This window comes from Schistocerca cancellata, chromosome 3 (assembly GCF_023864275.1).
Source record: "Schistocerca cancellata isolate TAMUIC-IGC-003103 chromosome 3, iqSchCanc2.1, whole genome shotgun sequence".
NCBI lineage: Eukaryota > Metazoa > Arthropoda > Insecta > Orthoptera > Acrididae > Schistocerca > Schistocerca cancellata.
In genome coordinates, this window is record NC_064628.1 from 883923165 (window position 1) to 883995253 (window position 72089).

The 72089-nt window shown below is 45.3% G+C and overlaps 1 protein-coding gene across 1 annotated transcript; it reads right to left on the bottom strand.

Annotated features, from left to right (window-relative positions):
• Window positions 1–23425: 23425 nt before the first annotated feature.
• On the bottom strand, window positions 23426–58561 carry LOC126176628 (trypsin-5-like). Its single transcript, XM_049923787.1, has 2 exons — window positions 58121–58561; window positions 23426–23797 (listed from the first exon to the last, which is right to left on the bottom strand). The coding sequence occupies exons 1-2, from the start codon at window positions 58559–58561 to the stop codon at window positions 23426–23428; spliced, it is 813 nt and encodes a 270-aa protein (XP_049779744.1).
• Window positions 58562–72089: the final 13528 nt, after the last annotated feature.

Sequence of the window (72089 nt, forward strand, 5' to 3'; positions counted from 1 at the left end):
ACCAGCAAAGCATGTGACGAACACAAGGGAAGAGCGTGACCTACATGCTGTGTGTTGGTGGCATGCTTATAAATTGTTTGTGCCCTCTGAGTTAACTGTTGGAGAAGTTCCAGAGGCCGCGAGTTAGCTTCCAATGGAAACCGCAGCCGTGCGGTCACAGCCAGTGGAGCGTGTGCGATGCTTGACGGAAGTGAACGAAATTATGAATTATTAAGCTTAATTTAAATCTTAGTGCAGTTGACCTCATCCTTCGTACACCAGCAAGGCATCTCACGAATATTAGTGAAGAGTGTGATCTACAAGTTGTGTGATGAGTGGTGGCATCGGTAAAAATGTTTGTGCGGTTTTGAGCTGACTGCAGAGAAGTACCAGAGGCCACGAGGTGAGCCTCCAATGCGAACCACAGCCAATCTGTCGCTGGCAGTACAGTGTGTGCGATAAATTTAAACCTAGTGTGACTAGGGCCTCCCGTCGTGTAGACCGTTCGCCGTGTGCAAGTCTTTCGATTTGACGCCACTTCAGCGACTTGCACGTCGATGGGGATTAAATGATGATTAGGACAACACCCAGTCCCTGAGCAGAGAAAATCTCCAACCCAGCTAGGAATCGAACCCGGGCCCTTAGGACTGACATTCTGTCGCGCTGACCACTTCTTTTTTCTTTTTTTTAATCTTATTTTGTTCTATATTGTTCGTTGAATTTATTCGTGGCTGACGTCCGATGACACCCGTTCAGGTTCTTTGTTGGTCCGTTCACTCAGTTTTTTTATTACAGAGGCCGGCCGAAGTGGCCGTGCGGTTAAAGGCGCTGCAGTCTGGAACCGCAAGACCGCTACAGTCGCAGGTTCGAATCCTGCCTCGGGCATGGATGTGTGTGCTGTCCTTAGGTTAGTTAGGTTTAAGTAGTTCTAAGTTCTAGGGGACTAATGACCTCAGCAGTTGAGTCCCATAGTGCTCAGAGCCATTTGACCCATTTTTTATTACAGAGGGTAGCTAAACCCTCTCACCGAACACGCTGAGCTACCGTGTCGGGCCGCTCAGATACCGCGGGCGGACGGCGGCCAGTAATACCTTGTAACTAAACCAGCTCACATACCTTATTTGCACTATCCACAAACGTTTTATTTATACCTCTCGTATTTCGAATGATGCTTGGATTCCTTACGGCGATGCTGATCTGTGTGTGTATTGTTTCCTCTTGCACCGTATCGCTCAGTGTTCCGAATGCTTGTTTGATTATTGATACATTCACGAAATTGAGCTGCTTATCGCTCTCTTTCTCCGACATACATCCGATTTTATGGTTAATGCTACTGAGACGTAGTAGCAAGACATCCAGCTCGTCTTCGCTGTGGGTCTATACACAGGTGCAGAGACACGTAACTTCTGCGAACAAGAAGCTTTGAATGCAAACACGCCGACACTGCAACGAAAGGCGGTAACGGCATTAGCGCGAGCAAACGGTTCGTGAAAAGAGCGGCCATTGGTATGCGGCAGCGCGCTGTGACAAACCGTCGTGTACACACGGCAGCTGTAGCTGGCCGCGTGGGAGGAGACCGACCCGGGCACTCCCGCCATTTACTGTGCGTCTGCGGCTGAACTGCGCGTCGGTCAAGCATCGCACACACTGTCCGTCCCCTGTAGCTGTGTGGTGCCGGCGCGGTAGCCCAGCGTATTCGGTCAGAGGGTTAGCTGCCCTTTGTAATAAAAAACTGAGTGAATATATCAACCATGAACTTGAAGGGTGCCAAGGTATGACCGCCCCCAACAAATGCGATGAACAAAGTCGAACAAAAAAAAAAAAAAAAAATGCCGGCACGGTAGCTCAGCGTGTTCGGTCAGAGGGCTGCGTGCTCTCTGTAATAAAAAAACTGAGTCAAGGACTTAACGATCAACTTGAACGAATGTCTTCTGACGTCCGCCCAGACCAAACGCAACGAACTATATCGAACAAAATGGAAAAAAAAAGGATCAGCGCGACAGATTGTCAATCCTAAGGTCCCGGGTTCGATTCCTGGCTGGGTCGGAGATTTTCTCTGCTCAGGGACTGGGTGATGTGTTGTCCTAATCATCATTTAATCCCCATCGACGTGCAAATCGTCGAAGTGGCGTCAAATTGAAAGACTTGCACCCGGCGAACGGGCTACCCGACGGGAGGCCATAGTCACACAACATTTTTTATTTTTACTAGCCGCCGTGGCGTGCAGCGGAGAGCTTCTTTACAGTAGAGTTTCGTCTGCATCTACATCTACATTTATACTCAGCAAGCCACCCAACGGTGTGTGGCGGAGGGCACTTTACGTGCCACTGTCATTACCTCCCTTTCCTGTTCCAGTCGCGTATGGTTCGCGGGAAGAACGACTGCCGGAAAGCCTCCGTGCGCGCTCGAATCTAATTTTACATTCGTGATCTCCTCGGGAGGTATAAGTAGGGAGAAGCAATACCTCGTCCAGAAACGCACCCTCTCGAAACCTGGACAGCAAGCTACACCGCGATGCACAGCGCCTCTCTTGCAGAGTCTGCCACTTGAGTTTGCTAAACATCTCCGTAACGCTATCACGGTTACGAAATGACCCCGTGACGAAACGCGCCGCTCTTCTTTGGATCTTCTCTATCTCCTCTGTCAACCCAATCTGGTACGGATCCCACACTGATGAGCAATACTCAAGTATAGGTCGAACGAGTGTTTAGTAAGCCACCTCCTTTGTTGATGGACTTCGTTTTCTAAGGACGCTCCCAATGAACTGCAACCTGGCACCCGCCTTACCAACAATTAATTTTATAAGATCATTCCACTACAAATCGTTCCGTACGCATACTTCCAGATATTTTACAGAAGTAATTGCTACCAGTGTTTGTTCCGCTATCATATAATAAAGGATCCTTCTTTCTATGTATTCGCAATACATTACATTTGACTATGTTAAGGGTCAGTTGCCACTACATGCACCAAGTGCCTATCCGCTGCAGATCTTCCTGCATTTCGCTGCAATTTTCTAATGCTGCAACTTCTCTGTATACTACAGCATCATCCGCGAAAAGCCGCATGGAACTTCCGACACTATCTACTAGGTCATTTACATACAGGGTGAGTCACCTAACGTTACCGCTGGATATATTTCGTAAGCCACATCAAATACTGACGAACCGATTCCACAGACCGAACGTGAGGATCTTGTTTAATACAAACCATACAGAAATGCACGGAAATATCTTTTTTAACACAAACCTACGTTTTTTTAAATGGAACCACGTTTGTTTTGTTAGCACATCTGAACATATAAACAAATACGTAATCAGTGCCGTTTGTTGCATTGTAAAATGTTAATTACATCCGGAGATATTGTAACCTAAAGTTGACGCTTGAAACCTCCGACGTTCAGTTGCGTGTTGTAACAAACACGGGCCACGGTCGGCGAGCAGCATCTGCAGGGACATGTTTACGATGACGACCGTGTTTACGAGTGTGGCTGTAGTGCACTGTTGTGGTTTGGCCTAGCTGTCGCAGTGTCCGCATGTAGTGCTTGCTCCTATTGTTATTCTGCATTCGTCTCCGCACGCAGACCAACTGTAGTACATCGTGTTACCAGACGTCTGTGATAGTGTAGTGTTGTAGGAACTGTGACCATGGTGTATTCGAACTCTGAAAAGGCGGAGATGATACTCATCAATGGCGAGTGTCGACGAAATGCAGCTGAAGCCTGCAGGGTGTATGCAGAACGGTACCCGGACAGAGAGCATCCAACGTGCCGCACATTGCAAAACATCTACCGCCAACTGTATGCAACAGGTATGGTCGTACCACGCAAACGGGTCCGTAACAGGCCCGTCACAGGAGAAGCGGGTGACAGAACTAACGGGGTTCCATTTAAAAAAAACGTAAGTTTGTGTTAAAAAACATACTTCCGTGCATTTTTTTATGGTTTGTATTAACCAATTACACTATCCCCTCTCCTCACGTTCGGTCTGTGGAATCGATTCGTCAGTATTTGATGTGGTTTACGAAATATATCCAGTGGTAATGTTAGGTGACTCACTCTGTATATTGTGAAAAGCAATGGTCGCATAACACTCCCCTATGCCACGCCAGAGGTTACTTTAAAGTCTGTAGACGTCTCTCCAATGAGAACAACATGCTGTGTTCTGTTTGCTAAAAACTCTTCAATCCAGCCACACAGCTGGTCTGATATTCCGTATGCTCTTACTTTGTTTATCAGGCTTCTTCTTCTTCTTCCGTATCCGGATGCACCAATTATATCTTCCCTTTCCAGTAATTAGCAACGTATTTTGCTTTGTCATTGACTTTCAAAACATCATCTTTAGTGTATGTTATAGACATATCTGGACAAATCAGTAGGTGGTCCAAGTCCTGTATTGCTCCGCATTCACACCTATCGCTATCACTATAACCCCATAGGATAGGGTTGATTTGCACCCAGTTACTCCAGTGCGCAGCCGGTTTAATGACCTCCAAGTTGTAAAAGGTAGTTGAAATCCTTCCGATCCCTCTCCAAGTAGTTCAATTGTGGAGTGTGGCACCATTTCTTTCCAAAGAGATAGCCGCCTTGCGACGGGCTTGGTGGCGAGCTCTTCAGTAGTTTCAATGAAACTACTGCGGGATTTCAGCCGGACACGTTGTTTTCGGTGCATATGCATCGGGTGTCGAGTATCATTCTTTTGTTTTGATCTTTCGATCTCGGCGGCTACTTGTCTGCGGATAGTGGGTGGTGCTATGCCTATGATGGGATAAATGATGTCTGTGGGAGTTGGTTTGAGGCATCCTGTGGCAATACGTACAGTTTCGTTTACGGCGACGTCAACTTGCTTAGTGTGAGCAGAGTACCTCCAAACTGGCGCCGCATATTCCGCTGCTGAGATACTCAGCACCAGACCCGTGGTGCGCAAAACATGTGGTTGAGCTCCCCACGATGAACCTGTTAGCTTCCGCAGTATGTTGTTCCTAGCACAGACCTTTTTTTTAGTGTTTTGACAGTGCTGCTTAAAAGTAAGTGCTCTGTCCAATGTTACTCCCAGGTATTTTGGGCTGTTTGTATGTTTCAGCTCTTCCCTTTGCCACATGACTCGGAGTTTCCGTTTGGCTTGTTTGTTCCTAAGATGGAAGGCGGATACTTGAGATTTACTAGGGTTTGGTTTGAGATTATTGCCGTCGTAATAGGTAGCAAGTTCTGTTAAGGCTCCTGTGAGATTCTCCTCCACTTGTTCAAAGGTTTTATCCTGTGTGGCCACTGCTGCATCATCAGCATATATGAACATTCGTGTCTGGTGGCTGATGGGAAGATCATTGGTATAGATGTTAAATAATATTGGAGCCAAGACACTACCCTGTGCAAGTCCATTTTTCTGTGTCCTCCATCGGCTGTTTTTAGATTGTAAGGTTACATAGTAGCGTCTGTTCTGTAGCATGCATTGCACGAACATAGAAAGGGTGTACTCCTTAGTGACATTATACACTTTCTGGGTAAGCAACTTATGGTTAACTGTGTCATATGCAGCACTGAGATCCAGGAATGCGACCCCAGTTACTTCTCCTCTCTGACAGCCGTCTTCGATGTACTGTGTGAGATTAAGGATTTGGCCACAGCATGATTTTCCTGGTCGAAATCCAGCTTGTTCGTTAATGACGGCTTTGTACACATAATCAGCTATGCGTTTGAGGATCATTCGCTCCAGCACTTTAAATAAATGACATAGCAGTGAGACAGGCCGGAAATTTTTGGCTTCAGCTGGGTCTTTCCCTGGTTTTAGTAACGCAATAACCCGAGCTTTCCTCCACAGTTTAGGAATTTGCATTGTTGTAATACAGTTATTCATTAGCTCTAGGATCCATGCTTGTACTCCCGGTCCAAAATGTTTAATTTGCTCAGATCTCAGATCGTCGAGGCCAGCGGCCTTATTGTTTTTCAAAGCGTTGATGGCATCTTGTAGCTCCTGAATGAAGAACGGGCGAGCTAGGAAGCTAATCTCCTAGTTCAATTTTCTTTTAATTTTTCCATTCCTGATCTTCCTTTTAGTTTTTCCGTTCATGAGTAGTTGGTGGGCTATCTGATCAGGTGTAACTTCACTGTAATTTGGTTGTGGTTCCGTTGGGTCGTTGTTGAGACTTTTGAGCAGTTTCCATGCCTTCCTACTGCTGTGCTTCATGTCCGTCTCTTGTAGGAGGTTACACCAGTTTTCCTTTCTCGCTTCGGAGATACCAGACATCAGTACCTCACCTGCCTGGATCGTTTCCTCTGAGAGGGGGTCCTTATTGTACAGTTCTTCATACTTTTTCAGAGCTTCATTGCTGCTACCATTGAGTCCGGCGATATACTGGGTGCGGCACCCTCTAGGTATGCGCCGTCGAGAGATTTTCTTAACAAGGTCTATAAAAGTTTCATATGATTGTATCTCTGGTTTAATTTCCAAGATCTCCTTATCAAGGTCCTCTGTGAAAAGTTCCCAATGAGCTTTCTTGAAATTGAAGCGTCTCTTGAAGGGCATTACATCTGATTTGATTACTGCAGTAATGCAGCAAGTTATTGCTCTGTGTTGCGATCTTGGAATTGGGTCCTCGATATGCTTTACAGTTTGCAGGGATACCTTTTCGGAGACAAAGATGTTATCTGGATTATATCCTCGTTTCCATCTTCCGCTGTTAAATGATGCAGGCAACTTTGGGTCATGTATCAATTTCAGTTTAGCCTGGTCTGCCCAGATCTCCAGCATTTCGCCATCGTCATTTGTCTCTTTATAACCCCATGCGAGACCGTGACAGTTAAAATTAGTACAACTTTAATGTTTTTTGAATGGAAATTTCCAGGCTCCGTAAATATGAACCTCGCACTGGGTGGTTTGTACACGGATGTTACAGTACATGAATGTTGCTCAATAGTTAAAATTTCTATATTTTCTTCGCAGGTCAGAGCACAGGAGCATACGTCTAAGTTCGGTTTCACAAATATAGCACTTCCGTACGTTTCATGTGGTCTCTCAAGAACTAATTTCATGCCCTGTATTTTTGTCTATGGCTAGTTGGTGCTCTGTGATTGTATCACTAAAATATCACAGTTGTTCGTTTGCACATGTCAGATAATAAAATTTCTTTATTTACAGATAAGCCTTCAGTATTGCAGGAAGTTGTCACTTGTGATGGTCTTGATAAAGGCCTTTTTTGAGTCTCTTCGGAGAGTTGTTTTGTCATCTTTGGTTTTGGTGCTCCGGTGTTTGCAGGATTGGCCGACTAGGTCGTTTCCAGAGGACGCCCGATTGCTTGTTGTTCGAGTGGTGAACGCAATCTTCGTGGAGGCTCCTGCAGTTTATCAGGCGACAGTGCGGAACTGTATCGAACGCCTTCCAGAAGTCAAGGAAAATGTCATCTAGCTGGGAGCCTGTATCTATTATTTTTCTGGGTCTCATGAACAAATAAAGCGAGTTGGGTCTCACACGATCGCTGTTTCCGGAATCCATGTTGATTCCTACAGAGTAGATTCTGGGTTTCCAGAAATGACATGATACGCGAGCAAAAAACATGTTCTAAAGTTCTTCAACAGATCGATGTCAGAGATATAGGCCTATAGTTTTGCGCATCTGTTCTACGACCGTTCTTGAAAACTGGAACTACCTGTGCTCTTTACCAATCATTTGGAACATTCCGTTCCTCTAGAGACGCGATATTTAACCGACAGGAAGAAAATGCTGTGATATGCAAATGATTAGCTTCTCAGAGCATTCACGCAAGGCTGATGCCGGTGGCGACACCTACAACGTGCTGACATGAGGAAAGTTTCCAACCGATTTCTCATACACAAACAGCAATTGAACGAGGTTGTCTGGTGAAACGTTGTTGTAATGGCTCGTGTAAGGAGGAGAAATGCGTACCATCACGTTTCCGACTTTGATAAAGGTCGGATTGTAGCCTATCGCGATTGCGGTTTATCGTATCGCAACATTGGTGCTCGCGTTGGTCGAGATACAATGACTGTTAGCACATTATGGAATCGGTGGGTTCAGGAGGGTAATATGAACCGCCGTGCTGGATCCCAAAGGCCTCGTATCACTAGCAGTCGAGATGACAGGCATCTTATCCGCATGTCTGTAACGGATCGTGCAGCCACGTCTCGATCCCTGAGTCAACAGATGGGGACGTTTGCAAGACAACAACCATCAGCACTAACAGTTCGACGACGTTTGCAGCAGCATGGACTATCAGCTCGGAGACCATGGCTGCGGTTACCATTGACGCTGAATCACAGACAGGAGCGCCAGCGATGGTGTGCTCAACGACGAACCTGGGTGCACGAATGGCAAACCATCATTTTTTCGGATGAATCCAGGTTCTGTTTACAGCATCATGATGGTCAGATCCGTGTTTGGCGTCATCGCGGTGAACGCACATTGGAAGCGTGTATTCGTCATCGCCATACTGGCGTATCACCCGGCGAGATGGTATGGGGTGCCATTGGTTACACGTCTCGGTCACCCCTTGTTCGCATTGACGGCACTTTGAACAGTGGACATTACATTTCAGATGTGTTACGACCCGTGGCTCTACCCTTCATTCGATCCCTGCGAAACCCTACATTTTAGCAGGATAATGCACGACCGCATGTTGCATGTCCTGTACGGGCATTTCTGGATATAGAAAATGTTCGGCTGCTGCCCCGGCCAGCACAATCTCCAGATCTCTCACCAATTGAAAAGTCTGGTCATGGTGGCCGAGCAACTGGCTCCTCACAATACGCCAGTCACTACTCTTGATGAACTGTGGTATCGTGTTGACGCTGCGGGGGCAAATGTACCTGTACACGCCATCCAAGCTCTGTTTGACTCAATGCCCAGGCGTATGAAGGCCGTTATTACGGCCACAGGTGGTTGTTCTGGGTACTGATTTCTCAGGATCTATGCACCCAAATTGCGTGAATATGTAATTACATGTCAGTTCTAGTATAATATATGTGTCGAATGAATACCCGTTTATCATCTGCAGTTCTTCTTGGTGTAGCAATTTTGATGGCCAGTAGTGTACCAACTTCTCGCACGCTACAGATTCTAGCGTCACCTGCCCATTACCCGCACGGCCCGCAGCCTCGGGTTGACTCCCGCAGGAGGCGGGCGAAGAGTGCATCTGCAGTGAATGATTAGTAATTGCCGCCAAATCGCGCATAATTATCCGGGGTGACAATTATTGAACTAATGAAATAAAATCAACGTAATTTCTGAACGGTTTGTCCTACGACGTTCAAACTTCACGGTTGGCCGCGGGGCATAATGGGATCTAGTATGCGCTGTACATTTTGGTATAGCCAGGAAGGCCACCTCCGTTTGGGTGGATTCGTCAGTAAGCAAAATTAGCGCATTTGGGGGACTGAGAATATTGAAGGTTAAGAGACTTATAGATCGCGAAATGCGGATTCTCAGTCCCCCAAATGCGCCGATTTTGCTCATAGATTGTGAGGTGTGCAATGTCCAGTCACGGACTAATCGGTGCGAAATTCCTTGATGGCACTGGGAATACCGAACGGCCCAAAGAGGTTTTGGAAAGTGATTTCGTCCCCATTATCCAAAGTGACCCTGATTTCTACAAGATGTGGATCAAGCAAGACAGATCTCGACCCCTTCGAAGCAGGAGAATGTCTGATGTCCTGGAGGAGCACTTTGGGGACAACATTCTGTCTCTGGGGTACACAGATCTCAACACATGCGCCTCCTTTTTGTGGGGCAATATTAAAGACTAGGTGTACAACAATAACCCCAAAACCATTGCTGAGCTGAAAACAACCATTCAGGAGGTGATCGATAGCATCGATGTTCCGACACTTTAGAGGGTCATGCAGAATTTCACTATTCGTCTGCGCCATATGGTCGCCAATGATGGCAGGCATACCGAACATTAAATTAAATCCAAATATCTGTAGTGAAGTTTACACCGTGATTTATTTTCAAACAATATTTTTATTTACTGGCGATTCATCAAGAACATTAACACATTTAATCACACTATCTAAGTATGCAGGCAGTAACTGATCAAATGATAACCAAATTCCTTTTAACAAATTGGAGTTTTATTCACTTTAATAGTGCCTAAAAGCATTTTTTAAAAGAAACAGATTTAAAATTATAATCAGAAAGCACCCTCTAAATATCAGAGTTACAATCCATTCAGAGGTAGGAAGAAACAAGTTTTGACTGTATTAGCCTTCGGGTAGAGAACCTTGCCGCTCCCTTTTGACACGGCCGTACTTACGACCGCCCACAACAGCCTCTGAAAGACTACACTGGTGCAAATCTGCAGCACACCAGATAACTTTAAACTAAGAGTTTTAACAATTTACACAAGCACACAAACTATGCACCCCCCGTAGGAGGGATGGAAATGGTACAAAACATTAACAACTAAAATATTAACCTTGCCACCGAAGGCGCAACTTGATTTTAACTTCTAAGAAAAGTCTTACGGTGAAAAGGTGGCAACTTTATATACTAAAATGATCATTTAAATAAAAGCCCGTGAAAAGCAATGTTATATAAAATTCTACAAGGTAGGCAAAACAATAGTAAAGATGCTCTACAGTACATAGATACCGGCTCTCAAGATCGTAGGCAATAATATCAAAGTTTCCAAAGATCAAAACACATTTCAGGTACTAGGCCGTTACAATCCAAGCAATAAATTCGTTAACACACCAAAATCGACAAACATGACAAGGGCAGCTACTAACGTATGGTAGATTGATAGGGAGACTACCGAACAACCCGAACTGCAGGTTGCTCTAACCCGCCCCTACTCCACAATAGAAAAACGAACCACCCAATTTATAAACAACCACCTTCCCGCGGGTGTACAAACGGAGAAGAATGGTGGGACGACCCCAAAGAAAAACGGCTGATGACTTCACCAAGAAAACAAGTAGAATTGAACAAGAGTAAATCAAACAACATATCACCAATCACTTAACTTCTAATAAACTGCAATTTCTCGAGAAGACCTGGCGCAGCACCCCCAAATCGCTCTCCCGAACCGTCCGCTGCCAGCCGCTTCAACGGACGCAGGAAGCCGCGCCGATCTTTCGTCTCACGGCGTCGCAGCTCGCACCGGCCAGACTGATGTCGTGGGTTGACTCCTGTTGCTCTCGTGTCGACCGCGAAGCCACTACCCCTCGCTATACGCCGCGGCCCACTGGACTCACGTGGCGACCTCACATGCGCCGACGCTCAAGACGGACAAGTCATCTTGTGTCTCAGTGCGCGACCGACAAACTGATCGATCCAACCGCCAATGACCATTGCCTGAACAAACTCGAGTAGACTGGCGGGCTAACGCGCAGACTCAGATGCAGGAACTAAGACTCGACTGGGCGACCACTCGCTGAGTTCTCTTACTGGGGAGTGGAAAGACTCTCATTCGCCGGCTTTAAAGGTTGATCCGAACGACAGACATACTAGCACTCCGAACGACAGACAGACACTAACTGCCTAACAAATGCGGACGAGAGACAGACTAGCAAGCTGGGGACGAGAGACTTACCCAGACTGACGCACTGGCGAGCTCATTGCGCCCCTTAAATGCACGTGATCAGGCAACCTTTCCCCTTTCCCACCAGAGGGAGACACCAAAGCTGCGATTGCCACAGCGGCGCCACCGCCAGAAACGGAGGGCGACTGCTTCACACTATGCGCTGCGGCGCGCTCTTCAAAACAGCAATTTTTACCATGACTCAGGGACTAAGAGACTACAACTATGTTACGAGCACTGCTTTTGGGCAGTAGCTGGTCAAAACAACTTGCTTTCACTTGAGACATGGGGTGCATGTAAAAATCATGCTGCTTTAGAGCAAACTATCGCTCCTGGAAAATGTGTGTTATCGCAGTTCATACCACCTGGAAATATACATCCAGGAGCTGGATTTGTTCAGTATATTTTTTCTATGCCTACGAAACATGTTATTGCGCTAGCTGTAGCCAGTTTCACGATAAACTCCACGACAGTAATTCGGTTGCATGATATCACATTCCATCAGATCTCATCACCCTGTTACATGAATATAACCCTACATGCATTCTTTAAGAGTGGATATCTAGTTGAATGTCCTGCACCGTTTGTAACTCCCAAGGCATTAGCCTTCAGTCTTGATGGTGCCGACCTTTGTGATAACTGTGGGTCGCGATTTTTCATTCGGCGTTCAAGGCGAAAGATAATGGTTCGTTTTGAACATTTTTTGAATGTCGATTATGTCAATTTTGTGAAATGTAATACGTACATTGTAACCCGCCCCTTACTAATCGGGCTATCCTGCTTGCGATATAAAATATGACCGTGGAATGCGTGTATGCCTAATGGATTGTGCGGTAGCGTTCTCGCTTCCCACGCTCGGGTTCCCGGGTTCGATTCGCGGCGGGGTCAGGGATTTTCTCTGCCTCGTGATGGCTGGGTGTTGTGTGATGTCTTTAGGTTAGTTAGGTTTAAGTAGTTCTAAGTTCTAGGGGACTGATGACCATAGATGTTAAGTCCCATAGTGCTCAGAGCCATTTGAACCTAATGGATTTTTACTAATCGGATAAGGCTATGTTTCCCGAAGAAATAATACCGATAAGTAGGAGGAAAGTGTACAACAGACCCTTCTGATGGAGAAGTCTACTAAAATTAAAAAGTAATTAAACCAAACAGAGTTGTAATTTGGAAAAATGAAAGTTATTTGGTGCATTCACTCACGAACAACACTGGACAGAAAAGGGGTACCACTGATCATGAATTTACAAATTACACTAATGAACGAAAAGGAAATAATTAACGATCGCCAGCCCACTAAGGCAATTTACATCCAAAATCCTGTACAAAATGATGGGAAAGAAATCATGTATTGTTAAACACTGACGTGGCAACTGAAGGTTGTCACGATTTTTTTTAACACTAATTTTAAGTGAGTATGTAATGATAAAGAAAACTGAGAAGTCACTCTTACGTTATGTTTGTCTCTAAATTTAAAAAAAAAAATCAGTAATGATTTGAAAATATGCAATTAAACTGTATGTTAGTATTGAACTTAGTATCGTGATACAATGACTTTGAGTGACAACAACATAATGTCATCAAAGAAATTAAGAAAAAAAGGAAGCACTTTTTTATTTGCAGTTACTTATTTTGCAAATTGGATTTCAAATTACTGCCTTTTTTACTGACTTGAACAGAAATGAATAATAGAATAAATACCAAGCCAAACAGCCTTGTGCTCCAATATATATATAAAATAAATAAAACTTCCGCACTCTTCATTTGTGCATTTCTTTGGATTTTTCCAGTCATTGATTCACAAACTTGAAAACTGAAATTGCTTTACTTTACTCATATATTGAAACCTCTGTTGTACAACACTTAATTGAAAGTAGACATAGGCAAAATTTCTTAAAAGTGAAATTATTCATTAGTAAACTGGCTGCAACTATTCAATATGTTTCTTATGGCACTCGGTTAGCATATAAGGGAAAAAAGGAACAAGGACTCTGCTTCGTAACAATGTCTGAAGACAATGAGGACACAATCATCCTGAGTTTAACTGATTATTATTTTAATAAATCTTATCAATCAAATCACAATCAGTTGTGCTGCTGAGTTAGCCGTTAGTACTTTCTACCAATGAACAGTCTTACTTCAGCGCTGCGCATACGACGAAAGTCGGAGCCGACGACGAATCTGTGATGCTGGAACTGCTGCTGTTGTTGAAGACAGTAGCATCTTGTGGAGCACAGCTAATTACACGAACGGGCAATCGTACTTAATACGTCCTCTTCTGCCCGTCCACTGTCCGTACTCCTGCTCTAGACATCTGGCCGGCACGTACATGATGCCGCCGAAAATGGTACTCTGTACTGCGAGAGCGGTAACACCACACTTCCGCACACTACAAGCGCTGGAACCCGTCTCTCGCTCTCTCCGCGCGATCTGCGCAGCAACCACTTACCCAAAGATTTCACAACGCACAAGCACTGCTATTAACGTTGCTAGTCGATGCAAATAAGAATTCCTTTGGCTTTGTCCCAGAGCTTATAAGTTTCACAGGAAGACACAGATAAATTCAATGAAATGTCAACAGACTTCTACCTAAATTTACACATTCAGTATAGCAATGTCCTTACTTCTTAAAAGAAAGCATTTAAATTAAAAATATTTACATACAATTCAGCAAAAAAAAAAAAAAATTATATATCGGTAGCAGGTCCATGCATCCTACCGAGCGAGGTGGCGCAGTGGTTAGACACTGGACTCGTATTCGGGAGGACGACGGTTCAATCCCGCGTCCGGCCATCCTGATTTAGGTTTCCCGTGATTTCCCTAAATCACTCCTGGCAAATGCTGGGATGGTTCCTCTGAAAGGACACGGCCGACTTCCTTCCCTAATCCGATGAGACTGATGACAACGCTGTCTGGTCTCCTTCCCCAAACCAACCAACCAACCAACCATCCTGCATTTTCGGTGTTACAACATCCCATAGAAGGTTGATCTCTGCACCTCCCGGACGCGCATTTTCTGTCGTCCTCCTAATGCACATGGTATGTCATAAGCAGCTAATATTTTTCCTGCCTTAAGATGGACAAATGGATTCCAAAGCCGGGATCTTAGTTTCACCACGTAAGAAGCATTCCACATCCAAAGAGTTTCGTCAAGTGTAATCATTAAAAAAGGTGAATTGTAATGTGGATGTTCGAAAACGGTTGGCCGTGGCTCTAGTACACGTAAGCGACACATAAGTGAAGGCAGGAAGCCGAGGGCGGGCGGTCTGCAGGCGGAAACACACAGCACGTCCGCAGTGCACGGCTGCTAAAGTCAGAATGATCTTGGCGAGAAGTTCAGACACAAATTTAGCGGTCACGTACGATTAGCAGATGGAGTGAAGGAAATCTGTTGCCTTGGAAGTAAAATGACGCGTACGCGGGCTAATAGAAGAGTGCATTACAAGCAGAAAAAGACAGAGCAGAACTGCTTTTCTCGGTAAGAGAAGACTGCCGGTATCAACCACAGGCCTTGACTTGTGGAACATATTTCCGAGAATGTTTACGGAGCACAGCACTCTACGGAAGCGACTTGCGGGCTGTTGGGAAACGGAAAAAAGAAGAGTATGAACCGTTCCTGAAGGATGCTGATAATTACATAGGATTGCCTACGGCTCGTGGTCTTGCGGTAGCGTTCTCGCTTCCCGCGCACGGGGTGCCGGGTTCGATTCCCAGCGGGGTCAGGGATTTTCTCTGCCTCGAGATGACTGGGTGATGTGTGTCTTTCATCATCATTTCATCCTCATTCACTCGCAAGTCGCCGTAGTGGCGTTGAAGAACTTGTGGAGGGGCGGCCGAACCGCGCCGCGAGGGGTCTCCCGGCCACCAACGCCGTACGCTCATTGTTACGAGGTGTGGCTAGAAAAAAACCGTACTAGTACTGGTGAAACAATAAAACGAATGCAATAAGGCTGAAAGTCGCGTGGCCTGTCACGTGACTCTCGCTCCGCCTACTGCTCGAGTTTCATCTGCCTCCTGCACTCAGTCTGCCCGTGGCGTCTGTTTTAAGTAGTTGACGTTTTGTCTGTGCGTCGGAAAATGTTGAGTGTACAGAAAGAACAGCGTGTTAACATCAAATTTTACTTCAAACTAGGAAAATCTGCAAGTAAAACGTTTGTAATGTTACAACAAGTGTACGGCGATGATTGTTTATCGCGAACACAAGTGTTTGAGTGGTTTATACGATTTAAAGATGGCCGCGAAGACACCAGTGATTACACTCGCACTGGCAGACCACTGTCAGCAAAAACTGGTGCAAACATTGAAAAAATCGGTAAACTTGTTCGACAAGATCGCCGTTTAACAATCAGAGCAGTGTCTGAGTTAACAGGAGTTGACAAGGAAAGTGTTAGGCAGATTCTTCATGAAAGTTTCAACATGAACAAAGTGTGTTCAAAAATGGTTCCAAAGTGTCTCACAATTGAACAGAAGGAACGCCGAAGAATGATTTGTTCTGACATCCTGGAAAACATTGAAAGTGATCCCACCTTCTTACATAATGTTATTACCTGCGATGAATCGTGGTTTTTTTACTTACGATCCCGAAACTAAACGCCAATCGATGCATTGGAAAATTCCCGGTTCTCCACGACAAAAAAAAGCACGAATGTCAAAATCGAAATTCAAGGCAATGATGATTGTTTTTTTTGACATCAAAGGGATTGTGCACATTGATTGGGTACCAGAGGGACAAACAGTGAATCAGCATTACTACATTAGCGTCCTGGCTACCCTACGTGAGCGAGTACGGAGAAAACGGAACGATTTGTGGAGAAAATAGTCATGGATCCTTCACCAAGACAGTGCCCCAGCTCACAGTGCGTTGTCAGTGAAGACGTTTTTGGCAAAACACAACATTCCCATCTTAGATCATCCACCCTACTCACCTGATTTGGCCCCCTGTGACTTTTTTCTTTTCCCTAAAGTCAAGTCAGCTTTGAAAGGAACTAGATTTGAGACTGTTGAAGCAGTAAAAGAAAAAGCGACGGAAGTAATGTATGGACTTACCGAAAATGATCTGCAGCATTGCTATGAACACTGGAAAATTCGTATGGAGCGGTGTAGAGACCGAGGAGGAGAGTACATTGAAGGAGATAACATGAAATTGTAAATAATTGTAAATAAATGTTTTTTCCAGCATCAGTCCGGTTTTTTTCTAGCCGCACCTCGTATTATTAGATAGGATCATATTTCGTTTCTTTGGTCATCAGAAGATAACTTCCTTGATCTTAGAGGGAGCCGCAAAAGGAAAGAAATGTAGGGTAACAAGAAAACTGAACTATATCCAATAAAATGTTGAGGGTTCAGCGAATAAGCACTACTATGAGGTGAAGAGGTTGGCACTGGTGAGGATGTCGTGGCTGTCCGTGTCAAGCCAGAGTACGCATAAAATCCCCAACATATCGTGATTTCAGGATCCTAAAACTGTGATATATTTCACATTAATAAGGTAAGAAGTAGGTCAGCTTTACTGGGCATAAAAGCACACACTGATAGCAGAAGTCGTATTTAATCTCATACGTTATTATTGTTTTGAGCACCCATACGAACATATCGCTAGAACGTACCTGCACCTCTTTTTCCCCATAGGGAACTCCAGCTGCACGTGTAAAACAGCGATGTCGTGGGTGCGATGTGAAACTGTTTTATCCACGCCAATGACATATCCTCCACTTTCGCGGTCAGATGTTCCAACTCGCAGCATTACTTCTCCCTTCTACTTGGTTTCAGTCCACTCGATACAGTGTTTAGCAGTCAAGGCCCAAGACTTTCTGATGATGGTCGCTGCACATTCAAACACGCCCCACCTCTCGAGACCTGCCATATTAGGGTATTCCTCGATAGATGTTTCCTTTCTGCCCATGATACGATGTGATGCGTAGCAAACGGCGACATTTAGACAGCTGGAGAGCCACACAAGCACGTCTGCACGAAGCATGCGGGACGTGTGGGCGCCCGACCTGCGACTGGGACACTGTGCGCAGGTCCCCGCCTTCATATGATGTCTCTTTTCCATTGCCGTTTGCGTTAACTCCTGACGTAACGTGCTATGCACCGAATTGAACGACTGTACTGTTGATGGGGCTTGCGGCTGCAGCTTTATTCGACTGTATCAGTCTATGTAGGCAGCACGAAATGAAATTTATTGTTTATAAGGCTGATATGACACATAAAATCCCCAACATATCGTGATTTCATAACCGTAAAACAGTGATATATGTCACATCATTAAAGGAAGAAGTAGGTCAGCGTTACTGGGAATAAAAGCTCGCACTGAAGTCGTATTTAATCCCATACGTTATTGTTTTCAGCACCCATACGAACATTATGTGACAGTAGAGCCTTTATTTAGACCCAACTACAAGTACTGTTCAAGAAAATCTTTGTTTTAAGCATATCTGCATATGTGCGGCAGTAGGGAAAATTATTCTGGTCCAGCCACGATTGCAGCATGTGATGTCGATCAGTATCTTTATCGCGTTATGACTGAAATGTACTTGAAACAAATGGATGTACCAAATGGTTCTACTTAAAGTGCAGCCACTCACAATGGTTGAAGCATCCCCAATTCTCTTGTGGTTCCCTTTTTAGGTACTCCACGTCGACGTCTGCTCGTAGATACGTATCGTCGGTAGGTTTTCCGGCTTCTGCTTCCCGACGTGACAACGACAACTCTCCGATGAGGTGCGGGCCTTGTGTTTTGGTATTACCGCGAGTCTTGTAAATATCGCTTTTATTTAGTAATTTGCCCGGCTGAAACTCTCTCCTTTTATGATTAAGACAGCCTGCGCCACCGTCCGGAGGGAGTGGGGGCGTCAAAGAGTTACAAAAGTTCGTGATAAGCAGTCCGTAAAACACGTAAACGTTCACTTCAGTTAGCGTGTTAGTTAATGCCTATGCTTCCCGCTAGATGGTGCTGACTTACTGCTGAATAGCTTTGGTTCCGTGAAACCTTCACTGATTAGTACTAGGTAAATGAAATAAGTGCAACACTCTTGTACTTCACTTTCACTCTACGTTCAAGGATTAAGATGGTGATGGATGATGGTCTGTTTAAAAGGTTCCTAGCCTGGAGGAATCTAAATAGTCCGCAAATGCCAACATGCACGCGCTCTACGTCCAGATTCGCAACTAACGGCACACGACACTTTCAGAAGTCCACACGTTAATATCTGTATACCGGTACCTCTGAATTCACTCGTATCAGCAGATAATTTGAGTTTCTGTCGTCTATATGTCCGTAAAGTTCCAATCTAGCACTAAAGTCCTAAAATCTTTTTAATACTCCGTTGCTACCAACAGTCAGAGATCGTACACTACATCACTTTTAATCTCCGTAATATTCTAACAGTTTATCGTGAATCTTAACACGATAAAGTCCAATCTAATTATTGTCTCGCTGACTGACACGGGTTCCCCGCCCTTTAACGAAAACAATCAAGGAAAAAAGGGGGCAATAATGACGATCAGGCCTTTTCATAGGTTTTTCATCACAAGAGTTTAACGTCACTGCCTTCTCCATGACGGAGCTTCCGTGGCTTTGCTGTACTCAGACGTTACACTACTTGCTGATATACTATAACTTTGATCTGCAATTACCGAACTCTGATTCTACACTATCTTCCCCTTTAAAAATTCTATTCTTAATTTTAAATTATTCTTTCTATAGCTTTTATCATTGTAAACTGAACCGAGATGTTACATGGTTCAATGCGGGCTGTAATAATAATCGTATGGCGGCGAAACTTGATAGCTACACTAGTGCGTTAATGCGGAACCGCCGGCCGGTGTGGCCGTGCGGTTCTAGGCGCTTCAGTCTGGAACCGCGTGACCGCTACGGTCGCAGGTTCGAATCCTGCCTCGGGCATGGATGTGGTTAGTTAGATTTAAGTAGTTCTAAGTTCTAGGGAACTGATGACCACAGATGTTAAGTCCCATAGTGCTCAGAGCCATTTGAACCATTTAATGCGGAACCGATTTCCGCTGGAAAAAGATTAGTTGGCCACCAGGCGAAAAAGTGGCGCTGTGAACACAAAGAACACGGGCAGAAAAGGTCCAAGAAATGAGGAACGCATAATGTCGATTTTATTATTAAATTCTGCTTACTCAATTTATACAAAATGAACACTGGAAATATCTTCGAAGTAATGCATCTGTAAAACGATCCGATCAACAGTTTAATGTAACAGTACCGGTGAAATCTGAGCAACTTCTTCCTGTATATTGGCCTTCTTTTAGACACAGCCAGAGCCAAAAATCACTAGGATTCGGATCACGTGATACTGCAGGCCATGCATCTTCCACTGGGAGACCGAGAAGATGCGATGCGCCATCTTGTATGAAAATACTGGTTTTACACAGTTGCGCTCTTCTAGACTAGGAATTACAAGCTGTACAAGGAGAACTGAATAACGTGCACTCGTCACGGTACATCTGACAGCTGTACTCTCTTCAAAGAAGAACGGACCGAGAATAAAGGCGCTCTTCACGGCACATCTGACAAGCCCTCTGAGTGTATTCTCTTCAGAGAAAAACGAATCGAGAGTAAAGTTACACGTGAATCCGCACCTCACTGTCACAAACGGTAAGTGCAATTGGTCTTCGTCCACAACACGCAGTTTAAAACTATCCTAAATTCGGCAGTTCTGTGTATCATTGCAATCAGTAGTTTAAAATGTGCCTCGTCCCCGCACAGAACATTGCCTGGCCACATATCATCAACTTCGATCCGTACGAGAAACCGAAGAGCATACACAGAACGTTGCTGTGGATCACGAGGTTTCAGTTGCTGTGCACACTGAACCTTGTACGGGTACCAGTGTAAAATGGTTCAAATGACTGTGATTACTATGGGACTTAACATCTGAGGCCATCAGCCCCTAGATTTAGAACTACGTAAGCCTCAGCAAATGGTTCAAATGGCTCTGAGCACTATGGGACTCAACATCTTAGGTCATAAGTCCCCTAGAACTTAGAACTACTTAAACCTAACTAACCTAAGGACATCACACACACCCATGCCCGAGGCAGGATTCGAACCTGCGACCGTAGCAGTCCCGCGGTTCCGGACTGCAGCGCCAGAACCGCTAGACCACCGCGGCCGGCAAACCTCAGCAACATAAGGACATCACTCGCATCCATGCCCGAGGCAGTATTCGAACCTGCGACCGTAGCAGCCTCGTGGTTCCGGACTGAAGCGCCTAAAACCGCTCATCCTCAGCGGCCAGCTACCAGTGTAATATACACGGTAAAACTTTCACCTGGTATGACGTAACGCAGTTTTTAGCGCAATATTAGTAACGCGTTGACATCATTTGGTTCTTCCTTGCAGAACTATGCATATAAAGTAGACCAAGTTTGTGATACCCACCTGAGCATCAGCAGACAGCCGCTGCATGTGCTTGGAATTATGACCATCAGAATGGCGAAGAAGTGCAGTGTAGACGGAAATACACGAACAGCAGGTTTGGCGGAAATTTGGGGACAACACCTTTACATAAGGGTACTCCACACATTCAACATTTTTTATCAATGCTATGTTGTCCTTCCCCTAGTATACCGAAGCCACACCATCGATTGTTATGGCAGCACTTTCATTTCGAAACGCGATATCAACAACGGTTAACCATTTGTTGTCATTTTATTAACAACTACTCAAAAGAACGAATACAAAAAAAGTGGGTGCGTGAATAATTTGAGGGAAAAGAGAGACATGCCCCATGTTAATTTCTCTCTGGAATCTGATGTATCTTGTGGCTTATGCACAGTTATTAAAGATGTGACAGGACAGAATAGAGAAAAGAAATGTATTAATTAGAGAGGAAAATGGGGTTAAAATGAGGTTAGGAGTAACCGAAATTTCTGTCGGCAGGACGGTCAGTTGGGTGATATTTAGTCTCGTGACATCAGCAAACCCCAGCAGTACAACTTTCATGAAATCTTGCAAAGCAATTAGTGGCCTATACCTGTTGTGTAACGATGTTTCTGGTTAATTAAATAAAAGCAAACTAACAATTTCCTGTATTTTGCAACTGTTGTTTCATATGGCTAGAAGGTTAATGCTACTGTAGAGTACTATCCAAATAAACACAAAGAAGGATGACAGTCTACAATATATATGCACATTTAGATTTTGTTCCGTATTTAACTTAAGTATTGCTACAGATGGATGTCCAGATTCCTTAGTTATATGTGATAATTTCGGGAGGCATACGTCGCTCATTTTACAGATTACTAGTCATTGAATAAATGTTCGAAGTGGAAGCAGTTTTTCGTAGCTACAGTGTGGTATAATGTGGCAATTTAATTCGATAAGCTGACACCGTGTTTTAATATTAAAAATTATAACAATTTTCCATTAACTTTGGAGATCTGACGGGAACCAGTGTTACCACTGCCGCAAGGTCGTTGGCATTCAACATACGTAAGGTGAGGATGATTAAAATTCGCTACTTGAGAGAGCCCCCATAAAAACTAGTGAACGATGGACACAGGAGATTTTCGGGAACATTTTTAAGAATATGCGGAAGGGAAATAACGATTAAACCATGAAAAAACACATTTGGATTTCTGCATGAGAGGATAATATTTGTTAATTGAGTACCATATTCGCTTTACAGATGACAAACGTTGCTCAATGGGATGACAATCGTCTTCTACGACAGCGTGGAAGCACATGATAGATTACTCTACTGTTGCGCAAAACATCTCAGATGTGATGTTGGCTAGCTCCATCGCTATGCTCGTCTTCAGCTTGCAACGTGTACTGGTTCTCCTTGTCCTGTGCCTCAGACTATGGCAACTAACTTATTCAAGAATTTGTGGCGCAACTGGCTGTCGGACTCTCTCAGGGACAGTTCCTAAATCGTCAGTTAATTCGCTTTCTGAATCATGATCTTCAATGCTGGTGCAGAAAGAGGACCTCTCCATATTGCTTTAGTGCACTGAAACTCGCGAACAGCAGGAGACTATTCCTGTTGTTTTGTTAAAACTTTTTTACGAATATAGCCCCACTCAGCTTTTCCAAAGCCATGTTAACTGTCTGAAACTGTAACACACACTGATGTTTCTGTTTCAGACGTACCAGAACAGGCGCCTAACAACAGGGTGACACAGAATAACGGGAACGTTTGAAAGGAGTAGTGGCAGCCATGGGCAGGTGGCAGCACTGTGGATCGTGACAGTCAGCGAGTAAACAGTCCGCCATTTCAGTAATCATGGATCAATGGAACGGACAACAGCGTGTGTTAGCCATAAAAATGTTTTATAAGAACAATGATAATTTGATAGCAGTGCAGAAGGAGTTTCGAAAATTTTAAAATTTATGACGTCATGATGCTGTTCCGTCGAAACACGCGATAAAATGTTGGATTAACTACAAGTCATGACACTTAACACTACTAACACAAACACGCAGCGCACAATCTGAACAATATTCCTATAATGTTGGACGCCCATTCAATACACCGTTTTCCGTCCACACTGTCTCAAGTAGCGGATGTTTACTTATAGCCACGACGTAATCAAAGCGATAACGCATTGAAGAGTGTGTCCAGATTGTGTGTTTAGATTCTAGCCCAGGCATAATTCAGCGTAAAAAAAAAATGGAGGCGTCTTTCCAGAATTAATACACTGATCCCGAGTTTTACTTTACTTATGTCCCACCTGAACACAAACAGGCATTATATACTACCAATGTAGAATGTGAAAAGACATAATTTCAAACTACACAATTTTAATCAGCTTTAATATTTTCTATTTTATTTACAGCGTTTCCCCAACAAAGAGCAACTGCATAGAAATATCACTCCTTACCAAAGGTTTGAGGAGTTTCGACGGGAGTTACACTGTGCAGAAGATAGAAACTATTCTGTTTTGTTGTTCAGCTTTCCAGGCTTGAATCTATGACACTGGCAATCCAATCTCGGAAACTAACTGGATTGGTGAACGTATATCGCTCCCATATCTGTCCTGTGCAGTCTCCCGAACAGAGGATGCCGTGCTGCATGTTGTCGACGACAAACGGCCCTCCACTGTCACCTCTGCAGACGCCAGTGCCCTCGTGTTGAGAGCGCATACAGTAAAAGGAGTTCAATTGCTCTTCCAAGCCCCTAGGGTAGCACTTGACAAGTGGCACCACCACCATTGTGGTCTTCCTCATCCTCTTGGGGCTGGGATGCACGCCACTCAAGCCCCATCCGACCACGGTCCCCACTGTGTCGACGTCTAGGGACCCTGTTCCCAGCGTCACCACCTGTGGACACCCAAAGCAATCCCAGTGACTCTTCATTGTCGAGAACGAAAATCGCTCCATGTAAAAACGAGACAAAACTACAGCTGCTACAACTGATGATTTACTAGCGATATTACCTAGAAATGAGCAAGTAAATGACTTTATACATAGAAAATACTCGAGATACAGATTTCGCATAGGGCTACTATATATAAATCACAAGTTTTATATACATTTCTTATTCTCTGCACGGGTTATTGAAGGTACTTAGCACATCTGTGCAACTACTAGAAAATGATTGTTTATGTCCCCATACACCTTTCATATTAATGATATAAAACATTGTCAGTGTGTAACGCCGGAAATGCATATCCTCCGATTTCCATCTATTGTACTACAATTTTTTTCCTTGTTTTGTTACCTCAAGATATGACATTTCTGTCTCTTTATATATTGTAATTGTTTTACTGTTTGTATATATATATATATATATATATATATATATATATGCATTTATGTCGATGTATAATTGGTTGTTTTGTAAATATTATTTGTAGTTTTACGCTGGGTCTTGCCTAGGGAAAACTATGTTATCGAACGAATACGTCGATAGGTCGTGTGGAGAACCAGAGTGTTTAGGATCTTTGGTAGTGTTAACTCTGCCGCGTGGATCGCGGGCTGAGCAGAGAGAGTCTGGCTGGAGTAGCGAGTGGAGCAGGTGTGTTGTGTGAAGCTCCCGCGAGTTGCCGCGCTTTCGGGATTTGGCAGCATGTAATTGCGCTCGACTTGCGATGATAGTTTCTGACATGGTGTCGCGGACGGGAAGCATTAGCTGGCGCACATCAAGAGCCCGCTTCGTCTGGTGACCGTGTCGAGAAGAAGGCGCGCCAACATCCAGCTTCTGCAACAGCGACGGCCGACAATGAGTGACTGTCGCCACCTTCTCGATCGACGGCTTCAAACCTTCAATCAACCAACAAGGAAGACTGGAAGCACGTAAAGTTTTAGAACTGTATGGCAGACCTGAGCTTTTCAAACTTTTAAAATTGTTACATCACAAAATTACAGCAACTTAGCATGAACCTTTGTTGCTCATTGTCCCAATTGCATTACCAAGCAGGGTCCCTTCCTTTTCCGTAATGAACACGAGTGTCGTTGAAATTCAAACGCCAGCATCATTCTATTTCACTGCTTTAATTTCAAAGTTCAGTTAAGGTATTCATAGCTGGCTACAATATTTAGATTACACAAGCACAAATTAAGAGTGCGAGTTTTGTTACCGTATTTTAGCTTACCTGTGACTGCAGCTCAGCTTGGTACGTACTAAGTTTTACTATTGTTAATTGTTCACAATCATTTAATTCAAGTTCAAAGTTAAATCTCTTATTTCTAAATTGCGTAGATTCAAGTAGCTTTTGAAATGATTGTTGAGGTAGTCCAAGACTAACCGTATTTTACTGAATTTCGATGTGCTTCAGAAAGAAAGCTCACTATTAACTTCAGTCACTAAATTAACTTTCGATTTTCCGGTTTTACTAATTCTTTTGCTAAATTAAGTCAGAGTGTAGCGAAATTTATTACTTCTGACAAACTTTCAGTTTTCACACTACACTTGTCAACCTTCAGTTGCCACGCTTCTAGTGCTAATTATATGTGCAATAATCTTTCTTTTTCAGTTACTATAGTAATTGTCCTTAGGACTGGCGACCGTAATTTCCCCCAAATCTCAAATATCTAATTACCGCTAGTTGACTGTTAACGTAACGGCCGCACATTTACTTTCTTTATTAACTTTACCCCTATTTCAAAATTAATTTCCACCAGTTTCATTAGCATTTTTCCTTTCATTTAGATGTAACCCTTTCCTCCCTCTTTACCGACAGATTAACTTCGGTGACGATTGCTTTTCCCAAATTTCCATTAGGTACACGCGGTTTAATTTTTCACTGTCATTAAGGTCGATAAGTGAGGGGGAGGTTACAAGTGGTCTTCAATTAAATATACAGGGTAAGTAAACAAGTCCATAAGTTTTATAGACACAAAAAATACACATAACGAACTTCAAACATCAATAATACGCTATGTGATCAAAAGTATCCGAACACTCCCAAAAACATACGTTTTTCATACTAGTTGCATTGTGCTGCCACTTGCTACCAGGTACTCCATATCAGCGACCTCAGTAGTCATTAGACATCGTGTGAGAGCAGAATAGGGCGCTCTGCGGAACTTCGAACATGGTCAGATGATTGGGTGTCACTTGCGTCATACGTCTGTATGCGAGATTTCCACACTCCTAAACATCCCTAGGTCCACTGTTTCCGATGTGATAATGAAGTGGAAACGTGAAGGGACACGTACAGCACAAAAGCCTACAGGCCGACCTCGTCTGTTGACTGACAGAGAACGCTGACAATTGAAGAGGGCCGTAATGTGAAATAGGCAGACATCGATCCAGACCACCACACAGGAATTCCAAACAGCATCATGAACCGCTGCAAGTACTGTGACAGTTAGGTGGGAGATGAGAAAACTTGGATTTCGTGGCGGCTGCTCATAAGCCACTCATCAGGCCGGTAAATGCCAAACGACTCCTCGCTTGGTGTAAGGAGCATAAACATTGGACGACTGAACAGCGGAAAAACGTTGTGTGGAGTGACGAATTACGGTACACAATGTGGCGATCCGATGGGAGGGTGTGGGTATGGCGAATGCCCGGTGAACGTCATCTGCCACGGTGTGTAGTGCCAACAGGAAAATTTGGAGGCCATGGTGTTATGGTGTGGCCGTGTTTTTCATGGAGGGGGCTTGCACCCATTGTTGTTTTGAATGGCACTATCACAGCACAGGCCTACATTGATGTTTTAAGCATCTTCTTGCGTTCCACTGTTGAAGAGCAATTCGGGGATGGGGATTTCGTCTTACAACACGATCGAGCACCTGTTCATAACGCACGGCCTGTGGCGGAGTGGTCACACGACAATATCATCCATGTAAAGGACTGGCCTGGACAGTCCTGACCTGAATCCTACAGAACACCTTTGGGATGCTTTGGAACGCCAGGCCCCACCGACCGACATCGATACCTCTCCTCTCCGTGAAGAATGGGCTGCCATTCCCCAAGAAATCTTCCAGCACCTGACTGAACGGGAGTGGAAGCTGTCATCAAGGCCAAGCGTGGGCCAGCACCGTATTGAATTGCAGCATTACCGATGGAGGGCGCCACAAACTTGTAAGCCATTTTCAGCCAGGTGTCTCGATATTTTTGATCACATAGTGTATACTGATTCTCCTTCACTACTTAACACAATCCGCCAACGATGGGTAAGTTCTCGATTGCGCGACTGTGGAAATCATGTGCTTTTGAGGAGAAAAACTCGTCGAGTAATGTTCGGATTGCATTTTCATCCGGAAAGGAAATTGTTGAAGGTTGTTCGGAAGAAAGAAAGGTGAAAATCTGATGGCACAAGATTAGGTGAATAACGGGAGTGCGGACCGACTTCCCAACCGAACTCCTGTATAGTGGTTTTTGTCAGTCTAGCCGAATGCGGGCGGCCATTGTCATGAAGTAGCATCACTCACGCAATCTTCCTGGTCGTTGTTCTTGGACTGAGTTTGCTAGACGTCGCAGTTGTTGACAATAAATATCAACAGTGGTAGTTACACCTGAGGGAAGCGATTCGTAGTACACAACAACGTCACTATTCCACCAGATGCATGAGATTATCTTTGGTGAATGCGTGCAGATCTTTGTAGGGAAGATCGCTGCTTTGTTTGGAGTCAGCCACTCCTTTCCTTATGTAAGCATCATGAAATCATTTCTCTCACCAGTATTCTCGTATACAGGATAGAATGCTCGGTGTTGTTCCCGAGCCAGCTGATAGAGAGCAAGCACAGATGCAGATATGGCCATCCCCTGATTTTTACTTAGAGCATGCGGTTAGACCCCCCATGAACCATGGACCTTGCCGCTGGTGTGGAGGCTTGCGTGCCTCAGCGATACAGATGGCCATACCGTAGGTGCAACCACAACGGAGGGGTATCTGTTGAGAGGCCAGACAAACATGTGGTTCCTGAAGAGGGGCAGCAGCCTTTTCAGTAGTTGCAGGGGCAACAGTCTGGATGATTGACTGATCTGGCCTTGTAACATTAACCAAAACGGCCTTGCTGTGCTGGTACTGCGAACGGCTGAAAGCAAGGGGAAACTACAGCCGTAATTTTTCCCGAGGACATGCAGCTCTACTGTTTGATTAAATGATGATGGCGTCCTCTTGGGTAAAATATTCCGGAGGTAAAATAGTCCCCCATTCGGATCTCCGGGCGGGGACTACTCAGGAGGACGTCGTTATCAGGAGAAAGAAAACTGGCGTCCTACGGATCGGAGCGTGGAATGTCAGATCCCTTAATCGGGCAGGTAGGTTAGAAAATTTAAAAAGGGAAATGGATAGGTTAAAATTAGATATAGTGGGAATTAGTGAAGTTCGGTGGCAGGAGGAACAAGACTTTTGGTCAGGTGATTACAGGGTTATAAATACAAAATCAAATAGGGGTAATGCAGGAGTAGGTTTAATAATGAATAAAAAAATAGGAGTGCGGGTTAGCTACTACAAACAGCATAGTGAACGCATTATTGTGGCCAAGATAGACACAAAGCCCATGCCTACTACAGTAGTACAAGTTTATATGCCAACTACCTCTGCAGATGATGAAGAAATAGATGAAATGTATGACGAGATAAAAGAAATTATTCAGGTAGTGAAAGGAGACGAAAATTTAATAGTCATGGGTGACTGGAATTCGTCAGTAGGAAAAGGGAGAGAAGGAAACATAGTAGGTGAATATGGATTGGGGGGAAGGAATGAAAGAGGAAGCCGCCTTGTAGAATTTTGCACAGAGCATAACTTAATCGTAGCCAACACTTGGTTCAAGAATCATAAAAGAAGGTTGTATACCTGGAAGAATCCTGGAGATACTAGTAGGTATCAGATAGATTATATAATGGTAAGACAGAGATTTAGGAACCAGGTTTTAAATTGTAAGACATTTCCTGGAGCAGATGTGGATTCTGACCACAATCTATTGGTTATGAACTGCAGATTGAAACTGAAGAAACTGCAAAAAGGTGGGAATTTAAGGAGATGGGACCTGGATAAACTGAAAGAACCAGAGGTTGTAGAGAGTTTCAGGGAGAGCATAAGGGAACAATTGATAGGAATGGGGGAAAGAAATACAGTAGAAGAAGAATGGGTAGCTCTGAGGGATGAAGTAGTGAAGGCAGCAGAGGATCAAGTAGGTAAAAAGACGAGGGCTAATAGAAATCCTTGGGTAACAGAAGAAATATTGAATTTAATTGATGAAAGGAGAAAATATAAAAATGCAGTAAATGAAGCAGGCAAAAAGGAATACAGACGTCTCAAAAATGATATCGACAGGAAGTGCAAAATGGCTAAGCAGGGATGGGTAGAGGACAAATGTAAGGATGTAGAGGCTTATCTCTCTAGGGGTCAGATAGATACTGCCTACAGGAAAATTAAAGAGACCTTTGGAGAGAAGAGAACCACTTGTATGAATATCAAGAGCTCAGATGGCAACCCAGTTCTAAGCAAAGAAGGGAAGGCAGAAAGGTGGAAGGAGTATATAGAGGGTTTATACAAGGGCGATGTACTTGAGGACAGTATTATGGAAATGGAAGAGGATGTAGATGAAGACGAAATGGGAGATAAGATACTGCGTGAAGAGTTTGACAGAGCACTGAAAGACCTGAGTCGAAACAAGGCCCCGGGAGTAGACAACATTCCATTTGAACTACTGATGGCCTCGGGAGAGCCAGTCATGACAAAACTCTACCATCTGGTGAGCACGATGTATGAGACAGGCGAAATACCCTCAGACTTCAAGAAGAATATAATAATTCCAATCCCAAAGAAAGCAGGTGTTGACAGATGTGAAAATTACCGAACTATCAGTTTAATAAGTCACAGCTGCAAAATACTAACGCGAATTCTTTACAGACGAATGGAAAAACTGGTAGAAGCCGACCTCGGGGAAGATCAGTTTGGATTCCGTAGAAATGTTGGAACACGTGAGGCAATACTGACCTTACGACTTATCTTAGAAGAAAGATTAAGAAAAGGCAAACCTACGTTTCCAGCATTTGTAGACTTAGAGAAAGCTTTTGACAATGTTAACTGGAATACTCTCTTTCAAATTCTGAAGGTGGCAGGGGTAAAATACAGGGAGCGAAAGGCTATTTACAGTTTGTACAGAAACCAGATGGCAGTTATAAGAGTCGAGGGGCATGAAAGGGAAGCAGTGGTTGGGAAAGGAGTAAGACAGGGTTGTAGCCTCTCCCCGATGTTATTCAATCTGTATATTGAGCAAGCAGTAAAGGAAACAAAAGAAAAATTTGGAGTAGGTATTAAAATTCATGGAGAAGAAGTAAAAACTTCGAGGTTGACCGATGACATTGTAATTCTGTCAGAGACAGCAAAGGACTTGGAAGAGCAGTTGAACGGAATGGACAGTGTCTTGAAAGGAGGATATAAGATGAACATCAACAAAAGCAAAACGAGGATAATGGAATGTAGTCAAATTAAGTCGGGTGATGCTGAGGGAATTAGATTAGGAAATGAGACACTTAAAGTAGTAAAGGAGTTTTGCTATTTAGGGAGTAAAATAACCGATGATGGTCGAAGTTGAGAGGATATAAAATGTAGATTGGCAATGGCAAGGAAAGCGTTTCTGAAGAAGAGAAATTTGTTAACATCGAGTATAGATTTTAGTGTGAGGAAGTCGTTTCTGAAAGTATTTGTATGGAGTGTAGCCATGTATGGAAGTGAAACATGGACGATAACTAGTTTGGACAAGAAGAGAATAGAAGCTTTCGAAATGTGGTGCTACAGAAGAATGCTGAAGATAAGGTGGGTAGATCACGTAACTAATGAGGAGGTATTGAATAGGATTGGGGAGAAGAGAAGTTTGTGGCACAACTTGACTAGAAGAAGGGATCGGTTGTTAGGACATGTTTTGAGGCATCAAGGGATCACAAATTTAGCATTGGAGGGCAGTGTGGAGGGTAAAAATCGTAGAGGGAGACCAAGAGATGAATACACTAAGCAGATTCAGAAGGATGTAGGTTGCAGTAGATACTGGGAGATGAAGAAGCTTGCACAGGATAGAGTAGCATGGAGAGCTGCATCAAACCAGTCTCAGGACTGAAGACCACAACAACAACAACAACATGCGGTTAGAGCATGCGGTACCCAGAGACTCGATTTTTTAATCTTGCTCATTGCATGCAAATGTCGCACGATGGTGGACTGATCACTGTGATAAAACGTGGACGGCAAACGCTTTGTCGCCTAATCGTGGTTTCACTATCCTTCAACCACTTTCCACAGGCCCTCGCCGCGGTAGCACACCAACAGACAACCAGCCTCTCCATTTCGCATATGCTCATTCCCAGATCCTGTTCCAGGCCGTAAGTCTGCGATTTGTAGAGGTCGCCTATGTCGGTTGATTTCCTCATTTGCCGGCCGTATAGTCGCTAAATGAACTCCCCATTTTTCACTGCAACGTTGTTACTAACGCGTCCCATGTCTATGACGCAACCAGTCAGCCTTCACAGCATTCTCTGTCATGGATGTGATTTTAAAATTGGAATTGTATTTGTGATGGCAAACTTGAACCAGTTTGACATGTTTTCTGCAGTGTGTCCGTCTTAGAATTGTGAGCAAACAAAAAGGTATGACTTAGTTCACTCTTGTAATCTGCGATATGAACAGTGAGAGCATAGAAACTAATGTTATTTACACTCGTCCATGCATCAAATGTTAGGCAGACTCCCTTTGCAATGGCCTCATCATTTTTAATTTTATTAAATAACTCGTGATGCAGACTGGACATCAGAGAGTTTCACTTGGGCATAAATATATATTGAAACCTGGTAGTAAAGGAATGGCAATTATGTAAAAAATTTTAAAAACATACAGAAAACAGCAAATACAACACCAAAGGTTAATTTCAAAGGAAAAGCAACTGACCACCAAACAGGTGAGACAAAATGATGGTAAACTTGATAGCACAATCATTTAAACCTTCTGTAACGCCAAGAATGGCAATTATATAACAAAATTTAGAACGATATAATAAAGCAGCAAATGCAATAATAAAACACAAGTGCCAGTCATAGACGGTGCACCAGGAATCGACCTCTGAGTAGGTCTGACAAAAACCTTTCGCGAGCGATGAAATAGGCAGTCAAGAGTTGCATTCACTTCACAAGACGGTAACTCAGACTAGTGGCGGTCTAACGAATGACTAATGATAGTCTTGCTGAGACTACCTGACGTCCAATAAATCAAATGCAGAGACGTAAAAATACGCCAAAGCCGGTCCCGGAGGTCTGGACTCTGCCAGAGAATACTATGCCTAGAGCACCTGGAATGAGAAAGGAATCACTACCACCAGAGCAGAAGAATCGTCAACCATCCTACAAACAAGAAAGCTGTCAAAACTACACGCGTCAGTGGACACCAGCGGCAAGGCGAGGAAACGTACACTGTCGTTACATACACTAATCACCAGGGCTGGCAACTGGGACGTAAGCGGCCACGAGGCAGGAAAAATACCGTTGATTGATGTGGTGTCACCGCCAGACACCACACTTGCTAGGTGGTAGCCTTTAAATCGACCGCGGTCCGTTAGTATACGTCGGACCCGCGTGTCGCCACTATCAGTGATTGCAGACCGAGCGCCGCCACACGGCAGGTCTAGAGACACTTCCTAGCACTCGCCCAGTTGTACAGCCGACTTTGCTAGCGATGGTTCACTGACAAAATACGCTCTCATTTGCCGAGACGATAGTTAGCATAGCCTTCAGCTACGTCATTTGCTACGACCTAGCAAGGCGCCATTACCAGTTACTATTGATACTGAATCATGTACCGTCAAGAGTGACGTTCACCATTAATGGATTAAAGTTAAGTATTCCACCAGCTACGTCCGTTTTTTCTAAATTCTAATTTCCTTATCCTGTTCCAGACCTCACGCCAGCCTGCGTGAGCTAAAACGCGTGCCTTTCGGCTTCCTCTAGTAACCCGGTGTTGGCTCTCCTGCCAACCACAACAATTGAACTTAACAAATAGTAACAAACTGAACACTGAACACAATAAATAGTAATTAGAAGTCCAGGAAAGCTAATCATATCTGCCTTCCCCAAGCACTCCACTCGCTGCTCTTCGCCTCACAACACTATGACCAGCATCACGAACCCAAGTCACTTGAGAATCGCAAGATCTCACAATGGTGGAGGTTTCTCTACTTGAGTCCAAAAGCACTCAACTTAAAGCTTGCAGGATCCGGTTTACGAGGAGGTCGTGCACCCTCGTGACCACAGGCCTTCGATCTTGCAGTCCATGCACACCACCAGCTGTCCCGGCGTGTTCTCGCACTGCGCGGACCTGGCTCCCCCTTAGTCCCCAACCGAACAGCACACTGACACGACCCGGAAGAACCACGACGTCGCCCCAAGGATAGGGCTACAGTTACTACATATCGATAACTGCCGTTGCTGCCACTAGCGGACAGTCAATGCTTGCGAATGCAAGTGGCGCCAGTCAACACGAGAAGAAGACAAACAGCTGCAACCATGTCAACTAAACGATATGGTCTGGCCTCCAACAGAGGACAGGAACCTACAAACAGCGCCAACACGAGCTGCAGCATGGCTCATATACGAGGTGCATTCAAGTTCTAAGGCCTCCGATTTTTTTTCTAATTAAGTACTCACCCGAAATCGATGAAACTGCCGTTACTTCTCGACGTAATCGCACTGCAGACGTACACATTTTTCACAACGCTGACGCCATGATTCCATGGCAGCGGCGAAGGCTTCTTTAGGAGTCTGTTTTGACCACTGGAAAATCGCTGAGGCAATAGCAGCACGGCTGGTGAATGTGCGGCCACAGAGAGTGTCTTTCATTGTTGGAAAAAGCCAAAAGTCACTAGGAGCCAGGTCAGGTGAGTAGGGAGCATGAGGAATCACTTCAAAGTTGTTATCACGAAGAAACTGTTGCGTAACGTTATCTCGATGTGCGGGTGCGTTGTCTTGGTGAAACAGCACAAGTGCAGCCCTTCCCGGACGTTTTTGTTGCAGTGCAGGAAGGAATTTGTTCTTCAAAACATTTTCGTAGGATGCACCTGTTACCGTAGTGCCCTTTGGAACGCAATGGGTAAGGATTACGTCCTCGCTGTCCCGGAGCATGGACACCATCATTTTTTCAGTACTGGCGGTTACCCGAAATTTTTTTGGTGGCGGTGAATCTGTGTGCTTCCATTGAGCTGACTGGCGCTTTGTTTCTGGATTGAAAAATGGCATCCACGTCTCATCCATTGTCACAACCGATGAAAAGAAAGTCCCATTCCTGCTGTCGTTGCGCGTCAACATTGCTTGGCAACATGCCACACGGGCAGCCATGTGGTCGTCCGTCAGCATTCGTGGCACCCACCTGGATGACACTTTTCGCATTTTCAGGTCGTCATGCAGGATTGTGTGCACAGAACCCACAGAAATGCCAACTCTGGAGGCGATCTGTTCAACAGTCATTCGGCAATCCCTCAAAACAATTCTCTCCACTTTCTCGATCATGTCGTCAGACCGGCTTGTGCGAGCCCGAGGTTGTTTCGGTTTGTTGTTACACGATGTTCTGCCTTCATTAAACTGTCGCACCCACGAACGCACTTTCGACACATCCATAACTCCATCACCACATGTCTCCTTCAACTGTTGATGAATTTCAATTTTTTTTCACACCACGCAAATTCAGAAAACGAATGATAGCACGCTGTTCAAGTAAGGAAAACGTTGCCATTTTAAGTATTTAAAACAGTTCTCATTCTCGCCGCTGGTGGTAAAATTCCATCTGCCGTACGGTGCTGCCATCTCTGGGACGTATTGACAATGAACACGGCCTCATTTTAAAACAATGCGCATGTTTCTATCTCTTTCCAGTCCGGAGGCAAAAAATCGGAGGCCTTAGAACTTGAATGCACCTCGTACAACTGCTGATCACTTTTAAAAGCTGTACATCTAATGTCATATTTTTATTTAATGTGACCGGATTTATAATATAATATTAAATTAATGTTGAAAAATTACTTATTTGTTGTTGTATATGAAAAGCAGTTGGGGTGAAGGCATTCCAAAAGGAAATAAATCAGGACTTGCTCCAGCCGATGACACTGCCTTCCTTGCCCTTGCCCCCACCCTGCAACGCTCCCAACGCCTTCTCCAATCCCATCTTGACCGCTTCACTGCTTGGTGCAACCAGTGGTTGCTTAAGGTCAATCCCTCCAAAACCCAGGCGATCATTGTAGGCAAAACCACCCCCTCCTTCCGCCTCCTTGATTTCTATCTCATCGTCTATGGCCATCCTATTGCCCTCACTCCCACCCTTAAGTACCTTGGCGTCACCCTCGACCGTCGCCTCTCCTGGACTCACCATCTCCGGACAATCCAAGCCAAGGCACGTTCCCGCCTCCGTCTCCTCAAGCTCCTTTCCGGCCGTACGTGGGGTCTGGACCCCTCCACAATCCTCCACACCTATAAATCCCTCATCCGCCCTATCCTTTGTTACGCCCATCCAGCCTGGATCTCCGCCCCCCTACCTATTACAAATCCCTCCAAATCCTTGAACGCCATGCTCTCCGCCTTGCCTATCGCATCCGTCTGCCCTCCCACACGCGGATCCTGTATGATCTCATCCCCTTCCCCCACCTCCTCCTTTTCCTTGAAAGGATGCGGATCCTGTACACCTCCCGTAAACTTGATCCTCCTCACCCGCTTGTGTCCCCGATCCTCTCCCACCCCCGCCCGCTGCCGCGCCTGTATTCCCACATCCCACCCGGTCTCCGTCTCTCCACCCTCCTTACCCTCTACTAAGGTGGCTTCCGCCAGCTTCCCCTCCCTGATGATGTCCTCGTCCCCTCCATCTACCCCTCCTATCAACTTTGACCCTGACCCACCCCACCCCCCCTTCCGGTGTCCTTTCCTTTCGGCACCCTCCCTCCCTTCTCTTCTCTTCTCTTCCCTTCCTTTTCCTTTTCCCCCGTCCCCTCCCTCCACCCCTCTTCCCTCGGGCTTCCCCTCCCCCTTCCTCCCTCCTCCCCTGCCCATGGCATCTCTGCTCTCCCCTCTCGCTCTCCCACTCCCCTTCCTCCTCCTCCCCTCTTGGCAGGTCCCCGGACTCGCACACGCGTAGTGAACATTCGCGCGCCGGAGATCATCGCCATCAGTGTCTCGTGTGTGCCGTCATGCTTAGTGTTCAGTGTTCCCGTCACACTCCATCGTTCACCTGTGCAATCGCCATCTTCAGTGTTAGTGCGTCGTGACAACAGTTTATAGTGTGGATTATCGTCGAGTGTGAACGGCTCCGTGTTTGTTTTTATGTGTCTCCTGTTTTATTACCCACCGTTATGTCACATCTGTGTATTCTTTCTGTTCTGTCTTTATCTCCTCTACGGCTGAAGAGCAGCGTACCATGCTGCTGACAGCCTGCCTGTTTGTACGGGTTTGAAAATAACAATAAAGAAAAAAAAAAAAAGACTTGCTCCAGAACCTAACGACATTGGTGGGCTGCATACAGCTTGAGACTCAGTTTGCCATTCTGAGAAGATAACTCCATCCGAGGCAGAGGCAGATGTCTGTGAGGACGGTTTATGAGAAATGATTTCTCGAATTTCTGCATCGCTGGTGTCGATCTTGATCGACTTCCTGACCCACATCGTTCCAGAGGTACAGTACGATGCTTCGATTTTAGATACCTCTTCAGGTAAGTCATGGCAATTATCTGCTGACAGTAGCGGAATTTTCCTTTTTCTTCCGTTTTGGTAAAATGGTACCGAACATCTCCCGTAATTCTTCCAGGCGAAGACAATTTGGATGACATATTGTTGTGCAGCGCCGGAAAGTACTCTGGTAAAATTGAAATATTTACTGTTAACACAGATATTTTAAATCGTAAAAGCTTAAGGCCAGAACGGGTATACATGCAGCACACTCTATAATCAGAAGTTATAGAGTAGCATGTAGAGCGTTGTGATCTACGAAACCTAGAACCACATCGTGAAGTTTGTATCATGTACAAAAAATTCTGAAATAGTCATGGTGATTAATAAATTCGCGAGGACAAGCGTGATAATATGCAAGGATTTCACTACTTAAAGATAAAAGTTTTGAATAATGTGATATCCGAATTTGGGCTACATGATGAGAGAACAGGAGGTGGCAGGATAATGGTGCTGATAAAGGCTGGAGAAATTCAGTGCAAATGAAATCTAGGACCTGTGTTTTAGGAGCTACAAACTAGTCTACTCATGCAGCCACTAGTTCTACCAGTGTGTCTGTATTGTTACTGTAGAACATAGTTTGCCATCACTTTCAACTCATTTCGACGAACTCTGATATACATTTCAGAATGTTGACATCCATGTCTTCCTGATAACAAACGTTGACACCTGGCTCAAGGCAAGCATACTCTCCACTTCCCTAAATATGAACTCCACTGTCCTAAGACACCACAGAAGTAACAGATGAGCAGATGAAGTATTGGCACACAAACGCTTTGACTTATTGCCGACAGTGCTACTAACATCCAATAGTAATGATGACAAACAAGTCAAATATGTTCGTAAATATCAAATCTATTAAGAAAATTTGCTTAGTCTGCGCCCTCTACAGGCCTCCTAAAGCACACGGGATAGCCTATTTCAAAACTGACCTTTCAAAATTCGATTAGACTTAGAAGCATCAAAATAATGCAAGAACACTAACATAAATGTTCTGCTCTTCACTGTGAAATACAAATGTGTATTTTCTTCTTCAAATGTCCACTACTGGCCATTAAAATTGCTACACCACGAAGATGACGTGCTATAAACACCAAATTTAACCGACAGGATGCTGTGATATGCAAATGATTAGATTTTCAGAGCATTCACACAAGGTTGGTGCCGGTGGCGACACCTGCAACGTGCTGACACGAGGAAAGTTTCCAACCGATTTCTCATACACAAACAGCAGTTGACCGGCGTTGCCTGGTGAAACGTTGTTGTGATGCCTCGTGTAAGGAGGAGAAATGCGTACCACCGCGATTCCGACTTTGATGAAGGTCGGGTTGTAGCCTATCGCGATTGCGCTGCTCGTGTTGTTCGAGATCCAATGACTGTTAGCAGAATGTGGAATCTGTGGCTTCAGGAGGATAATAAGGAACACCGTGCTGGATCCCAAGCAGTCGAGATGACAAGCATCTTATCCGCATGGCTGTAACGGAACGTGCAGCCATGTCTCGATCTCTGAGTCAACAGATGGGGACGTTTGTAAGACAACAACCATCTGCACGAACAGTTCGACGACGTTTGCAACAGCATGGACTATCAGCTCGGAGACCATGGCTGCGATTACCCTTGACGCTGCATCATAGACAGGAGCGCCTGCGATGGTGTACTCAACGACGAACCTGGGTGCACGAATGGTAAAACGTCATTTTTTCGGATGAATCCAGGTTCTGTTTACAGCATCATGATGGTCGCATCCGTGTTTGGCGACATCGCGGTGAACGCACTTTGGAAGCGGTATTCGTCATCGGCATACTGGAGTATCACCCGGCGTGATGGTATGGGGTGCCATTGCTTACACGTCTCGGTCACCTCTTGTTCGCATTGACGGCACTTTGAACAGTGGACGACACATTTCAGATGTGTTAAGGCCCGTGGCTCTACCCTTCATTCGATCCTTGCGAAACTCTACATTTCAGCAGGATACTGCACGACCGCATGTTGCAGGTCCTGTGCGGGCCTTTCTGGATACAGAAAATGTCCCACTGCTGCCGAGGCCAGCACATTCTCCAGATCTCTCACCAACTGAAAACCTCTGGTCAATGGTGGCCGATCAACTGGCTCGTCACAATACGCCAGTCACTACTCTTCATACCGAGCGAGGTGGCGCAGTGGTTAGACACTGGACTCGCATTCGGAAGGACGACGGTTCAATCCCGCGTCCGGCCATCCTGATTTAGGTTTTCCGTGATTTCCCTAAATCACTCCAGGCAAATGCCGGGATGGTTCCTCTGAAAGGGCACGGCCGACTTCCTTCCCCATCCTTCCCTAATCCGATGAGACCGATGACCACGCTGTCTGGTCTCCTTCCCCAAACCAACCAACCAACCAACTACTCTTCATGAACTGTGGGTCAGATACATCACATGATCACACTGACAGAACCACAGGCACATAGACACAGGCAACAGAGCATGCACAATGGCGGCACTAGTACAGTGTATATCCACCTTTCGCAGCAATGCAGGCTGCTAGTCTCCCATGGAGACGATCGTAGAGATGCTGGATGTAGTCCTGTGGAACGGCTTGCCATGCCATTTCCACCTGGCGCCTCAGTTGGACCAGCGTTCGTGCTGGACGTGCAGACCACGTGAGACGACGCTTCATCCAGTCCCAAACATGCTCAATGGGGGACAGATCCGGAGATCTTGCTGGCCAGGGTAATTGACTTACACCTTCTAGAGCACGTTGGGTGGCACGGGATACATGCGGACGTGCATTGTCCTGTTGGAACAGCAAGTTCCCTTGCCGGTCTAGGAATGGTAGAACGATGGGTTCGATGACGGTTTGGATGTACCGTGCACTATTCAGTGTCCCCTCGACGATCACCAGTGGTGTACGGCCAGTGTAGGAGATCGCTCCCCACACCATGATGCCGGGTGTTGGCCCTGTGTGCCTCGGTCGTATGCAGTCCTGATTGTGGCGCTCACCTGCACGGCGCCAAACACGCATACGACCATCATTGGCACCAAGGCAGAAGCGACTCTCATCGCTGAAGACGACACGTCTCCATTCGTCCCTCCATTCACGCCTGTCGCGACACCACTGGAGGCGGGCTGCACGATGTTGGGGCGTGAGCGGAAGACGGCCTAACGGTGTGCGGGACCGTAGCCCAGCTTCATGTAGACGGTTGCGAATGGTCCTCGCCGATACTCCAGGAGCAACAGTGTCCCTAATTTGCTGGGAAGTGGCGGTGCGGTTCCCTACGGCACTGCGTAGGATCCTACGGTCTTGGCGTGCATCCGTGCGTCGCTGCGGTCCGGTCCCAGGTCGACGGGCACGTGCACCTTCCGCCGACCACTGGCGGCAACATCGATGTACTGTGGAGACCTCACGCCCCACGTGTTGAGCAATTCGGCGGTACGTCCACCCGGCCTCCCGCATGCCCACTATACGCCTTTGCTCAAAGTCCGTCAACTGCACATACGGTTCACGTCCACGCTGTCGCGGGATGCTACCAGTGTTAAAGACTGCGATGGAGCTCCGTATGCCACGGCAAACTGGCTGACACTGACGGCGGCGGTGCACAAATGCTGCGCAGCTAGCGCCATTCGACGGCCAACACCGCGGTTCCTGGTGTGTCCGCTGTGCCGTGCGTGTGATCATTGCTTGTACAGCCCTCGCGCAGTGTCCGGAGCAAGTATGGTGGGTCTGACACACCGGTGTCAATGTGTTCTTTTTTCCATTTCCAGGAGTGTATTTTGTATCCTATCCACCCAAAGTAACTAAACTCTGTATAAATGACACCAACACAGCGACAACAGCAAATATAAATGCGACAGAAATAGAAGAAGACATAATAGTACACCTAACAAGAACACGCACAACAAGGAAACAGAAGAGCAACAATACAAGAAGACGGTGACTAGAACAAATAAAATAAGGATACAAAGAATGAAGAGCTGAACTCAGATGGAGAGCAGTTCAGTCAAGAAAGCGAGTTGAAAACTGTATCACTGTGCCAAAGGCCCAGAGAGTAGGGTGACGCCTCAAGTCGCTGTGTGGTCTGTTCCGTGCGATCTCATCCGCGAGAGTGGGAAGGGGCATTGAGCTGCCCTGCAGTCCGATCAGTAAGAGTGGTGGGGGAGCAATGAGCTACCTTGTAATCCAATCGCTGAGAATGGAGGGCAGCAATGAGCTAGAGAGATGGCTTACGGTCCGATCGGTGGGAATTGTGGGGTGCCTTGAGCTGTTGGGAGGCGAGGGATACCCTGACAGCAGCTTTTATGTTCGCTGCTCACACATTCCGAGTGCGAGTGCTAAGTCAAAGGATGAGAAGTAACAACTCATTCAAAAGTGTGTAAACGTTTACTGAGCTTCTGAAATTTGAGACATTCTTTTGAAATCAAGAGCGGAAACATGATGCTGGAAGTGTTTTATGCCTTTTATTATCGTACTGAAGCATCTCTGGTTCAATTGCCTCAGTAGCTAAGCGGTCAACGCAGCGGTTTGTAAATTAAAAGGGCCAGGGTTCAAATCCTGGTTGGGTCGAAGATCTTTTTCCACTCGGAGACTGTGTCTTGTGTTATGCTTATTTTGGTATCGTCACAGTCAGTATTACTATTGGGATGGCTGAATGGGTACTGCCCGACAGCCAATTAATTGAAAAGAAATTGAGCTTTCTTTATTTGGTGTTTTCAAGGATGAGAAATACTTCTTGTACTAATAAGGCGTGCAAATCCACATGTACACATGGTCTATAACACATTTCTCTAGCTTGTGAAATGTCTTCTTAAGGATATGGGGGTGGGGCACCATTACAGCAGCCTTGTGGAAAACTTTCATCCGACTCATTACAGCCACCAGATACCAGATTTTTCTGAATTATCTATAATCCACTTTTTGGAAAGATCTGGCCTTTGAATCAATTCAGGAGCAGACTGAACATCTCTACAGCACACCGCTCCCCTGGTCCTTGCCGACTCTTTTGGCCAATCAGGTCGCTCCTCAGTTGCCCTTAGGGAGCTGAGTGCATCCCGTTCCAGACCTCCCAGCAAAGAAAAATCCCTGGCAGCACCGAGAAAGGAACCCCAGCCCTACACGTAGCACCGACCACTGGGCCATATCACATACCACATATCACATACCACAAAGCCATATCATTAAATTTAAGCATATAAATTATACATCACCTTTAATGGGAACTCCCTTCTAAAAACAAGTAAACTTGAATTATTTACTCAAAAACAACCATATTATGAGAACTGCAGGCCAAGAGAGAGGATGAACACCCCTTGACTCAGAAGGGATCTTGAGTTTCGTAGGGAAACCAAGAAAGAGAATTATGAAAAATATTGCATAGTTTGGATCAGAAATCTTTGTTCATAAAAAATATACTGGACTCAATAACAGAATTTAAATGCGTAAATGAAATGTTCCCCACATCTAGCTTTAAAGAAAGTGTATACAGTTGTATATATACATGCACCAAGAAACGAAAAAAAATACACACATAAAACCAGCAAACAGTAGGATTTTGGCAGTTAATCAGCAGCTTGCTAAACAGAATTCCATAGAGAAACACAGTAATATTACTTGGAGATTTCAATGACTAAATTTGTAAGGTACATCGTCGCAGACATACAATAGGCAGGTATCCTACATAATGCCTAAACAGAGAACAATATACTTTTAACAGATGGTTTTCTTTTTTTAATGGACTTGTAGTCCGGGGTGATATGTTACAATACAGCATCACCGGTCTATTGCGGTCTAACTGTGTTGGTGAGGCAGTAAATTTCCACAGGGCAGTGACTGCGTCACTGCAATTCACTTTGGAGGTGTGGCGGTGGGACTTGTAGTCCCGTACCACCCTCTGACGGTGATAGTACTACATGAGTCAGGCAGAAAATTTTGCCTAACATGGGCGGGTGAAGGTGTGGCGGTGGGACTCGTAGTCCCGTACCGTGCTTTGTGACGACGCAGGTCGACGTAACAGATGGTGACCCGTCACTCGTAGATCTTTGAAAAATGTCCAGATTACAACTGCGAGTTGCTGATAAAATTCTTTATTTAACAACCAGTTTCTGCCCAGAGACCATCATCGGGTGCCTAAAAGCATTTACAGCATCATATTAGTCGAATTTAAAGTCACTGAAGTGAGGTAATAAAACATGTTCATGAGTTTGCTGTGTATTGTCAGTGATTGTAATTCATCTAGAATGACGTTATAAATGCGTTTGGGAACCCAATGGTGGTCTGTTGGCCGAAACTGGTTGTTACGTAAAGGATTTTAGCAGCAACTAGAGTCAGTGATCATGACGTTTTTCAAATGGTGAAGGATTTATGATCGTATGGGAAGAATACGGTAGAACACTAAAATCTACATTTTTAAGAAGCTACCTCAGAAGGAAACAACACTGGTCTCCCTGACTAGCTTGACCATGGCGCTATAAATAAAATCTCCCGAATGGAAATACTCAATTTAAGCTCATTGAAAGTGATGCTTAGGATTCAGATCATAATATCTCCATAACAAAATTCGCAGTTAGACCGATACTTACAAACATGGTTCAATACCAACGTAAGAAGTTTGAATCACCGCGTTAATTCCTTTTTTGTTGTGGTCTTCAGTCTGAAGACTGGTTTGATCGAGCTCTCCAAGCTGCTCTGACCTGTGTAAGCCTCTTGATCTCCAAACATCAGCTGCAACCTTCATCCTCTTGAATCTGCTTCTTGTATTCATCTCTTCGTCTGTCACAACTTCCATCCTCCAATAATAAAGTGGTGAACCCTTGATGTCTCCGAATTTGTACTATAAACTGCACTCATTCTTTAGACAGTTCTCCTATGTAACTCCTCATTAGCTACATGATGTACCTATCTAATCTTCAGTACTCTTCTGTAGCACCAAAGTTCAAAAGCTTCTATTCTCTTCTTGTCTGAACTGTTAATCGGCCGCAGTCATTCCCAGACAAGGCTACACTCCAGATAAATACCCTTAGAATAGATTTCCTAACACTTTAATCTATATTCGAAGTTAACACATTTCTCTTCTCCAGAAACGATTCTCTTGTCATTATCACTCTAGATTTTATGTCCTCTCTTCATCGGCCACCGACAATTACTTTACAGCGCAAATAGCAATACTTATCTGCTACTTTTAGTGTCCCATTTCCTAACCTAATTAGCTCAACGTCACTTGATTTAATTCGACTATATTCATTTACGCTTCTTTTGCTTTTGTTAATGATTATCTTATATGCTCTTTTCAAGACATTGTTCATTCCATTCAACTGCTGACTCTGACAGAATTACAATGTCAATTGCAGAACTCAAAGTTTTTATTTCTTCTCCATGACCATTAATTTCTTCACTAATTTTTCTTTCTTAACCTTCACTACTTGTTCCATGTACAGATGGAATAATATCGGAGCCTGTGTAAATCCCTTTTCAACCACTGCATCCTTTTAATGCCTTTGACTGTTATAACTGCTCTCTGGTATCTGGACAAGTTATGGATAACCTTTCACTCCCTGTATTTTACCTCTCCTACCTTCAAAGAGTCTATTCCCGTTGACACTGTCAAAAGTTTTCTCCAAATTTGCAAATGCTAAGATAAGTCATAGGGTCACTATTGACTTGTGTGTTCCTATATTTCTTCGGAATCCAAACTGGTCTTCCCTGATGTCGGCTTCTACCCATTTATCCATTCTCGTGTAGAGAACTCGTCTTAGTATTTTGCAAACATGACTTATTAAACAGTTGGACGGTAATATTCAGACTTGTCGGCATCTGTTTTAATTGGAATTGGAATTATTACATTCTTGTATGTATCTGAGGGTATTTCGCCTATCTCATACTGAGCCGTGGTGAAAAATTGCTGTTTTGAAGAGCGCACTGCAGCGCGTTGTGTGAAGCAGTCCCCCTCCGTTTCTGGCTGTGGCGCTGCTGTGGTAATCGCAGCTTTGGTGTCTCCCTCTGGTGGGAAAGCGGAAAGGTTGCCTGTTCACGTGTATTTAAGGGGCGCTGTCAGCTCGGCAGGGGTTGTGTCCCCCCTACCCTCCATCTCTACACCCTTCATCTCCTTTCCCAAGGTGGCTTCCATCAACTCCCCCTCCTAGATGATGCCCTCTCTGACTCCATTTATCCCTCCTATCAACTCTGATCCTCACTCTCCCTCCTTTCCTCTGTCCTTTTCCCAGGCTCCCTCTCCCCCCCCTTCCATCCTCTTTTTTCCCCACCTCCCCTCTCTCTGCCCGCTTCTCTCCCCCGAGTCCTTTTGCATTTCCCTCCTCTGCCTTTTCTCATTCCCTCTCGCATCTGCCTTGCCCCTCTCCCCCCTTATGAGTCCTCACCCTCCTTGGTTCCCCCACCCCTTTTTCATTTTTTCCCCTCCTCCAGGTCCCCCCCGCCCCCCCCCCCCCGACCCCCATCTGCCCTTGGCTCGGGAGTGTCCTCTTTGTGCCGCCATTTTCGTGCAGTGTTTTACAGTGAGTGTTCCGTGTTGTGTGTCTTTTGGGAAGTGTTGCGAACGGCCATCATACTGTCGCTGGGCGTGATTTTTTATCTCTTGCGAACAGAAACCAAACTGTCGCCCTGTTTTTTTAATTGTGTGTCTACTATGCTGCTTGTCTCATTCCTGTGTATTTTATTAACATTGCCAACTCCTTTGCTTTCTGATTTAACCTTCCACATTTTTCCGCCATTTTACACTTAAAGTCACCGCTTTATCACCTGTTTTTCTTGTTTCTTTTCTTCTTCCGTTTTTTAAAAGTCTGTAGGTTGTAGAGCCTTAGGCTGTAGGCTGTAGAGCCTTAAGCTGCTGCCAGCCCGCCCACTTGAAAATCAATAAAGAAAAAAAAAAAAGGAAAAAACCTCGGCAGGGGGTCAGTTGGAGTGACGCTAGATCAGTTTCGCGTCACCAGTTGCTGGTCTGTCTCTCGTTTGCCTTTGTGCGGTAGTTAGCGTCTGTCTGTCGTCAGAGTGCTAGTATGTCTGTCGTTTCGATCAAACTTTAAAGCCAGAAAATGAGTCTTGCCACTCCGCCAGTAACAGAACTCAGCTAGTGGTCGCCCGATCGGGGCTGTTTTCCTGCATCTGAGTCTGCGCGTTAGGCCGCCAGTCTGCTCGAGTTGCTCGGGCAACGGTCATTGGCGGTTGGATCGGTCCGTTGGTCGGTCGCGCACTGATACACGAGAGTACTTGTCCGTCTTGCAACAGGAACCAACCCACGACATCAGTCTGGCCGGTGCGAGCTGCGACGACGTGAGACGGGAGATCGGCGCGCCTTCCTGCGTCCGTTGAAGCGGCTGGCAGCGGACGGTTCGGGAGAGCGTTGGGGGTGCTGCGCCAGGTCTTCGCCAGAAATCGCAGTTTATTAGAAGTTAAGTGACTGGAGACATGTTGTTTCATTTACTTGTTAAATTCTACTTGTTTTCTTGGTGAGGTAACCAGCCGCTTTGTTTTGGGGTCGTCCCACCATTTTTCTCCCTTTGCCCAGCCGCGGGAAGGTGGTTATTTGTGAATTGGGTGGTCCGTTTTTCCCTTGTGGAGTTGGGGAGGTTTAGAGCAATCTGCGGTTCGGTTTGTTTTGTTACCCCCCCCCCCCCGTCAATCTGCCATACGTTAATAGCTGCCTCTGTCATATTTGTCGGATTCGGTGTTAACGAATTTATTGCTTAAAGGCCGAATTCTTGAAATATGTTTTTTTCTTGCCTATCATCTTGCGAGGTGGTATATGTGTAATGTAGAGCATGTTGTACATTTTATGTAAGTCTGCATTTTATGAGATTTATTTAAATAGTAATTTTAGGTTATAAGGTGCCACACTTCCACCGTAAGAGCCCTTAAAAAAATCAAGTTGCACTTTCGGTGGCAAATAATTTGAGTGTTGTACCATTTCCATCCCTCTTATGGGGTGCATAGTTTACGTGTTTGTGTGAATTGTTAAAAATTTTTGTATTTAAAGTAATCTGGTGTGTTGCAGATTTGCACCAGTGTAGTCTTTCAGAGGTTCTTGTGAGCGGTCATGACTACGGCCCTGTTTAAAGGGAGCAGGCAAGCTTCTCAGCCCGAAGGCTCATACTGTTAATATTGTTCTTTCTGCCTCTAAATAAAATTGTAACTTGATATTTCGAGGGTACTTTTCTGCTTATGATTTTAAATCTGTTTTTGGAAAAAGCTTTTAGGAATAAAATTCACATTTGTTAAAAGTAATTTCATTTTCCATCAGTTACTTCCTGGCAACTACTTCCACGCTCACGTAGTGTGATTAAATGTGTTAATGTTCTTGATGAATCGCTAGTAAATAAAGTAAATTCTTTAAGAAAAGATTTTGAAAGTAAATTTACGGTTCACATACATCGTGCAAACAAGATGGTATAGCTTTGTCGTGGCTGGCTTTCCCGAGGCTAACAGTGGTTCTGACAGAATGTCGTCTACACCTGGGGCCTTGTTTCGATTTAGATCTTTCAGTGCTGTGTTCGATTCTTCTCGCAGTATCATATTTCTCATCTCATCCTCATCTACATCCTCTTCCGTTTCTATAATATTGCCTTCGAGTTCATTTACGTTGTATAGACCCCATATATATACTCCTTCCACCTTCCAGCTTTCACTTATTTGCTCAGTACTGATTATCGACTCAGCTCTCGATATTCACAGAGATACTTCTCTTTTCTCCAAATATCTCTTTAACTTTGCTACTGGCAGTACCTGTCCTTCCCCTAGTTACAAGTGCTTCTCTATCATTACATCTGTACTCTAGTCATTCCTGTTTAGCCATTTTGCACTTCCTGGTAATTTCATATTTTTAAACGTTTGTATTCCCTTTTGCCTGCTTCATTTGCTGCATTTTTACATTTTCTCCTTTCATCTATTAGGTTAAGTGTGTCCTGTAATATCGAAGTATTTCTAATACGCCTTGTCTTTCTACCAATTTGATCCTCTGCTGCCTTTGAGTCATTCGTTGTCTAATGTTCCCGCAGACACTCTCAGACTGGCAGTTCTTCCAACTGATTCACATCGGATTTCCTTAATTTACTACCTTTTAACCCATAAATTGTGGCCAAAGTCCATATCTGCCCATGGAAATGTCTTAGAGTTTAAAACCTGTTTCTGATATCCCTCTCTTACGCTAACGATAACAGATCTGTTAACAGCTTGAATGACAAAAAAAAGTGATAAGAATCGAGAAGCTGTTGTACAAGCCAAGAACGTGCAATACGAAGTTCTTTAGAGGGTAACAGTGCAATATCTAGAAGTTCAGTTGACAGCAATAGACTCAGACTTTAATGGAAATAAGGTAAATATCTGCAGAATATTTGGAGCAATTGCACAACTCTAAGCCACCACAGCAAAATTTTAATTCTGAGAACGCAGCATCAAGGTAACCAGGCCCAGAGCCATCAACTTAGAAGGTACTGGAGGAAACATAAGAAAACTTAATAATAATAAAGCATCAGAGGAACACAATATAGCGTATTCATCCCTTGCTCTCTCTCTCTACGATTTTTACCCTACTGTCTTCCATCCAATACTAAATTTGTGATCCCTTGATGCCTCATTAATTACGTGATCTACCCGTCTAACCTACAGCATTCTTCTGCAGCATCATATTTCAAAAGTTTCCACTCTCTTCTTGTCTAAACTATTTCTCGTCCATGTTTCACTTCCACACATGGATACACTCGATACAAATACTTCCAGGAACGACTTCCTAACACTTAAATCTATACTCGATGTTAACAAATTTCTCTTCTTCAGAAACGCTTTCCTTGCCACAGCCAGGCAACATTTTATATCCCCTCTACTTCGACCACCATCAGTTATTTTGCCCCCCAAATAGCAAAACTCATCTGTTTTAATTGTCTCATTTCCTAATCTAATTCCCTAAGGATCGCCTGACTTAATTCGACTACATTCCATTATGTTCGTTTTGCTTTTGTCGATCTTCATCTTATATCCTCCTTACAAGGTACTGTTCATTCTGTTCAACTGCTCTTCCAGGTCCTTTGCTGTCTCTGACAGAATTACAATATCATCGGCAAACCTCATAGTTTTTATTACTTCTCCATGAATTTTAATTTCTATTCCAAATTTTTCTTATGTTTCCTTTACTGCTTGCTCAATATAATGATTGAATAACATCAGGGATAGGGTAAAACTATGCCTTACTCCCTTCCCAACCACTGCTTCCCTTTCATTCTCCTCGACTCTTATAACTGCCGTCTGGTATCTGTAAAAATTTTATACAGCCTTTGCTCCCTGTATTGGATCCCTGCCACCTTTAGAATTTGAAAGAGAGTATTCCAGTCAACATTTTCAAAAGCTTTCTCTAAGTCTACAAATGCTAGAAACGTAGGTTTGCCTTTCCTTAATCTAGCTTCCAAGATAAGCTGTAGGGTCAGTACTGCCTCACGTGTTCCAATATTTCTATGGAATCCAAACTGATCTTCCCCGAGGTCAGTTTTTACTAGTTTTTCCATTCGTCTGTAAAGAATTCGCGTTAGTATTTTGCAGTCGTGACTTATTAAACTGATAGTTCGGTAATTTTCGCATCTGTCAACACCTGCTTTCTTTGGGATTGGAATTATTAAATTCTGCTTGAAGTTTGAGGGTACTTCGCCTGTCTCATACATCTTGCCCACCAGACGGTAGGGTTTCGTCATGGCTGGCTCTCCCAAGGCTGTCATTAGTTCTAATGGAATGTTATTTACTCCTGGGGTCTTGTTTGATCTTAGGTCTTTAAGTATATACACATACATATACGCAGTATATACATATCTTTCCCCATCCTTGTCAATCATTCCCTAATGCTATCTCTGAAACTCTCTACAACCTTTGGTTCTTTCAGTTTATTTGGGTCCCATCTTCTCAGATTCCCACCTTTTTGCAGTTTCTTCAGTTTTAACCTACAATTCAAAACCAATAAATTGTGGTCAGAGTCCACGACTGCCCCTGGAAATGTGTTACAGTTTAAAACCTGGTTCCTGAATCTCTGTCTTACCGTTATATAATGTATCTCAAACCTTCCAGTGTCTCCAGGCCTCTTCCATGTATACAACCTGGATGAAGTCTTACTGAGGGAAAACTATTAGAGATGACCCCATTAAGCGTGAATGTATGGGCACATGATTATATTAATGAAGGGGCTCATCTACCTACCAATGGATACTAGTGGTCACTATAACAATTTGATTTATTATCAAATAACATCAAATAAAATGATTTACCCACTGAACCCACCATACAAACATTGAATAAATGAACAAAAGTTAGTATTTAAAAACTTATGGTTATCGTGTATGTAATAGTAGTAGCAAATAATTTTATTTACTTTTAACACTGTCTGTGTGAGAACTGATGAAAGGAGAAAATATAAAAACGCAGTAAATGAAGCAGGCAAAAAGGAATACAAACGTCTCAAAAATGAGATTGACAGGAAGTGCAAAATGGCTAAGGAGGGATGGCTAGAGGACAAATGTAAGGATGTAAAAGCTTATTTCAGCAGGGGAAAGATAGATACTGCCTACAGGAAAATTAAAAAGACCTTTGGAGAAAAGAGAGCCACTTGTATGAATATCAAGAGCTCAGATGGAAACCCACTTCTAAGCAAAGAAGGGAAAGCACAAAGGCGGAAGGAGTATATAGAGGTTCTATAAAAGGGCGATGTCCTTGAGGACAATATTATGGAAATTGAATAGGATGAAGATGAAATGGGAGACAGGATACTGCGTGAAGAGTTTGACAGAGCACTGAAAGACCTGAGTCGAAACAAGGCCCCGGGAGTAGACAACATTCCATTGGAACTACTGACGGTCTTGGGAGAGCCAGTCCTGACAAAACTCTACCATCTGGTGAGCAAAATTTATGAGACAGGTGAAATACCCTTAGACTTCAAGAAGAATATAATAATTCCAATCCCAAAGAAAGCAGGTGTTGACAGATGTGAAAATTACCGAACTATCAGTTTAGTAAGTCACTGCTGCAAAATACTAACGCTAATGCTTTACAGACGAATGGAAAAACTGGTAGAAGCCGACCTCGGGGAAGATCAGTTTGGATTACGCAGAAATGTTGGAACACGTGAGGCAATACTGACCTTACGACTTATCTTAGAAAATAGATTAAGGAAAGGCAAACCTACGTTTCCAGCATTCGTAGACTTAGAGGAAGCTTTCGACAATGTTGACTGGAATACTCTCTTTCAAATTCTGAAGGTGGCAGGGGTAAAATACAGGGAGCGAAAGGCTATTTACAATTTGTACAGAAACCAGATGGCAGTTATAAGAGTCGAGGGGCATGAAAGGGAAGCAGCGGTTGGGAAGAGAGTTAGACAGGGTTGTAGCTTGTCCCCAATGTTATTCAATCTGTATATTGAGCAAGCAGTAAAGGAAACAAAAGAAAAATTCGGAGTAGGTATTAAAATCCATGGAGAAGAAATAAAATTGTTGAGGTTCGCCGATGATATTGTAATTCTGTCAGAGACAGCAAAGGACCTGGAAGAGCAGCTGAACGGAATGGACACTGTCTTGAAAGGAGGATATAAGATGAACATCAATAAAAGCAAAACTAAGATAATGGAATGTAGTCTAATTAAGTCGGGTGATGCTGAGGGAATTATATTAGGAAATGAGACACTTAAAGTAGTAAAGGAGTTTTGCTATTTGGGGAGCAAAATAACTGATGATAGTCGAAGTAGAGAGGATATAAAATGTAGACTGGCAATGGCAAGGAAAACGTTTCTGAAGAAGAGAAATTTGTTAACATCGAGTATAGATTTAAGTGTCAGGAAGTCGTTTCTGTAAGTATTTGTATGGAGTGTAGCCATGTATGGAAGTGAAACATGGACTATAAATAGTTTGGACAGGAAGAGAATAGAAGCTTTTGAAATGTGGTGCTACAGAAGAATGCTGAAGATTAGATGGGTAGATCAAGTAACTAATGAGGAGGTATTGAATAGAATTGGGGAGAAGAGAAGTTTGTGGCACAACTTGAAAAGAAGAAGGGACCGGTTGGTGGGTAAAAATCGTAGAGGGAGACCAAGAGATGAAGACAGTAAGCAGATTCAGAAGGATGTAGGTTGCAGAAAGTACTGGGAGATGAAGAAGCTTGCACAGGACAGAGTATCATGGAGAGCTGCATCAAACCAGTCTCAGGACTGAAGACAACAACAACAACAATAGTAGTAGCAAATAATTTTATTTACTTTTAACACTGTCTGTGTGAGAATTACCTGTCTTGCATAGAATTGTAGCACTGTAATTATTATTCCTTTCCTGCTTAAATTATTCTCTCACCTTCTTCTTTTAAATGGCCCAGAACAAAATTACTGTCAGTGCTAATTTCGTAATTTCTAATTTAATTGTTAGGTTTCTGCGTTAATATTGTAGTTCTGGAGCTTATTTTTCTCTGCTGGTAGCATCGTCTGTGTAAGTCGCCTGCTTCTCTCCTATCACCCTGAACTGCAGGGTACACTATAGTCCGATCCACGAATTACTGCGGTTTGCACAGCTCGAGACGCTAATGGGCATTGCATCTTGCCAGCAACAGATGCGGTAAGTACATAAACGAGCGCTGTGCTTGAAGAAAGCGATTATACTGCAAATTATGTGTCTCGCTTGCTTGTGCAGAGTTTGTCGCTTACCACCACCATTAGCTGTGATAACTCTCAACAAACGGAATAAAAATTCACTGAATAACTCGCTGCGATCACGTTTAATGCTCTGATTGGCTAAGACGTTCACAGCAAAGCGCTTAGAGCACCACTGAACGCTGATTGGTTGTCGGAGAATGTGTGACGTAGATGCGCAGAACTAGCCTACACTCGACCGTCGCCCTTCATGCTTTTACAATCGTTGCTATTCTCAGTGATATTGCCTCAGAACGAATACTCTATGCCCCTCACTCCTCTGTATTCGCACAGACCTCCGGGCTTTGTTCTGGTGAAGTGTAACCGAACTTGAAACTCAAAGCTTCCTGACACCCCCATACCTGCCTGTGGGCCCCTCTCATCCCCCTCGCATACCGCAAGGGCTATGCCAGACTCCAGGGCAGCCGATATCCCTACTTATAGCATTACAGCGGAAAGAATTCACAATGTCTATATGCTGCAACACATACGTGTAAATGTGCGGTCGTTACTTTCCCACTCGTAGCTTTAATGTCATACTCCAGATGGAGATGTGACTGAAGCCAAATATCTCTTCCAGCTATGTTGGCCTCTATGGCTATGTGCTTCTGAGACACGACAGGTGTAACAGAAGAGGTGGCAGCGTGGTTACATGGATACAAGCATACTGGCTTCCCAACTTCGTGCTCATGTCCAAAAGCGAGGACAAACAACCCGTATATACACTACTGGCCATTAAAATTGCTACACCAAGAAGAAATGCAGATGATAAACGGGTATTCATTAGAGAAACGTATTACACTAGAACTGACATGTGATTACATTTTCACGCAATTTGGTTGCATACATCCTGAGAAATCAGTACCCAGAACAACCACCTCTGGCCGTACTAACTGCCTTGATGCGCCTGGGCATTCAGTCAAACATAGCTTGGATGGCGTCTACAGGTACAGCTGCCCATGCAGCTACAACACGATACCACAGTTCATCACGAGTAGTGACTGGTGAAGTGTGACGAGCCAGTTGCTGGGCCATCATTGACCAGACGTTTTCAATTGGTGAGAGATCTGGAGAATGTGCTGGCCAGGACAGCAGTCGAACATTTTCTGTATTCAGAAAGGCCCATACAGGACATGCAACATGTGGTCGTGCATTATCCTGCTGAAATGAAGGGGTTTCGCAGGGATCGAATGAAGGGTACAGCCACAGGTTTTAACACATCTGAAATGTAACTTCCACTGTTCAAAGCGCTGTCAATGCGAACAACGAGACGTACAACCAATGGCACCCCATACCATCACGCCGTATGGCGATGACGAATACACGCTTCCAACGTGCGTTCACCACGATGTCGCCAAACACGGATGCGACCATCATGATGCTGTAAACAGAACCTGGATTCATTCGTGCACCTAGGTTCGTCGTTGAGTACACCATCGCACGCGCTTCTGTCTGTGATGCAGCGTGAAGGGTAACCGCATCCATGGTCTCCGAGCTGATTGTCCATGCTTCTGCAAACGTCGTCGAACTGTTTGTGCAGATGGTTGTTGCCTTGCAAACGTCCCAATCTGTTGACTCAGGGATCGAGACGTGGCTCCACGATCCGTTACAGCCATGCGGATAAGAGGCCTGTCATCTCGACTGCTAGTGATACGAGGCCGTCGGGATCCAGCACGGCGTTCCGTATTACCCTCCTGAACCCACCGATTCCATATTCTGCTAACAGTCATTGGATCTAGACCAACGCGAGCAGCAATGTTGCGATACGATAAACCGCAATCGCGATAGGCTACAATCCGACCTTTATCAAAGTCTGAAACGTGATGGTACGCATTTCCCCTCCTTACACGAGGCATCACAACGACGTTTCACCAGGCAACGCCGGTCAACTGCTGTTTGTGTATGAGAAATCGGTTGGAAACTTTCCTCATGTCAGCACGTTGTAGGTGTCGCCACCGGCGCCAACCTTGTTTGAATGCTCTGAAAAGCTAATCATTTGCATATGACTGCATCTTCTTCCTGTCGGTTAAATTTCGCGTCTGTAGCACGTCATCTTCGTGGTGTAGCAATTTTAATGGCCAGTAGTGTATGTTCACTGAAGTTAACCGTCTCAACAGAAAAGTGTCTTATACATGCGATTTACAATCAACCAAAAGCTGGACAGTTCTCCAGCTTTGAATCTGAGCTCTCGTGTCGCGCTTCGGATCTTCAATATTTGTATGAAAACCTGGAGCTTTGTAGCCGGATTCCTGCAGTTTCAAAATACGTCTGATTTACAATCCACGAAAAGCTGGAAAATTCTCCAGCTTTGAATTCGCGCTCTCAGGTCGTCAATCTTTGTATGAAAAGCTGGCGCATTGTAGCTGGAGTCCTGCATTTACGTGTATTGTTTCCCATTCAAGTCTCACACTGCTTCGACTTGGGCCAACTCATTATACTGCCGACATTCATACTTCTATCTATACTTTCGCAAGCAAGAGAGTAATTCGCATGATCAAATTTCTGCGCCTGGCTTATCTGCTCATGCTGTAATATTCATGAATTATTGATTACAATGTCCAAACAACAAACCGCAGGTCACCAATTTTAGAGGTTTTAAGCGCTTGCGTAAGTCTGAGTTTATAACCGACGCCTATGAAATTCTTGGCAGGGAATGACAGGAAATAACTGTGACATAAATTATGAGGTAGCTAATTTCACTGAGAAACTCCAAATTTTATACGATAAATACGCTCTGATCAACTCAAACACCTTATAAGAGACGCAGTACGCAGGGATTATAAACGGCATCCGATGTCCGAGAATGATCTCTGCCACAAGCGACTACGTAACTGAGTTAGTCAGTCGGTGAGAAATGCAAAATTTAGGTACGCCTACTAGTTAACTGGGAATTTTAACAGGTCCTCCTTCTTGTGGAAAAATGAGGGCTACTAATAGGACTCGGGTAGACACTGGCCCCGGATCGAATTACGGCGATGGCTGGTGTGCCAGCCAGCCTGGATGTGGTTTTTAGGCGTTTTTCCTCATCCCGATAGGTGAATACTGGGCTGGTCCCCACGTCCCGCCTCAGTTACACGACTCGCAGACATCTGGACACGTTCGCACTTTTCCGTGGCTTACACTAGACGCAGACAGTTGGGGTACACTGATTCCGGCCCGAGGGGTACCGGTTGGCGACAGGAAGGACATCTGGCCGACCTTTGACACTAACAACGCCAAATCCATAGTAACAAAGCCGACCCCACGTTGAAGTGGGGCAAACACACAAGGAAATGATTATGAACTTTTTGAGCGAATATCAATCTCGTTTCCGCATAAATCGCATAGCGACGACTGCTTTTGTAAAAGTCAGTGACGAACTAAAACAAGTTATGGACAAAAAACTACTATGAGTTTTATGGATTTCAGCAAAGTTTTCGATGCTGTCGACTTTTATATCCTACTTGCTAACCTCAAAACTCAAAACTATCCTTTATGTGGTGTACAATGATTCCACTCATACCTTACATACCGCCAAAAGTGTGCAATGATTGGAGAAAAGAGGACACAGTGGATGAATGTAATGTTAGGGGTCCCACAAGTATCAATATTGGTCCCATTACTTTTCTCTTTGTATGTTAATGACATGTCGAATATTATCTTCCACTGCAAATGTCATTTACATACTGATGACCTACAGTCATATCTAAGAGCAAACCCAACAAATCTATGCACAGCCATCCAGAATGTAAATGCTGACTTACTTGCTTAATCTCAAAGGGCCCAAACATAGATTTGAAACTTAACCCATGTCAACGATAAACAAATCAAACATTGCGTTATATCTACAACTGTTGACGAAGTTGACATTTTGTCAGAAAGAAACCAAAGGAATTTTTCAGAGCGACAAATAAGTGGCAGATGAAATAGTAGCTTTTCTGCAAAGTGAGTCAGTGGAATGTGTGGTGTCATATACGCTCGACTGTGTGGACAATGAACATGGGGAATCCACTGATGATGATACATGCTTAACAAGTGTAAGTGATATTGAAACAGGTGTGGAGCCCTGTAATTCATCATCGTTGTCGGACAGGGAGCCTTAGATGTAAAATGACGCGTACATGGACAAACAGAAAGGTGCATCATAAGCAGAAAAAGATAGCCAGGAATGACTTTTCTCGGTAAGAGAAGACTGCTGGTATCAACGACAGGCCTTGATTTGTGGAAAACATGTCCGAGCACGTTTCTGGTGCACAGCACTCTATGGAAGCGAATTGTGGGCTGTTGGGAAACCGAAAAAGAGTATGTGCCGTTCCAGAAGGATGCTGAAAATTAGAATTAGAGACAGGATCATATTTCGTTTCTTTAGTCATCGGGGGATAACTTCCTTGATCTTATAGGGAACCGTAAAAGGAACAAATGTAGGGTAACATGGAAACTGGACAATATACGGGGTGTTCAAAAAGTCTCTCCGCAGTGCCGTATGATTGTTAGCCGCGCGTGTCTTATGCCGCAGTGAATATACCGAAATGAAACTCAGTGAAATACAAGTTATTAACTTATTGAATATTCATTTTTACTTGCAAATTTTCACTTTAAATGTTGGAAGTGTCCCTCCTGTTGTAGAATACACAATTCAATTTGTGTAATCATGTTTCCAAACTTGTAATCGGTAACATTTCTTCTGTAACAGAAGCAGTGAAACTGGATATTGCAGTTTTCAGTTCAACGATGGATTTTGGACGGCTTTATAGACAGTTGCTATCGCTGCACCCCAGAAGAAAAAGTCAGGTGGTGTTAGGTCTGGCGATCGTGGAGGCCAAAGTCCCTGTGAAATTATGCGATCACCAAATCAGCAAACAGTGACATTGAAACGCGAGCTGTATGCGCGGTTGCACCATCTTGTTCAAAATAATCGTTCAGTATTTCACTTAACACAAGTTCTCCTATGAATGGGTACAGAATATCACTGCAATATCGTTGTGCGTTTATTGTTTCGTTGAAAAATATGGGACCCACAAACCAAACTCCTATTTTCACAAAATGAAATGGTCCCTCATGAATACAGAATTGATTTGCAGTACTCCACATACGAGAATTTTGCGAGTTCATTTTTGAACCATTGACAATAATGCAGTCTCTTGCCATGATCAGTATTTTTCAGTTTTTGCACCACTCACTTTGTGTGGGAAAAGTTCTAATTTTTTCCTTAAACTATGTGGGCCGTACCGACACTAACATCGATTTCCTGGGCGAGTTTTCTTACTGACTTGTTCGGACTCATGGACATTTTATCGGAAATGTAGAGTAGTTTATCCTCAGACAAAACACTAGGACGACCACTTCTCGGTGCATCTGTCACTGAACCCGTACTTCGAAATTTGTTAGTCAAATCTCGCACAGTATCGCGATGTGGGAGTGTTGTCTCCGGGAAAACTGAATTAAATGTTTGACGAACTGAAACTGTGTATTTACTGCCAGCTTTGAAAATTTGTTCTTCAATTTTTAGCATTTTAACAGTGACAAAAACAAAACAAACGAACAAAGAAACTCAACTTAAACGTTCACGTCAACACGTAACGACACACACCAACGATACTACTCCCGCTGGCTGAGATAAACGGACAGTGAAATGTTGGGAGAGTCCCCTTGAAGGGAAGTAACCCAGGCAGGCGAACAATCACACGGCACGCGCGGCTAACAATCATACGGCACTGCGGAGAGACTTTTTGAACACCACGTACAGCAAAAAAGTTGAGAGCTTAGGGAATAACTGCTACTGTGATACGAAGAGGTTGGCACAGGAGAAGATGTCGCGGTTGTCCGTTTCGAACCAACCAACAGACAGATGACCCCAGAAAATCATGTAACAATCTGTGAAGATCAGTAGAACGTACCTGCACTTTTTGTCCCATAGGGAACTCCAGCTGCACGTGTAAAACAGCGATGTCGGCGATGCTGTGTGAAACAATTTTATCGACGCCAATCACATATCCCCCGCTTTCGCGGTCAGATGTTCCAACTCGCAGTGTTACTTCGCCGTCGGTTTCAGTCCGCTCGATACAGTGTTTAGCAGTCATGGCCCAAGACTTTCTGATGATGGTCGCTGCACATTCAAACACACTCCACCTCTCGAGACCTGCCATATAAGGGAATTCTTCGATAGATGTTTCCTCTCCGCCCAAGATGCGGGGCGGTGCGAAGCAAACGGTGACGTGCAGACGGCTGGAGAGCCACACAAGCACGGTTGCACGAAGGATGCGGAAACTGTGGGCGCCCAATCTGTCACTGGGACACTGTGCGTGAGTCCCCGCCTTCATCTGATGTCTCTTTTCCATTGCCTTTTGCGTTAACTTCCGACGTAACGCTCTCTGTACCGAATTGAACGACTGTAGGGATGACGGGAATAGTGGCGGCCTGCGGCAGCAGCATTATACGACTGTATCAGGCTATGTAGGCAGTACCAAATGAAATTTATTTGTTTATAAAGCTGATATGACACATAAAATCCCCAACATACCGTGATATTAGTATCGTAAGACCATGATATCTTTCACATTAATAAGGGAAAATGCTGGTCAGCGTTATTGGGCATAAATGCACACAGAAGATAGCAGAGGTCGTACGTAATTTCGTACGTTATTGCCGTTTTCAGCACCCATACAAACATTATGTGGCACTAAATCTTTATTTAGACAACACAACAGATATTGTTCAAGTAAATCGCTGTTTTAAGCATTTGAGTAGCAGTAGGGAAAATTATTCTGGCCCAGCACCGATTGCCACATGCGATGTCGATCGAAATCATTATTGTGTTTCCAGAATGAGATTTTTACTCTGCAGCGGAGTGTGCGCTCATATGAAACTTCCTGGCAGATTAAAACTGTGTGCCGGACCGAGACTCGAACTCGGGACCTTTGCCTTTCGCGGGCAAGTGCTCTACCAACTTTTTTTTTCTTTTTTTTTCATTTGGTTCGTTGTTGAACGTCGTGTTTGGTCGTTCCGTACGTCACAATGACATCCGTTCAAGTTCGTTTGTTGATTCTGCCACTCAGTTTTTTATTACAGAGGCCGACCGGCTCTCTGACCGAACCCCCTGAGCTACTGTGCCGGCAACCAACTGAGCTACCCAAGCACGACTCACGTACCGTCCGCACAGCTTTACATCTACCAGTACCTCGTCTCCTACCTTCCAAGTTTTAATCTGCCAGTTTTAATCAAATGGCTCTGAGCACTATGGGACTTAAGTTCTGAGGTCATCAGTCCGCTAGAACTTAGAACTACTTAAACCTAACTAACCTAAGGACATCACACACATCCATGCCCGCGGCAGGATTCGAACCTGCGACCGTAGCGGTCGCGCGTTTCCAGACTGTAGCGCTTAGAACTGCTCGGCCACTCCGGCCGGCCGCCTGTTTTAACCTGCCAGACAGTTTCATATCAGCGCACACTCCGCTGCAGAGTGAAAATTTCATTCCGATTGGCCACGGGATTGCTCTGTTGCCGGATGCTCTGGACAACGCATGAGTGCGAATGCTTTGCCTTCCGGATGTCGCGATGTATCCATGGCGAATCGCTTGGTGGTAGCGCGCCAGCCTTCCACTCTGGGGGCCTGAGGGCGAATCCACCCGGGGTCTCTACACATCCATTGTAAGTTTCATGATAAGACGTACTGGGAACAAACTCGTCAACATCTGTTATTTCGCCGGCCAGAGTGGTCGAGCGGTTCTAGGCGCTACAGTCTGGAACCGCGCGACCGCTACGGTCGCAGGTTCGAATCCTGCCTCGGGCATGGATGTGTGTGATGTCCTTAAGTTAGTTAGGTTTAAATAGTTCTAAGTTCTAGGGGACTAATGACCTCAGAAGTTAAGTCCCATAGTGCTCAAAACCATTTGAACCATTTGATGTGTTATTTCGCCTACAGAAAGTCTTTTACAAATTGTGTCGGCCCTGAAAAGGGCCTTTTTAGTAGCTAGGACATTGTTTACTTAAAGCAGCTGCTCGAACTGGCGACCCTCTGACGCGAAACAAGCTTGTTAACGTCGAACGGTGCCTTGCCGAACTCTTTCAAAGACTCCTGGCGTTGCCCTCATGTGATTGGTCTCATGTTGAATGCGATCCATTAATTCCTCTTCGTTTCTAGTTGGTTCCCTTCCAGATGGGAGAACAAGAACCTTTGAAGAAATGCCGGCCGAAGTGGCCGAGCAGTTCTAGGCGCTACAGTCTGGAACCGCGCGACCGCTACGGTCGAAGGTTCGAATCCTGCCTCGGGCATGGATGTGTGTGATGTCCTTAGGTTAGTTAGGTTTAAGTAGTTCTAAGTTCTAAGGGACTCACGACCTCAACAGTTACGCTCAGAGCCATTTGAACCATTTTTTGAAGAATCCCCACAGGAAAAAGTCCGATGGCGTGAGGTCTGGTGACCATAGGGTCCATGTCCTACGAGCTCCTCTGCCAATATCCGCACACAGCACCAGTGTTATGCTGCAACCACATGCATAGCCGTATGTCCGGCGGAACATCTTCCAGCAGGACGGGTAGCGTTTCTTGCAAAAAGTGAAGGTAATTTTCCCCGGTTAGTCGAGGAGGTAGACGGACCGCCTCAGTCAGATGGTCACCAACAATGCCTGCCCAAATGTTGAGCGAAAATCGTTCCTGGTGTCCGTGGACGTACGTGACGTGAGGATTTCCCCTTGCCCAGTAATGAACGTTTCGTCTGTTGTAAAGGGCACCCCGATGGGAGGTGCACTCGTCACTAAACAACACAATGGCGGGGAAGTCGGGATCTCGTGCAACACGTCGCAGAAACCACCGGCAAAACCCTAGCCTATGTTCATAGTCCGCCACAGGATTTAGGTCTTGCATAAGGGGGAAACTAAATGGGTAATCAAAATATCCACGGGTGTGCTGCTGGTCTATAGTGTCCAACGGGCACAATATTTCGGCGATCATACATGTCGCCATCATCAGGTGAACTGACGGACTGAGCTCCTGTGAACGTGCCGGCACGGAGATCCGTACGCTATGGCTGCTCAGAGGGAACTGGGTTCGGTCGCGGCGGCGGCCGATTTAAATACCCTCCGCCCGCGGCGCGCTCCCTCCGCCGTCCGCGCCCCGCGCCACGGTCGCGCGGTGGAACAGATTGCGACGGCGTCTGAGATGACGTCGGAGTGATGGCTCTGTCCGCCGTGGTCGTCACAACTATACGTTTGCTCGATGTACTCTTGATTAACCCAATCGCTGGTTCCCAAGCCTTGCTAAGATTATAGTCACAGTCACGGTTTATGAGGTCGTCATTGGTGCGAATTTCGATGGTATCTCTAACAACGCTGTCCCAGTATCTCGACGTCTGTACCAGAATCCTCGTGCGGTCATACTCCATAGCGTGATTTTCCGACAAACAATGTTCAGATACTGGGACAGCGTTGTTAGAGAGGCCATCGAAATTCGCACCAATGACGACCTCATAAACCGTGACTGTGGCTATAATCTTAGCAAGGCTTGGGAACCAGCGATTGGGTTAATCAAGAGTACATCGAGCAAACGTATAGTTGTGACGACCACGGCGGACAGAGCCATCACTCCGACGTCATCTCAGACGCCGTCGCAATCTGTTCCACCGCGCGACCGTGGCGCGGGGCGCGGACGGCGGAGGGAGCGCGCCGCGGGCGGAGGGTATTTAAATCGGCCGCCGCCGCGACCGAACCCAGTTCCCTCTGAGCAGCCATAGCGTACGGATCTCCGTGCCGGCACGTTCACAGGAGCTCAGTCCGTCAGTTCACCTGATGATGGCGACATGTATGATCGCCGAAATATTGTGCCCGTTGGACACTATAGACCGGCAGCACACCCGTGGATATTTTGATTATCAAATACTCCGGGAGAAACTCAAGAATCACAACTAAATGGATGCTGGCCGTCATCCATCAAAACCTCCCAGTGCTCTCACATCGTGTCCAACTGCTGGAGTGCTTGTCCTAGATGCTTCGAAGCACTCGAGGTCTCTTCAAATGCAGCTTCCCGTCGTGTTCGAAGTCTTCCAGCATCACTATGTAGGAGCTAACGAGCCTCCTACCACAAAGCAGGAGCTAACGAGCCTGGTTCGCCAGGTCGCTGGTGAATTGTTGTAAACGTTTGAAACGTCCCCTTAGAAAAATTATACACGACTGTGCTTAAACTGACATACAATATTTTTAGCGTAACGTAATCTGACTATCAAAAATCCCTACAAAAGAATGGCCCTGACTAACATTAAACTATACCTTTCACAAATCACTTACCTCACAAAAATCTTCATTACTCGAACTACTGCAATACAGCGAGCGCCACTACTGCTAGCTAAATAAAAGATTCAAACTACGGAAGGCACAAACTACTGATAGGCATAGTTAGCAATTGAAAGATGTTAATAGAGAACAAACAATGTATTTACCTTAACAGTCATAATATATATAGCAGTTCACGACATCCAGTGCTACAAATTTCAAATCTCCGCCAATAGAGAACAAACAATGTATTTACCTTAACAGTCATAATATATATAGCAGTTCATGACATCCAGTGCTACAAATTTCAAAACTCCGCCATCTCTCTCCCCACATCCACCACTGCTGGCGGCTCACCTCCAACTGCGCAACGCTACGCGCTGTTCACATCGAGTTGCCGCTGCCCAACACTACAATGGCAGACAACAATGCAAACTACCCACAGACTGCACACAGCACAGCCAGTGATTTTCATACAGAGCGCTACGTAACTTTGCCAATAAGAAAACATAAACAGCCTACTTACACGTTTGCGGGTTTGCTGGGTACCGTTCCTCATACAACCGTCGAACGTCATGCGCATTACCGTTGGCTAGTCCATAAACAAAAACCATATCTCGTTGTTCTTCAAACGCATACTGTGCCGCTAAGCTTACTGTATGACTAAGCGAAGCTTACGTGTGAATGCCTGTGACGTGAGGTGGAGACAAACAGCACGACCTATTCGACACGTGTGTGTATCACGTTGGGACAGTGACGGGCGATGTCTGAACCGACAACCGTAGCGCTGCCCGTCAACCGACGAACGGCAAGAGGGCAATCCCACGGCCAATCGGAGCGCGTGGCGCCAAGTTTTGTGACACAATTTTTCTCCGTCCAGCATAGCCAGAGCCAAAAGTCACTAGGATTCACATCAGGTGATACTGCAGGCCATGAACCTGGAAAATCTCATGGGATAACACGATCGTGGAAGGTTCCAATAAGCAGATCTTCCACTGGGAGAGGGAGATGATGCGTTGCGCCATCTTACATGAAAACTGTGGTTTTACTCAGTTGCGCTCTTCCAAAGTAGGAATCACATGCTGTACAAGGAGGTCTCGATAACGTGCAGAAGTTACAGTACAATTGACAAGCTCTCTGAGCGTACTCCCTTCAAAGAAGAACGGACTGAGAATGAAGGTTGAACCGTGGTTTATTTTCAAAGAATATTCTTAAGAATTTATTTCATTTACTAGCGATTCATCAAGAACATTAACAAATTTAATCACACTATGTAAGTGTGGAAGTAGTTGCCAGGGAGTAACTGACGAATTGATAACCAAACAAATGGGAATTTTATTTACTTTAATAGTGCTTAAAAGCATTTTTTAAAAGAAACAGATTTAAAATTATAATCAGAAAACACTCTCTAAATATCAAAGTTACAATTTATTCAGAGGCAGAAAGAAACAAGTTTTGACTGTATGAGCTTTCGGGCAGACAACTTTGCCGCTCCCTTTTAACACGGCCGTAGTTACAACCGCTCACAAGAGCCTCTGAAAGACTACACTGGTGCAAATCTGCAACACACCAGATTACTTTAAACTAAGAGTTTTAACAATTTACACAAGCACACAAGCTATGCATCCCCTGTAGGGGGGATTAAGCAATCTTATATAAAATTCTACAAAGTTGGCCAAACAATAGTTAAGATACTCTACAGTACACAGATACCGCCTCTCAAGATCATAGGCAATAATATGAAAGTTTCCAAAGATCAAAACATATTTCAGGTATTAGGCCGTTGCACTCGAAGCAATAAATTTGTTAACACACCAAATCCGACAAACATGACAGAGGCAGCTACTAACGTACGGTAGATTGATAGGGAGATTACCGAACAACCCGAACCACAGGTTGCTCTAACCCGCCCCTACTCCACAAGGGAAAAACGGACCACCCAATTTATAAACAACCACCCTCCAGCGGGTGGGCAAACGGAGAAGAATGGTGGGACGAGCCCAAAGCAAAAGAGGTGGTGACCACACCAAGAAAACAAGTAGAATTTAACAAGAGTAAATCAAACAACATATCACCAATCACTTGACTTCTAATAAATTGCAATTTCTCGAGAAGACCTGGCACAGCACCCCCAAAGCGCTCTCCCGAACCGTCCGCTGCCAGCCTCTTCTACGGACGCAGGAAGGCGCGCCGATCTCCCGTCTCACGGCGTCGCAGCTCGCACCGGCCAGACTGATGTCGTGGGTTGACTCCTGTTGCTCTCGTGTCGGCAGCGAAGTCACTACCCCTCGCTATACGGCGCGGCCCACTGGACTCACGTGGCGACCTCACATGCGCCGACGCTCAAGTCGGACAAGTCATCTTGTGTCTCAGTGCGCGACCGACCAACCGATCGATCCAACCACCAGTGACCTTAGCCTGAGCAAACTCGAGCAGACTGGCGGAGGGGAAAGACTAATTTTGCCGGCTTTAAAGGTTGATCCGAACGACAGACATACTAGCACACTGAACGACAGACAGACACTAACTGCCTAACAAATGCGGACGAGAGACAGACTAGCAAGCTGGGGACGAGAGACTGACCCAGACTGACCGACTGGCGAGCTCATAGCGCCCCTTAAATGCACGCGAATAGGCAACCTTTGCCCTTTCCCACCAGAGGGAGACACCAAAGCTGCGACTGCCACAGCGGCGCCACCGCCAGAAACGGAGGGCGACTGCTTCACACTACGCGCTGCGGCGCGCTCTTCAAAAGAGCAATTTTTACCACGGCTCAAAGGTACTTGTGCATCCACAGCACACTGTCACAAACGGAAGTGCAATGGCTCTTCGTGCACAACACGCAGTTTAAGAGCACCCCTAATTCGACAGTTCTGTGAATTCGCTGGACTCTGTAGCGTAAAATGTACCTCGTCACTGCATAGAACATTGCCTGGCCACATATCATCGATTTTGATCCGTGCCAGAAAGCGAAGAGCATACGCAGAACGCTGCTGTGGATTATGAGGTTTCAGTTGCTGTCCAGTCTGGACCTTGTGCGGATACTAGTGTAATATACATCGCAAAACTTCCATACTGTCGACCATGAGATGGACGATTCTGGTGACTCAGTACAAGCACTAACACTACAATGAGCCCGTGGTCGTGCTGCATGGTCAGTTACGGCAGCAACTTCGTCAGCAGCCTCCACTGGGATAGGCCGCCTTAATCTTCCAGGTGCCACACCAGGCTCACCCACTTTAATTATAGCATCGCGGTATGACGTAACGGAGTTTTTAGGGCAATACTGGTGACGGGTTGACATCATTTGGTTCTTTCTTGCAGAACTATGAATATAAAGTACACCATGCTTTGTGATGAAGGTTACAATTCCCACCCCAGCGTCAACAGCAAGCCGCTGCAGTAGCTTGGGGCCATGGCAGCCTGAATGCCGGACAAATGCGGTGTATACGGAAGTAAGCGAAGAGCAGGTTTGGCGGAAATTCGCAGATAACACCTCTCCACACAATCAATATCTTTTAACAATACTACACTATTGGCCACTAAAATTGCTACACCAACAAGAAATGCAAATGATAAACGCGTATTGATTGGACAAATATATTATACTAGAATTGACACATGATTACATTTTCACGTAATTTGGGTGCATAGATCCTGAGAAATCAGTACAAAGAACAACCATCTCTGGCCGTAATAACGGTCTTGATACGCCTGGGCATTGAGTCAAACAGAGCTTGGATACCGTGTACAGGTACAGCTGCCAATGCAGCTTCAACACGATACCACAGTTCATCAGGAGTAGTGACTGGCGCATTGTGATTAGCCAGTTGCTCGGCCACCATTGACCAGACGTTTTCAATTGATGAGAGGTCTGGAGAATGCGCTGGCCAGGGCAGCAGACGAACATTTTCTGTATCCAGGAAGGGCCGTACAGGACCTGCAACATGCGGTCGTGCATTATCCTGCTGAAATGTAGGGTTCCGCAGGGATCGAATGAAGGGTAGAGCCACGGGTCGTAACACATCTGAAATGTAACGTCCACTGTTCAAAGTGCTGTCAATGCGAACAACGAGACGTACAACCAATGGCACCCCATACCATCACGCCGTATGGCGATGACGAATACACGCTTCCAACGTGCTTTCACCACGATGTCGCCAAACACGGATGCGACCATCATGATGCTGTAAACAGAACCTGGATTCATTCGTGCACCTAGGTTCGTCGTTGAGTACACCATCGCACGCGCTTCTGTCTGTGATGCAGCGTGAAGGGTAACCGCATCCATGGTCTCCGAGCTGATTGTCCATGCTTCTGCAAACGTCGTCGAACTGTTTGTGCAGATGGTTGTTGCCTTGCAAACGTCCCAATCTGTTGACTCAGGGATCGAGACGTGGCTCCACGATCCGTTACAGCCATGCGGAATAGGGATAAGATGCCTGTCCTCTCGACTACTAGTGATATGAGGCCGTTGGGATCCAGCACGGCGTTCCGTATAACCCTCCTGAACCCACCAATTCCATATCCTGCTAACAGTCATTGGATCTCGACCAACGCGAGCAGCAATGTCGCGATACGATGAACCTCAATCGCGATAGGCTACAACCCGACCTTTATCAAAGTGGGAAACGTGATGGTACGCATTTCTCCTCCTTACACGAGGCATCACAACAACGTTTCACCAGGCAACGCCGGTCAACTGCTGTTTGTGTATGAGAAATCGATTGGAAACTTTCCTCATGTGAACACGTTGTAGGTGTCGCCACCGACGCCAACCTTGTGTGAATGCTCTGAAAAGCTAATCATTTGCATATCACAGCATCTTCTTCCTGTTGGCTAAATTTCGCTTCTGTAGCACGTCATCTTCGTGGTGTAGCAATTTTAATGGCCAGTAGTGTATATCGCAAAACTTCCATACTGTCGACCATGAGATGGACGATTCTGGTGACTCAGTACAAGCACTAACACTACAATGAGCACGTGGTCGTGCTGCATGGTCAGTTACGGCAGCAACTTCGTCAGCAGCTTCCACTGGGATAGGCCGCCTTAATCTTCCAGGTGCCACACCAGGCTCATCCACTTTAATTATAGCCTCGCGGTATGACGTAACGGATTTTTAGGGCAATACTGGTGACGGGTTGACATCATTTGGTTTTTTCTTGCAGAACTATGAATATAAAGTACACCATGCTTTGTGATGAAGGTTACGATTCCCGCCCCAGCGTTAAAAGCAAGTCGCTGCAGGTGCTTGGGGCCATGGCAGCCGGAATGCCGGACAAATGCGGTGTATACGGAAGTAAGCGAACAGCAGGATTGGCGGAAATTTGCAGATAACACCTCTCCACACAATCAATATCTTTTAACAATACTATATTGTCCATCCCTCAATATACCGAAGCCATCCTCACACCATCGACAGTTATATCAGTACTTTCATTTAGAAACGTGATTTCAAGAGTGATTAAACATTTGTTGTCATTTTGTTAACTACTGCACAGAAGAGCGATCGCAAAAAAGAGCCTACGCGAATAATTTGAGAGAAAAGAAGGACGTGCCACACGTTAATTTTCTCACTGGAATCCGATGTATCTCGCGGCTTATGCACATAGTCATAGTGACCAGTGAGCGGTAGTAAAGTTAGCTTTGAAAAGCGGGCTGCAGCGCGTAGCTTGAAGCAGTCGCCCTCCGTTTTCTGGCGGTGGCGCCGTTGTCGCAATTGAAGGCTTCGGTGTCTCCCTCTAGCGGGAAAGGGGAAAGGTGGGCGGTTCGCGTGTGTTTAAGAAGTGACTGTGTATGGGCTCTCGTGGAGAGTTGGCAGTCGGGGCATCAAGAAGCGACTTCTCTCCCGGTGCTAGAGGGACAGCACGCAGACCGCGGCATCAGCGTAAGCGACGCGAGCAGCGGCTCCGTGGTATGGGGCGTCAACTGCTCGTCGCGAAAGGAATCTTCCTGAGCGTGGGTCCGCAAGGGCCCTAATCTGCAGTTCGGCCGTATGCTGTCGACCGGCGAGGAGGTTCTGAAAATCGCCTCGCCTTCCTGCGTCCGTTGAAACGGCTGGCAGCGGGCGGCTCGGCAGAGCATTTGGAGGTGCTGCGTTGGTTCAGTCCTGCGAGTCGTAACGCACCAGAAGTTGAGTATTGATTGTTAACAGATTTCATGAAGTTTAATTGAATTGAATTTACTTATTCTTGTTAATTATACCAGCTGTATTTTTGGGGGGTTTCCCGCCATTCATTCTCGTCTGCCCATCCGAGGGAAGGTGGTAATATTAGAAAGGGTGGTCCATTTGTCCCCTTTTGAGGACGAAAGGGAGGGAGTCAGAGTAAATCTGTGGTTCGGATTGCTTCTTTCCCCTCCCAGCTTACCTAAGGGTTTATTCGACTGTTAGGCCGGCCGGAGTGGCCGAGCGCGTCTAGGCGCTTCAGTCTGGAACCGCGAGACCGCTACGGTCGCAGGTTCGAATCCTGACTTGGGCATGAATGTGCGTGATGTCCTTAGGTTAGTTAGGTTTAAGTAGTTCTAAGTCCTAGGAGACTGATGACCTCAGATGTTAAGTCCCGTAGTGCTCAGAGCCATTTGAACCAACCATATTCGACTGTTAGCCTCTGCCATGTCGTGAAAGTCTGAGACACCAATGACTGTACCGTTTAAAATGCAAGTCACTAAGACCTGATCCATTCTCTCGCCTGCCATATCTAGTATTACTAGACTCAGTGTAAAATGTACTCTAAGAAAGAAGAAATATTCCTTTTGCCTCGTGATGATAATTAGTCAATTGCATAACGAATTCCTGCTCATCTGGAAGCTGTAACTTAGCTAAATTTGTGTTTATGTATATTTGGCTATAATCAAGCAAAGTTAATGTACGCCGTAGTGGATTTTTTATATTGTTTCTAGTCAGCAAAAACTGTTGTGTATTTTTTCAGTTCAATACCTTTTAAGGCTTTTACTCAACGTGCTTATGTGTTTTATACAGGTAGTTGGTTATTAGTGTGTTTTCATGCCATGCAAAAGTTTGCCATTTCATTACGGGTAGAAATTGTTGCTTTGAAAGGAGAACGTTGTAAAAGTTCGCAAGTCCTACTTGGCGAGCGTGTGTGTTTGCCGTAAGTTAACTGGCAGAAATTTGTAAAATTTGTTTTTTTTAATATATTTTGGAAATATTAATGTTATTAACTGTGAATGTCCCCCCCGTGTGCATGACTCATGCGTTTTGGTTTTTCTATTTTGAGAACTTTTGTAGACAGGATTGTCTTTATATGTTGCAGACAAGTTAGATTCTGCGCCATTTAATGAATAGAGTGAAATTCACCCGTAATTTAGCTGAGCTTGAAATACACTCCTGGAAATGGAAAAAAGAACACATTGACACCGGTGTGTCAGACCCACCATACTTGCTCCGGACACTGCGAGAGGGCTGTACAAGCAATGATCACACGCACGGCACAGCCGACACACCAGGAACCGCGGTGTTGGCCGTCGAATGGCGCTAGCTGCGCAGCATTTGTGCACCGCCGCCGTCAGTGTCAGCCAGTTTGCCGTGGCATACGGAGCTCCATCGCAGTCTTTAACACTGGTAGCATGCCGCGACAGCGTGGACGTGAACCGTATGTGCAGTTGACGGACTTTGAGCGAGGGCGTATAGTGGGCATGCGGGAGGCCAGGTGGACGTACCGCCGAATTGCTCAACACGTGGGGCGTGAGGTCTCCACAGTACATCGATGTTGTCGCCAGTGGTCGGCGGAAGGTGCACGTGCCCGTCGACCTGGGACCGGACCGCAGCGACGCACGGATGCACGCCAAGACCGTAGGATCCTACGCAGTGCCGTAGGGGACCGCACCGCCACTTCCCAGCAAATTAGGGACACTGTTGCTCCTGGGGTATCGGCGAGGACCATTCGCAACCGTCTCCATGAAGCTGGGCTACGGTTCCGCACACCGTTAGGCCGTCTTCCGCTCACGCCCCAACATCGTGCAGCCCGCCTCCAGTGGTGTGGCGACAGGCGTGAATGGAGGGACGAATGGAGACGTGTCGTCTTCAGCGATGAGAGTCGCTTCTGCCTTGGTGCCAATGATGGTCGTATGCGTGTTTGGCGCCGTGCAGGTGAGCGCCACAATCAGGACTGCATACGACCGAGGCACACAGGGCCAACACCCGGCGTCATGGTGTGGGGAGCGATCTCCTACACTGGCCGTACACCACTGGTGATCGTTGGGGGGACACTGAATAGTGCACGGTACATCCAAACCGTCATCGAACCCATCGTTCTACCATTCCTAGACCGGCAAGGGAACTTGCTGTTCCAACAGGACAATGCACGTCCGCATGTATCCCGTGCCACCCAACGTGCTCTAGAAGGTGTAAGTCAACTACCCTGGCCAGCAAGATCTCCGGATCTGTCCCCCATTGAGCATGTTTGGGACTGGATGAAGCGTCGTCTCACGCGGTCTGCACGTCCAGCACGAACGCTGGTCCAACTGAGGCGCCAGGTGGAAATGGCATGGCAAGCCGTTCCACAGGACTACATCCAGCATCTCTACCATTGTCTCCATGGGAGAATAGCAGCCTGCATTGCTGCGAAAGGTGGATATACACTGTACTAGTGCCGACATTGTGCATGCTCTGTTTCCTGTGTCTATGTGCCTGTGGTTCTGTCAGTGTGATCATGTGATGTATCCGACCCCAGGAATGTGTCAATAAAGTTTCCCCTTCCTGGGACAATGAATTCACGGTGTTCTTATTTCAATTTCCAGGAGTGTATTATACAACGTCGCGTTGTACACGTTAAATTGCTTGCCTGTACTTGCCTTTTACTGGCATGAAATTTTTTTAATAATAATTAAAAGTCCTTTCCTATCGTAAATTGTGACTTATTTGCTAAACGATTGTTGGCTTTTTTTTAAAATATCGTAAAGTCTTGCACCAAATTGGAATAAATTTTGTGTACTGATTGAGATTAATAACCCTTGGTGAACCAGTAGTAATTTTACGATTCAACCAGGTTGGTCAGCTGTTGTGGTGAGTGACAGAACTGGGTGCACCGAGGTCAGGATGCTGTTAATCCACCACCCTGGGAAGGGTAGCATTGGAGTGGTGAGTGGGTGCCTGGTAGACGTCCGAAAAGTCGTCATAGGAACAGCATTGTAAAAACCAATCATTTATTACACAGAATTACTATAGTCGTGTCGTTGCCCCAGGATGTCAGCAGTTCACACCCATTGAGGAATTCATGTGGTCAGCACATGGTCTGTAACCACTGGCAGGCTGCAGCGTCGTACAGATGCCAATAGTATGCCAAGCTGCTGACCCAGCTAGATGAGCACACACTGTCGTGCTGTCTGGGGCAGCAAGACAGCTGCAGCGAGGCACGTTTTGGGGCATCTCACGACAGCACAGTCTGTCCAGAGCAGAGGCAGGCTGTAAGACGTTTGACTGCAGTGGTGATGGCGGTTGAATGGCTGTGAAGCCCCAGGGTTGAGCTGCAGACATCCACGGGCGGATGCAGCTGAAGTAGGCCCTCAAGGTGGCCCGCCAGTTGGGCAGCTCTGTGTCCACAGCATCGGGCTTGGCGCCAGCAGCTGGGCTCCAGCTAGCAGT

What these genes read in the sequence shown, in the direction of transcription:
- LOC126176628 (XM_049923787.1), bottom strand. Translation starts at nt 58,561, where the DNA reads ATGGAAAAGAGACATCAGATGAAGGCGGGGACTCACGCACAGTGTCCC. An exon ending in CTATGGGACAAAAAGTGCAG is followed by an intron (nt 23,798 to 58,120) that starts GTACGTTCTACT and finishes GGGTGTCCACAG; the next exon opens with GTGGTGACGCTGGGAACAGG.